Here is a 71,871-nt window from a genome sequence, read left to right as displayed (position 1 = left end):
CCACGAGCCGCAAGCAAACCTGGCAGCATGAGGAACGTATAGCAATTGATAATAAACAAGAGTTTGATTTCTTTACTTCCAAGCTGAACGAGCATTTTGGAAACTTGAAATACGTTGATTATAGGGGGACCAAGTTCGTTGATCAACTTCGAAAACCAGATGTATCACTTATACCGACAGAAACTGTCGTGGAGATTCAATCAAAGCTCACAACACATATACACGAAAGCCGTCGGCATTTATCTAATAACGCAACCAAGTTGAAGGGTTTACCCCTTTATTTGCAAGTTGTACAAAAACTAGGTAACAAACAGCAGATTTTGATCCATTTGTGCGAGTCTATTTTCTTAGACAAGCGGATATCTGACCATATTGATGTGTTGGAGTCGCGAATACTCAAAATATTAGACTCGATCCTGACCTTACATGAAATTACAAGCAAACGTTTGGGAGTGAAGAGCCAGGACACCAAAAAAGAATTGATTCAATGGTTTTTGGATATCTCATTCAACAAAACTGAAGACAGCTTTCCACTTTTTGGTTTTGTTGTAATTTTCTCCCCACATCAAGAGAAACTGTCTCAAGCTCCACTGGAGAATTTATTTGGTAGTGCCCAGAAATACTTGTCAGGAGAGCTAACTACTTCAATAGCGCTTCAAAAGAGAAGAGCATACCAAGTTGCATTCTTGCTACATGGGTTTTGGTATGAGAAAATTGCAGTAAATTTTGGCACCAACAGTGATAAAAAAGAATCTTATTGGGAACTAATGTTAAGTCAAATGCCTGGTCCCAAACGCCGAAAGAAACATAATCTACCTCCACCCTTTCCAGAAAAAATCAGCAATTTTGATCATAATTCTTCACTTACAGGAACCAAGTCTTGACCTCAATTTTTTGTAATTATTTGGGTTTCTTTGTGAATGGGAATATCATGATTTCATTTAAGGTGTTCAAAGTTGAAATTATAAAATCATAAAATGTTTGGGTGATAATTCTTTACGGACTTACTTTGCGCACTGCAAAAAACTCTTCACGCACTGCACAGTGCGCAAAGTCCCCAAACACTTTGCGCACTGCGGGAGAAATATCAAAGTTTTTCAATTTTTTTCTTGACCAATCAATAGAATGGCTTCTTGTTGGCCTCTGTGAATTTTTTGGGAGTTTTTCCTGATTTCCTTGTATGCTAAAAAAATATTAAAAGCAGAAAACAGATGTAGCATTTGGGGGCCTGAAAATCAAAGTTCCCATGGGCCAAAAATTCAAAATAATTTATTGACTCATGGAACATATAGGATCAGCCATTTTTGAGCTTTTTAGCTACTTTGTGCAAGATAAAGGGTCTGAAAAATGAGGAAATTGCATGTGCAATCCACCAAAGTTTGCTATTATGTGGTGAAATTTCCTCATTTTTAAGACTCTTACTCTTGCAAAAAGTAGCTAGAAAGTTCTCAAATGGCTTTTTCTATATCTTTCATGAGTCAATAAATTATTTTGTATTTTTGGCCCATGGGAACTTTGATTTTCAGGCCCCCAAATGCTACATCTGTTTTTTGCTTTTAATATTTTTTTTAGCATACAAGGAAATCTGGAAAAACTCCCAAAAATTCACAGAGGCCAAAAAGAAGCCATTCTATTGATTTTTCAAGAAAAAACTTGAAAAAATTTGATATTTCTCCTGCAGTGCGTGAAGTGTTTGGGGACTTCGCGCACTGTGCAGTGCGCAAAGAGTTTTTCGTAGTGCACAAAGTAAGTTCGATTCTTTATATACCTCAAGGGCATAGCCCCCGAATTTGGGGTTTCAGGGGGTGTGAAAGGCCCCAAGGGGACAGCTGAAAGGAAATGAGTTCAGTTTTTCAAACCTTTGATGATACAATTTCAGGGTGACTATGCATTCAGTCTAAGGAAGACCAACTTCTAACCCAAAAAATGGGTTGGAAAAAAACATTCCAAGTGAAAACTCCAGGAAATAACACCAGGGAGGAAAGTGTTGCACTCTCTAGAGAGTGCCAGGCCATAATTTTTTATGTCATGGGGTCTGATGTGAGTCAAATATTAACTTTAACTCTTTGTCCACTTTATACACAATGCAACATTAACTGTAGGTCAATTTGTTGTGCAGTGATCTGCCAATCAATGCCAACCTATGCCAAGACACAAAAACATATATTCGCTGAATTTTTGTGTTTGTTTAATCATGGTGGCAATTTCAGAAGTGAGCTTCATTGCACAGAAATAATTTCAAGAATCTATCTATCTTCATGCCACAATATATACTTAGCCAAGTGCAAGGGAATTTTTTGAATTGCAGAGTTTTTTCATTCAAAAAACACAAAACATCACATTATGAAACATGATTGTAAGATATAGCATCTTCAGAGGATCATGAAGCTGGCAGATGAATCCTTTTGGAACATTTCTGCCATGCCAATTCACATATTAACTTGGGAGAAAAGTTGTTTGACATCAAATTTATATTCTTCAAGTATCAAACAGGGCCCACTGCCAAATCCTGGCAAACCCGTGCAATGTGCAATTTTACAACCAGCAATATGAAATGTGCAATTAACGGAGTTTTCCCAACCATTTTCACCAAGGAATGAACCATAAAGCAATGTTAATTTTTGAAGTGTGAATAGCTGTTCATTTGTGAATATGCCTCTTGGCTAGTGGAAGAATACAAATTGTACAATTCTTGTAAATTTACCTAGAACTGGCTGAAAATTGAAGGTTCTAGAGGCCTAAATAAAGATTCTCAAGGGAAAGTATATTGGTGGATACTAACAGGCGCACCGGTATTCCCTTGCTCCTGGAGGCAGATGTAGAAACAATTCCAAAGCTCTTCTGAGAACTCCAATGTGAACATTCAATTCTTGAATTCCCAGGAACATCCCAGTGTGGGCAATACCTTATGTCTTGTAGATTCATCATCTTCACATATTTTCCACAACCAGTTCCCATTACATTTCTCCTTTTCATAGCATTATTTCATCACAGGTACCTCTGTTTCCATGTGCATGGTGCAAAAAAATGGTGTTGATTTCTCTTATCACATGGTCCTTCAGTAGAACCAGCTATAATTTAAAACTCCTGCAAAGCGGACCTGCTGTATCCTGACCACTCAAAATCATTGACAATTGGGAAAGCAAGAGGGGCACAGATATGTGATTAAAATCATTAAAAAAACTTGTGTGTGGGGGCTTGAAGGTTGGCACAATTGAACTATGGCCGCGTGGGGAAACATGGATTGGCTCAGCATCCCCCTGTTTCCTCGGGGAGTGTTTTTTTCTTATGTAATGTCCACCCTCATGTTCGCGCGAACATCGGGGTGGACATTTACAAGCAGCTTGCACATGTATTCAGAATTGATGAGCAGTGTGTGCGTTTAATCACGCTGGGAGAGTCACATCTCAATGAAGACCAAATTCCGGTCATCCAGCTGAGCTTTTTGGAGCTTGGTGGACAGTACATACTGCCTACCAATCTCAGAAAGGCTGGAACAATATCCATTATGTGCTGGCCATCGGGATGGGCTTCCCCAACTAAAGAACCCCTGTCATTTGTCCACCGCCATGTTTTGCCAAACATGGTGGTTAACAAGTTCAGTGCACATCAATCCACTGCCTCTCCAAGCTCAAATCTGATCACCAGAACCTACTGGTCATGAAACTGGAAAATCCCTAGCCCAATGACAAGCACATACTGGTCATTGAGCTGGCCCTCCCAAGATTGGTAGGCAGTATATACTGGCCATCCAGCTCGCAAAATCCCAGCTGGATGGCAAGCATGTACTGGCCGCTGAGCCAGGATGTTCCCAGCCCAATGTACATAAAGTAATTGCTGGTTCACCAATCTGGGAAAGGACCTCCTCAATGACAAAGATGTATGTATCATTGACTGGGCTTTCCACAGACCAGTAAACTTTAATCAAGTGGAGGGTGTCTCCACTCAATGGCTGGTGTACACCAGTCACTGAGATGAGAATTCATCCACTCAATGGCAATACAAACCAGTCATTGAGTGGAGGATGTCTCCACTCAATGGCCAGCATATGCATGGTCTTCAAGTGGAAGATTTCTCAACTCTATGGACAATACAGAAGTTGATCAAAGGTTTTGTCCACTTGATGGCAGTACAAACCAGTCATAAATTCAAAGGTTTCTCCACTTGATGGCCATAATAAAAGCTATTAATAAAGTGAAAAGTGTCTCCACTTGATGATGGGTACAAACCAATCAGTGGAGAATCCCTGTTTGTACTGGCCACACAGTGGAGAAACCCATTAGTTGAGTTTGACTCACCAGATCTAACAAGATTTAATAAATATCAGATCAATATGAATCTAAGTATATTAAATCCTCACTTTTGTGGAAATTGGGATCATGGGTTTCCCCTGCCCCTTTTTGAAAAGCCCCCATCCCTTATTTTTCAAGCAAGAGTATGGTAGACTGTTTGCCATGAAAAGTTATGAAATTATTATAAGTCCCCAAACATCAAAAATGCCTTGGACTGGCCCCCCAATCTGTGAACCACAGATGAAAAGGGACCAGCAGGAACCCCCTCCGCCTGTTGCAAATGCAAGGGGAAGGAGAGGGGCGAATGGGCAGCAAAATGCTGAGAATTTAAAAAGGGGCTGGGGAGGTCAACCTGTGCAAGCGCACCAGGGGAGCTCAATAGATGTATTTTTTTTCGGGCCTACTGCAACTGCAGCGGGGCGAAACAGTGATTAAAAAGGGTGGGTCAGCCTGTGCAAGCGCATCAGGGGAGCCAAAAATTTACGAGTGAAAATTCCGGGCCTACTGAATTAAGTGCAGGGGGATGGAAGGGTGTTCAATATGCTTGACCAGCCTGCGCAAGTGCGACAGGGAGTCAGAGCAAGTCAAGGAGTAGAGGACGAGGACGAGTGCTACCTGCGCAATTGCAACAGGGGAACTCGGCCCAAGGGAAATTCACTGGCACAAGCTGCTCTTTATGTCCATCGTGGACCCCCACATTCTTTAACCCGGTTAGTGTGACTCAACCTGAAACTCGTCACAAATCCCAATGAAGTTCTTCCAAATACTGTCCCTGACTGATCTTCTTTTTGCTTCCACCAAGGCGTTTCAGGAGCCATTGCTATTTCCAAGACAACATGTGTATCTGACGTTCATGATGTCAACGGCCGACATTGACTTCTGCTTCCCCGGGCCATTCTTTTCGACGGGCGATACAACCGCCTGTTTGCTGAGCGCTGGCCTTCTTGGGTTGGAGAAACTGTGATTTCCCGTTGACTCTGCCAGAAAAAGCCAACACTGCCTTGCAGAACAACAGGTGTGGGGTAGTCATATCCATTTGCCAGTTTATACATATATCTGCCGAGACTGACCCAGCTTGCTGATTGCTATCCATCCTCAGATGCGCCAGAAAATTCTTCCTTTCCCCTCATGAATTCTATCATACTCTATGTGCTGCCGCCACCAAGCCTCCTCTGGGTGAGTCCGACGAGAATCCTAAATGTCCATACCGCGGACGGCAAGCCAATGGCTGCAGAAAATCGTAGATCTATTCACGCTGCTGACGGCCAAGCTCGGCCATCTCAAGCAATTCAAGGAACTTGTTGGCTCGGACCACCACAAGCTCAAGTCAATTGTAATAGAGTGCCGGTTGTGGAGGATCCAAAGCACCACAATGCACACTCAATTGCTTCTGCGCAGCCGGGCGACTCACCGCTCAAACGACAACGGTGAAAAGAGTCAGACAAGCAAAGTCTTCAACCGGTGCACTCAATCATTCATTGAGCTCCAAGATGACTACCTTCTTTGCCCGATCAGGTTCTTCTCAGCCATCTTCTGTGACAGTACAGCGACATCTGGACATCAGGAGGAAAGGTGGTTACGGAGCGAGGCGTGGGAAACCTGGAGGATTGATTACATACTCAGCTTAGGTTTACATCTTGTAGATAGATTCACCGCTAGAGCCTGTATTTTCTTTTCTCTTTCCTTTCTTTTCCCACTCATCTAGTCATCTTTGCTCCTCACCTCAATAGGTGATTATCTCTTCTTTCGCGTCCCTTCGCTCTCCCAAGACTTCCTCTCGTGCTCACTGCGGTCCACTGGCGCTTCTCAGGTTTGCTTTTCTTTTCTTTTCTCTTTTTGTCGCTTCCTGTCTAGTTTTCTCTTGCTATGCAATGCACTCATCTAGTCATCTTCGCTCCTCACCTCAATAGGTGATTATCTCTTCTTTTGTGTCCCTTCGCTCTCCCAAGACTTCCTCTCGTGCTCACTGCGGTCCACTGGCGCTTCTCAGGTGATTATCTCTTCTTTCGTGTCCCTTCGCTCTCCCAAGACTTCCTCTTGTGCTCACTGCGGTCCACTGGCGCTTCTCAGGTTATGAGCCCAGCCTACTAAGAGCACCAAGACAAACAGGATAGCGATCAAGCGACTCTCTGAAAAGACGAGATACATATCACCACCGTGGCGGGAAATCAGGATCTTAAACCAACCCATCATCCTCCTGGTTGTTTTCCTTTCACTCCCGACCCCGACAAAGAAAGCCCAGCCCCTGAGCACCAGGAATCGAACTCCGAGTCAGACGCGGACACAACCATTGCAGCGGCTCTAAATCCAGTCCCTGCCCTCTCTCCAAATTCCCCATCAACCATCTCTCCCACTGCTCCCATCATGTCCGACAACAACAACTCCTCAAACACCATTAAACTGGTTACGGATCCCCTTAACGACTCCAACTTCGCTACTTGGCGCCTGAAGATGATCAATGCCTTGGGTTATCAAATGCTCGACGACTACATCTTTGAAGAACCCAAGAAACTGGAGTCTGAGGTCGATTACAACAAGAAACGGAAACAGGCCACCACCTTTCTCCGATTGCATCTGAACGAGGAGAATGCTCATCGTTTTGTGGGTCAAAATTATCGTACCTTTGAGCCTAAAGCCCTGTGGGACGCCATCAATGAGCACTACGCTACTAAATCTCTTGAAAATGTAGCCAACGTCTGGGATTGTCTTTACGACATTCGGTTTGCCGAAGAAACAATGAAGGACTCCATAAATCTGTTCCAAAACACGTTTGATCTGATGCTTGAGGTCGCCAACAATAAATTTGACAAGCCCACTCTGGAAACGTGTTGGGTCTTCATCATTCTAAAGCGGCTACCATCCTTGTTCTCCACTTTTCGAACGCTCCGATTCAACAGCCTAAAGGGACTCAATGATACTCTTGAACTCCCCAGCTTTCTTAAAGACCTCGAGGCAGAGCTCCGAAGACAACAAGAGGCCGACTCAACTACTCAAGCCCCTTCAAACCCGACCGCCCTAGCCGCCACCTTGGCTGGAATCCCAAGTAAGCCAAGTGGGTCCCGGCGAGTACGACTCCGCTGTGCTGACGGGAAACACAACCCCAAGACATCTCACACGGAGGATGAATGCCACGCGATTCATCCTGAGAAGGCCGCCGCGTACTTCCAGGCTGCCCTAGACAGAGCCAATGCCCGAGTAGCCAAGAAAGCCATGCTGAGCATCAATTCGGGTGTTGCGGATGTAGTCATCTTCAACAGCGGAGCAACTGGACACTACCTGAAACATTGATCTTACTTCACATTGTTTAAAGCGTGCTCCTCCGTAGTCTATGTGGCAAATGGATCAACGATTCCCATTGTCGGCGAAGGTCGAGCCGTCATCTCTACCAGCACCGGCTCAATGATCATTGAGAAAGCGTACTTTGTACCAGAGCTCTCAAACTCCCTCATCCTGTTAACCTACTACCTCAAGAGGGGGTACTCGATCATTCCTACTCACGACGGAACAAGGTTCAAATGTGAGAAGGAAGGTCAAATCATGTGCGTTGGCAACACGGGGGACAACATCCTCACCATCAAATTGGCCATCAACAAGGCATTCTCAGTCACAGCAGACGCTCTTGTCCTCCACAACTCCCTGGGTCACCCCAGCCTTCCTTATCTGAAGGCCGCGCATCCCAACCTTCACATCAAAGAACTTGGATGTCACAACTGTGACGTATCCAAGATGATTCAACAATCTTTCCCTGGCTCGTTTCCTTTGGCCAATGGTCTCCTTGACTGCGTTCACATGGACCTGTGCGGACCAATTACTCCGGCCTCCCGGGGAGGAAATCACTATTTCCTTAAGATAATAGACGGACACAGTAAATTCCGCTTTATCTACCCAATGCCGAGTAAGTCCCACACCTTCCACTTTTTCACCGTCTTATTAAATCAAGCCAAAACTTACACCGGCCGAAAATTGAAATCTGTAGTCTCCGACAATGGAGGTGAATTCATCAACAACAAGTTCACTTCACTGTTTCAAGAACGGGGAATAGTTCACCTCACTTTGGCACTGTACACGCCTCAACAAAACCCATTCGCGGAGCAGGGAAATAGGACCACCGTCAAGAAGACCAGAGCTTTACTTCGAACCTCCGGTCTCGATCTATCCTGGTGGGGAGAGGCGGTCACCACTTCGGTGTATCTGGAAAACCGGTCTCTGGATAGCTCCATCGGCATGCGGTCACCTTTCGAACTGTGGACTGGCAACCCTCCCGACCTCACTCGACTTCATCCCTTTGGGTGCAGGGCCGTCTTCTTGGAAGAAAAGAAGTGGCGTCACTCCAAATTTTCTCCGTCGGGGAAAGAAGCTATCCTGATCGGTTACTCAGAAGGCCACAAATCTTACAAACTGTGGGTTCCTGACTCCAATAAAATCAAGATCACCCATCATGTTCGATTCTTCCCATCTGAATTCCCATCACTCCATAGTTCCCCTCAACGGAGTGAAGTCACCGAGTGGTTACCAGACTTCATCAACTCAACAAGTCACGGTGACGACCGGATCGCGGAAGTGGCAGAGGACAACAATCAGGAAATCAGCCGTGATCTGGAAACCCAAGACAACCTCAACAGTAACACTGACGACTACGAGTCAGCTCCGGTCTCTGAAGACATTCCAACCGGAAACAGCATCAGAGGAACCCGAAATCCCACCGATACCTGTCTTGAAGTCTCAAGTCAAGGGATATGCATATGTCCCGTACTACAATGAGGCTCCGAAGAACATCTCCTGTGACATCAACCCAGATAACATAGTCAAAGGTTCCCGCAGACACCGAGCTAACTTGGCCGGCTATCCGCCAACTCATAAGGCCTTTGTCATCATCGGCGAACCTGCTTCTCTCAAAGACCCTAAGACTTTCACTCAAGCAATGCGTCGACTTGACAGAAATGAATGGCTCATGGCGGTTGAGGTGGAAATTGACAACATCACCAGGCATGAGGCTTGGGTGGTGGCCCCAATGAAAGTCGGTACTCGGCAGCTAGATACGGTATGGGTTTTCAAACAAAAGTTCAACGCGGATGGCGAACTTCAAAAATACAAAGCTCGCCTGTGTGTACGGGGCTTCAGACAAGTTGAGGGTATCGACTACGGTGCCACTTTTGCTCCCACGGGCCGACTGACTTCTCTCAGAGTCATATCGGGTATTGCCGCCGCAAACAACTGGGAAATTGAGCAGATGGACGTCCGATGTGCATTCCTCAACGGCATTCCTGATGAGGAAATCTTTATCAAAGTACCTGATGGTGTTGACATCGATGTACCACCGGGACATGGCCTAAAGCTACAAAAATCCCTGTATGGACTAAAACAAAGTCCCCGCTGCTGGTACCGTGCCCTCAAGGAATTCTTCCTGTCCATCGATTTCCGACCAGCGCAGTCCGATGCCTGCCTCTTCATCCATCAAGATACGACCAAACCCTGTTTTGTATATGTGCATGTTGACGATCTGGTCATCGTGGGTCCTGACGTGACGTTCCTGAAGACAGCCATAAAATCACGATTCGAGATGGAGGACTTGGGCCCATGCAAGTGGGTACTAGGCATGAGAGTAACACGTGACCGAGTCAATCGCAGGATTTCTTTTGCACAGGATTGATACATCAAGGAGATCCTGGACGAGTTCCAAGTCACCGAGTGCAGATCAGCATCTACACCGCTTCCGCTCAATGCCCTGACTTGTCCCGTTGACCCAAAACCAATTTCTGAAGATTTCAACTATCGGCGAGCTGTAGGCCTCATCAACTGCCTAGTACAGTGTACCCGACCGGACCTGGCTTTTCCGTGCAGCTATCTATCACAATTTCTCAACAATCCGTTGCGCACCCATGAAAATCAAGTCAAACATGTCTTCCAATACCTAAAAAAGACCATTCAAGCTCAACTCACCTTAGGATCTCTGCCATTGGAGGTTGGAAGAATAGTGGCCTTTGCGGATGCCAGTTTTGAGAGCGGAGTCGATTCAGCCTCATTCTCAGGGAGTCTCGTCCATTACTACGGAGCCGTCGGATGGCGTTGTCAGAAACAAGACGACGATGCCCCGGCCATCTTGACAACAGAAGCAGAGTACCGGGCTTGCTCAGAAACGGGGCAAGACATTCGCTGGCTCAAACAACTCCTCCTTGACATTCACCCTTCACTACAATTACCAACAACTTCAGCTCTCCTCTACTGTGATAACAGAGGAGCCCTTGCATTACTCAACAACCCGCAATATCAACACAGAACTCGACACATCAATGTTTGCCATCACTGGCTCCGACATCACATTGAGCAAGAACCAAACTTCAAGATCGAATACATTGGAACAGAAGACAATCAAGCCGATTTCTTGACTAAACCATTAGCGCCGTTCAAGATACGCAAGGCTCTGGAGAACATCTCATTAACAATTGCCTAGCAAGCACGGGGGGCTGTGACAGTACAGCGACATCTGGACATCAGGAGGAAAGGTGGTTACGGAGCGAGGCGTGGGAAACCTGGAGGATTGATTACATACTCAGCTTAGGTTTACATCTTGTAGATAGATTCACCGCTAGAGCCTGTATTTTCTTTTCTCTTTCCTTTCTTTTCCCACTCATCTAGTCATCTTTGCTCCTCACCTCAATAGGTGATTATCTCTTCTTTCGTGTCCCTTCGCTCTCCCAAGACTTCCTCTTGTGCTCACTGCGGTCCACTGGCGCTTCTCAGGTTTGCTTTTCTTTTCTTTCCTCTTTTTGTCGCTTCCTGTCTAGTTTTCTCTTGCTATGCAATGCACTCATCTAGTCATCTTCGCTCCTCACCTCAATAGGTGATTATCTCTTCTTTTGTGTCCCTTCGCTCTCCCAAGACTTCCTCTCGTGCTCACTGCGGTCCACTGGCGCTTCTCAGGTGATTATCTCTTCTTTCGTGTCCCTTTGCTCTCCCAAGACTTCCTCTCGTGCTCACTGCGGTCCACTGGCGCTTCTCATCTTCAACACTATACATTCAGAACCTGGACAAAAAGGTAAAAAAATCGGTTGCTAGCTCTTCTCAACCAATTAGAGCACAAAAAACTTATGTGGACCAGATGAGGCTGACTACACAGCTTTCTATGTTTATTTATTTAGCAATAGATCTGAAGCGACTGCTGTACCTATGATTTTTTATTGATGGAAAGGTACTCAATTCAATTGTTGAAAAGGGCAAGATGCGAGGAGAAGCACGTGTATTTTTCAGGTGATTAGCCTCTAATTATCTTGAATCTTTTTTCTTCATTTTGATGACGGAGTATTTTTCTTTCTCCCGCAGGCCGCAGGGATTTCCTAGGAGCTACTCAAGCAATGGAACAACTCGATGGTACCGGCTTTGCAGACCGAGAACTTGTCAGTCAGTCTCTCCGAGGAGCTCTTGCAATTTGTTCGGGCAATAATAACAATTTCTCCCTTTGTTTTCACGCGCGAGTGGAGAAGATGCTTCATGCAAAAACCTAATCACACGCAACTATGCGGTAAGTTGACAAATTTCTACATCATGTCCAGCTAAGCTTGAAGGATCCAAACACCTTGCATGATAAGAATTCTAAGCTAACTGGAAAAACAACAGTCAGTGGGTTATAAGACGCGACCGTGAGTTCAAATCTGTCCTGCTAAGCACAAGACCTTTGGTAAAGTAACCTACAGCTTATCGACTTTGATTATCAATTTGTGGCTCTCAAGATGGAGAAAAATGAGGCGGAAGAGAGGGTAACAAAGAAGTGATTACAAGTTTCAACTTCTGATAGCAAACATGAAGATGATAAAGCAGATTCCCCAATGGCTGATGGCACAAAAAACCCAGCTTCAAAACGGTCGAAGACCATGCAGAATAATGCTGAAGATGACAATGATAATCTGACGCTTCGTTCACTATTGATCAATAAAATAAACTCAAAGGAAACACGCTTTGTTTGCTATTAATCAATGAAATAAACTCAAAGGAAAATAATACCCAACCTTTTTTAATATGTATTTTGTAGTCATGGAGGAAGATTTGTATTCACACCAGCCGGCCGATTCTGCCGCTGCCACTGCCTTCAAAGTGGCAGGCTCAGCACCTAGCTTATCAGGATAGGATCCAGACCCAGTGCTGTTTTTAGAGGGCCTTCAGGCAGAAGTGACGGACAATATGATGGCCATCCTATTCCAACACTTGCATCATTTTTCACTTCAATTTCTTTTTTAGGGTTTGCTGAATAATTTGTTGTTGGTTGTTGTTTCCAAAAACTTATATAATGTAGCCTGGTTTCTAAAGCTTCAGGTTGGTTCCAGGAAGGACAGGATTCACATTTTTACAATATGATATGTCTGCTTGAAGTGAGATGGCCAAGCCCGCTCTTGATGCCTTCAAGCTTCCACCTGGTGTGGAAATGAAACTATCTTTTGCACGACAAGGTAAGAGTTTGAAAAAAAATTTTCTGAATCCCAGATAAAACCCCTCATCATTTTGAATTCAGAAACATTTAGGACTCTTCTATCCAGATTTGATTAGAAAACGTCTACCTCCATTTCACTGATGCCACAACATAATGAAGATAACACACTTTTCCAACTTGAAGACTACTGCAAGAGGATTAAAGACATGTATAAATTGCAGCAAGCCAGCTTAATCAAAAATATGATTCCATTCCTTCAGTGTGCATCTCCTCTACATCCCTGAAATTTTGGATAAACTGGGTCCTAAATTTTTTCACATTTCAATTTTGAACCCCCCTAATGGAAAAATGATGCTTCAAATTTCTAGAAAATTAAAGTTAATCACTGTGAAGGTATTGGTTTTTCCACCACATACAAATCATCTTCCATTCAAAACATCTCACAGCCTTATATAAATACCTTCACAATGCAAAAACGGAAACATGTGAACTACTTCTCCACAGGTTAAAGTAGTTGGGTTTGGAACCTCAGCTCTGCAGCGGCGGAGCTGCCTTGGACTCTAGTTGAGTATAAACATAAGACTAACCTGTGATTCAGTTACACATGATGCAACAGATCATATCTAGCAGACTTCTAGAGAGAAATGATGGTCTGGCACTCTCTGGAGAGTGCAAAATATTCCCCCCTGGTGGGTGAAATCACCCCCGGCCTTCACCCCTTTTTGCAACCAGATGTGGCTGCTGAAGCATTGCTCGATGGTTGCTGCACATAGGAAACTCCTACCGGTTGTGGGAGTGGTTGTGGTATCATTATTTTAACTGCGCATTTGAAATGGTAGCATGCTGCACTATGTTTAAACTGCAGTGAATCAACTGCTCCTGCAAATTTGTAATAGATTGCCTGCTAATTTGAATGTAATAGAATTTTTAGCGCCGCAAAAAGCTACAACGCTAAATTACATTTTTTTTAGCGTTAGCAAGGGCCAATCCGCTAAGCTGCAAAGGGGGGCTGGGAAATGTAGCGGGAAGAGCGCTAAATTAGCGCTGGAATTGAAGGCCCATGCCAACTGAAGTCTTGGCTACGCTCAAAAGTGAAGTGCGTTAGGTCATCATAGTTGGTAGTGTGAAGCGGTGAGGGGGCAGCACTGATGGAGAGCTTCATGTAGAAAATTAAGACAAATTTGGTGCCGAGAAAGCAAGAACAACGGCTTAAATGCATTTTGATGCTTCTCAAGAAACTCTACAAAGGTTACGGAAGACTTCAAGCTCCAGTTTGTTGAGCTGGTAGTATAAGATGAGTAGTCACGGATTCAATTTTCCACACGTGTTGACAACTCACTTGTTTGTCCTGGATACAAGACACGAAATGATTTATGATATAATTCCTCACGCAGTCTAGTCGGATTTTTTGATTGGTGAACCGCAGTGAAGTTGTTTGTATGATCACAAATTGAGCCCTTGTCCTCAAATTGCTCCGGCGATGTCACTTTCATGCAAAGAGTTTTAAAAAAAAATCGCAGAGCCAAACCGGGAGCCAAAGGCCTCAAACGTGGAGGCTCTGGAACAACAAACTGGCCATAATATCCAACATCATGGTGCGATAACTAAAAAGGACAGCTCACATGCAACTAGCCATTGTGGCTAGCTAACACAATCCCCTTGTTTCAAGAGCCAGCTACCGGCGCTCCGGGGCCACCTTGCGAATCTGTTGGTCCAACTTTTGGGGTCTCAATTGGGGGCATAATTTTTCAAAAATAATTAGGGGCTCCGCGGGTACCCCGTTCCACTTCAAGTGGTCAGCAAACGGTTTAGGGTCTGCCTTTTTGCAAACCAAAAAATTCCCCACGCACACCAAAAAAGGTGTGCACTTCAAGTTTTTTTTCTTGTAGTGAAAATAGTTCACTCCAACACCACCCCATAATTTGAGCTCAGACTCTGTTGTTGTGACATGTGTTGAGGGTAACTTAGGTGACACAAGAATAAGAGAATTCTGAAAAGTTGTCAAGGACAAAGTCCAAGCGCAGGGAGTCAATGTGTACACCACGGGGCGCCTTTTTGGAAAAGGCTGACATCCTGCGGATGCTTTGGGCTGAAAAGCGTCCGCATGATGTCCGGGGAGCATCCAGCAGATGCCAGGTGCACTGAGCATCACTTGGACGCTTTTGGATGCGTCCAAGTGATGTTCAGCCCTCAAAGACATCATCTGGACATCCTGAGGGTCAACATCCATCGGACACTCTGGCTGGAGTGTCCGCTGGACATCCTGATGTAAAACCCCCGCGCCGCGGGCGCCGTGGATTTCACAAGCCGTTCACGAAGATTACACTCGACCACATATAGTCTCAAGATCCCCGCTCCCCCTCCTAGCTCAGTAGAGACCTCGACCCTTCTGACTGTCTCCCCTGAGCTAGGTGAGCTTTTCCTCCTTTCCTTTTCCTCTTCTCTTTGACATCCATGTGTATATAGTAGAGACCTCGACCCTTCTGACTGTCTCCCCTGAGCTAGCTCCTTTGAAATCAAAGCCGACGTTGGTATCAGAATTCCAGGAGACCGGTGTCTCTCCAGTGCCAACGCCTTAGCTCAGTGAAGAGCTTCGGCTCTTACACTTTTTTTTTCTGATCCCGACTGAAGGATTTTTTTCGGACTCCCTACGGACTTCTACAGACTTGATCGCATCGGACCAGCTCGACTAAAGCTGGATCAGACTACTCCGTTGCGTGGACTTCTCGAACTGACTCCCCTATCTCTGCCGGACTCATCATAACCCGACCTCATCATTGTCCCCTCACCTCACCGAACGAATCCCCTGTTTCTCTTCCCCTCTCGCTGACGGACCCGGTTCATGTCCACACAACGGACCATATCGTCCGACCAGCTCATCCTAATCACGGACCCGGAGGAGATTCTTCGCCGGGCAAGAGCAGAACAACGCCGAGCTCATCAACTCGCGGCAGTGTCCCAACAGGCCCTCTCCACCAACAACCCCCCATCCGCAAACTCGGTCAACGGTGCTACTGAACTTGACCCCCTTGGACACCGTGCGACCAACGGCATCTTTGTAGGCTCGGCACCAGCGGCTCTCCCCTCAGGCCTCCATTCGTCACACACGCTATACCCCCCCTCCCCAGCTGTCCCAGAACTCCCCGACGAGCGCCCATCTGCTCCAGAACTTACCGGCGACCAGAAATTCCCGGGCGGAACTGTGGACGAGATGGACCCGCCACCAAATCCCCACACGGGCAACCCCCCAACGGACGCGAAGCCCTCCGAGACAGACAACCACACGGGAGCCGGTCCATCCCCCACACCGAATGACCCGCCCCCTCCACCTGCCGCCAGCAACAACCTGTCGACGAGAGACTGCATGAAAATGCTTATGTCCTCCCAACAGGCCAGCATCTCTCAAGCCCACGCCGACCGAATAAAGTATGCGGCCCGGTTGTCTCGGGCTGAAGAATCCAACGCAGGTCGAGCAGCTCGCCTGGAGGATGCGTTTGCAACTCTACTCGAAAATCTGGCCCTTACTAGCCAACCCACCTCACGTCCAAGTGATCGGGTGGACCATCGCAAGTTGAACACATCGGACGCCCCGAAGTACACGGGGCCATACATGGAAATCGAACCGTTCTTGTTGTGGATCAACGGGGTAGAGATTTTTTTTACGGCAAAGGAGATCACAAAGGATAAAGATAAAATCCTTATCGTTGGCCGATTGATCTCAGAAACCAACTTACTCTTGTTCTACCAGTCACAAGCGACGTCGCTATTGGGGAAATCCTGGACAGTGGCCAAAGAAGAACTGTTCGATGCCGCCCTCCCTTCGCAATGGCTCACCATCCTAGAGAGACAGATCCGAAACCTCAAAATGGGGGAGTCAGAAACATTCGCTCAATACACAACTCGCGCCCGAACCCTACAGAGGATGATCAACTTCAATGGTGAATCGTTAACCGACTACAAACTGGCAGAAGGGATGACGTTCGGCCTTCCCCCAGAACTGGAGCACGAAGTTAACAAACTCGACCTTTTGAAGCAATCGGATTTCAAGTTCAAGGAATTCGTCCGGCGGACCGGAAACTGCTACGACGCTCTACCTAAGAAAATAACCCGGCCACGGTTAGGCGCACCCGCCACAACATCCCAACACTCTCCTAGCATCAACAACGTACCGCGTGAGGAATACATCTGGCGTATCCACTCCTACCTCGACTCAATCGGCAAGTGTCACCACTGCAAGCAATATTGCGGGCATGCCGCAGGTACGTGTCCAGGGCCAGTCTATCGCGGCCCTGTTGAGGTTCCCCCAAACTTCATTGTCCCCCCCAAGCCGTCAGACTATGTAGCACCCAGGGCGTGGACCAAAGCCCAAGCCGCCGGATCGAAAACTGGCGCACTACAACCAGGTCGAGCGACAGGACGACCGGCTGGGGTGGCTGGTGTCGCTGAAGACGCGAACACTCCGATCGAAACCCCTGTCCTACTCGACGAAGAGTTTGACTTCGACGAATATCACGCGGCCGCCATCTCGACGTTGACCGACATTGAAGCCTCCCTGGCCGACGAGACAGTTACCAGAGCCTCAACCGCAGCGGCGACGGTCCAGGCCATGGGACCAGTGGCGGAAATCTTGGCAATGGAACGACTGATCTTCAAGAATGGGGAAGACCTAGTGGCCTCTTTCCCAAACTTCAACCGAACGATCCTTGAAGGGGTGGAAGGCGAGTTCCCCTCTGACAACTCGGACACTGAGGGGTACGTGCTCCCTCACTCCCACTGCCAGAGGACCCTACATCAATTCCATGCTGGAAGGTGCTTACGGGGTCCGGTTTGCACAGCTCGGAGAATCAAGCTTAACATCACAAACAGCTTCGCCCGAAAAATCCCGACCCACCTGGTTGAAACTTCACGGTGTGGAACTCCGTCCGGTGCAGGCCGGCGGCAGTTAGTTGGAGGGGAATGGGGAAAAGAAGTTTTTATGTGCCCTCCGGGTGATGGTCGGGATGAGCGATGAGGATCGGTTGAGCAATGAGGTTTTTGGGGGGGGGAAATTTTACGACGGCGTTGAGCGCGCGTCGGCGGTTTTGTTGTTAGAAGGAAGAAAACTTGAAAGATCAATAGGATTCGGAATAGCGCTATGGAGGGCGCCGGATAATGATCAATAAACTCTCATGGATTCCTGATTGGGATTAGCTAGGTTCCATGCCGCCCCTCGTCTGAGTTCGGGGCTGAACTCAGACTCAGGGAGGCGCAGCGCGCTGCGGACCAGTCATCACACCCCGCGCGCGCACAAAGACAAAACAAAACAACACAAAACCACAAGCAGGCCACAAAAGAGAACAAACCAAACCCTCCCCACTGAACCCATCCAAAGCGCGCAGTAGAGAAAAAGGAAAATAGAACAGAGGATCCATGAAAAAGAAAACAACAACCTGAGAGAACAAGCAGAACAAACAAAGGAAAGGGTGATCCTGAACACGTCTTGAAGGCGCGACGCGCGCCGCGTCGCGAAGATCTTGAAAGGAACTGAGTCTTGAGTCTTGAAGCTTGAACCCTAGGGCACCTTGACCGCGCGCCAGCGCGCAATGCTTTGAACTGAGTCTACATCTGTACCATGCGGCACACCACATCTCCACCACGCTTGCAGTCTGTCCCTAGACTGCTCGCGTCCGCCATCGGGGAATTTAATCGGGGAAGGAAGAGAAAAGGAAGGGGGAAGGGGAGCCTAGAAACTGCGGAGGAACCAAAGGCCGGCGCGGTGCTCACAAACGTGGCATAAAGTAGGGTTTCGAAAAACAAGCGGTAGAAATACCCTGGAGGTGCACACATTGGGAGGACTTACTTTTGTTCTCCTATGCCTCCACGAGAAAAATACCTTTTTACCTGATCTGCTGAGAAACGCCGCGCCAAGGGGGTCCCGTCGAGTTCCGCCAAGATATAGGAGCCACCGTGAACCTGACGCACCACGCGAAAAGGCCCATTCCAGCGGCCGGCGAAGAGCTTGCCCCACTGTGTCTCGAGGGCCCGGTTGTACGCCAGCACCATGTCACCAGGCTGGAGAGGCGCCCGAAGCCGGCTCGCGTTCTTCTCCTCCCAATACTTGACGGATTCCTCGCGTGACTTCATCAGCTTACGGTGCGCCAGATCGCGCACTTCTTCGCTGCGCTCCAGCTGTCGTGAGCGCGCCGCTAGGAGGTCGGCAGTGTTGTGAACTTCGTCCCAGTCGATTCCGAGGTAGGATTCCATCTCCAGATCGATAGGCAGCACAGCGCGCTGGCCAAAGACGAGCTCGTAAGGCGAGTATCCCGTCGTGCGCTTTGTTGAAATCCGATCCGCGAATAAGACAAGCGGGAGATATTTCCGGCAGTTCTTCGCGCTTTCACCTGCGAGCTTGACAAGGGCAGCCTTCAGAGGACCATGGCCGCGCTCGACCATCCCTTGACCTTCTGGGTAATAGGGCGTAGAGACGCGATGTTGGCCGGGAAGTTCGCGCAACATCTCCGCAAGTTTGCCGCCGAATTCAGATCCGCCGTCTGTCGAATAAGAGCGCGCCAAACCGTAGCGCATCGTCCAGTTCTCATGAATAAACGTTGCCACCGCCTCTGAGCTGAGGTTATTCAAGAATTTAGCCTCGACCCAACCGGAAAAATCGTCACGGGCCACGATGAGATATTGAGCGCCAGGGGCTTTGATATGGACAACATCCATGGCCACACGCCCAAAAACAGATGATTCACCCGTGGGTCCTCTGATCTCTAAAGGCCGTCGCAAATCGCGCTTCTGGCATGCCTCGCAGCTCTTGCACCAGAGCGCGACGCTCTTCTTCAAAGAGGGCCACCAAAATCTTTCCGCCACGCGTCGATACGTCTCCGTCTCCCCGCGGTGGCCTAATCCTTCATGCAGCTGCTCTAGCACCGCATCCTGCTTTGCTGGGATCGTGATAACAATTCGCGGGCAAGGGGAGCCTCTCTTCATGAGGCGCCCCGCGTGGACGAAAAACTCTGACGATTTGCGCTTAAGAGCCCTGAAATCTTCCGTCGCCATCCCATGCGGCGCCCGAAGGTCGATCAGGTAGCGCTCCAACTGTCGCCAGAACCCCTGCTGGTATCCTGAATATTCACCGTTAGCAGTTGTCAAGCAAAACCCTAGGGGTTTGATCGTGGGCTCCTCTTCGTCGAAAACAGAATCAGGAGGCGACTCATCTTCACCCTTAGGACGCCGGGACAGACCATCAGGCATCAGGAATGTCTTTCCCGGCCGGTGCACAATATCGAACGAGAAAAGTTGAATGAAGGCCACCCAGCGCGTCATCGGGGCGTTAGGCAGACTTGGCGCATTGATCATTTCGATGAGAGAGTGGGCGTCAACCTGAAGCTCGAAGCGTTGGCCCCAAAGGATTGTCTGGAGTTTCTTGAGTATCCGCGCCACGCCGCACAGCTCCAGTTTGGGCTGTGAGTACCGCGATTCGACATCAGAGAAGAGGAGGGATTCATACAAGGCTGGCCGATCCAGTCCGTTTGAGTCTTCCTGCGTGAGAACCGCGCCCGTCGCGTGAAAACTAGAATCTACAGCTAGCTTAATCTTCCCAGCGTCAGGGCCGTAGTTGATCTTGACAAGGACGATGTCCTTGCCCACGATAGACTTGAGTTTTTCGAAAGCCGCTTGACACTCCTCCGTCCAGATCCAGTCGGCGTCCTTGCGCGTCAGGCGACGAAGAGGAAGGCAAAGCTGAGAGAGAGCGGGAATGAAGATACGAACGTAGACGACAACTCCAAGGAAACCGCGAATTTCTGTCGCGTTGACGGGGGTCGGCCACGTTAAGATCTTGTTGACTTTTCCTCGAGACATCCTTCGCCCTTCCTTGCAGACGACGTGCCCTACTATCTCAAGCGCTGGCACGCAAGCAGCAAGCTTTGAGGCGGAGACAGTGAGTCCTGACTCCTCAATCCTAAACAGAACGCGCTCCAATGTCGTGGCGTATTCCCAGATGAAGCGGCGAATACCGGGGTGCCAAGAGAGAGCCGCATTATCATAATCAGAATCGGGGCCCTTGATGCCTCCATCGTCTATGAAGATACCGGCATGATCTGGAATCTCCTCTTGAAGGATCCACATCATCTGGGCCTGATAAACAGCCACAGAGTTAGTGGCCCCTTGAGGGAGGCGCGTAAGCTGAAAACGCCCAAGAGGAGTCTCAAAGGTTGTGAGGGGACGAGAAATCGGGTCCAGAGCGCGCTCGTCGTAGCCGCCCATTATATCGCCGAGCCCATAACACGCCCGTCCCGCAAAAGACTCTACGAACTCTTCTGTGGCGGGCGGCACGCCCGCATCCTTAATGGTGACCTTATTTAGGGGCTGGAGATCGTGAACAACTCGAAGCTTGCCGTTGCTCTTGAGGACGCAGAAGACTGGGGAAGTGTAGCTGGAGGTAGACTGTTCATACAGCCCCGTCTCGACTCGCTCCCGGATGACCTTGATATACTCGTCTAGCTTGGCCGCAGGGATCGGAATCTTTTTCTTTTGCCAGGGCGCGTGCTCCACGACGGGAATGATGTATGGCATTCCATACGAGTCTTTTAAGAGACCGCGCTCCGCTGGCGTAAAGGCTATCGCTAGGTTTCGCTCTGCTAAGACGTTCTTGATCAGATTGAGCTCGTCTGGCCGCAGCCACCCGTCGGGACCGAAATTGACCACAGCCAGTCGTTCTTCCGTGACGCGCCCTTGAGGAACAAAAGGGCCCGCGAGAGAGCGCGCGAATCCGCGATACGGATCGCGTGACAGAGGAGGCCGGCGTAAGGGAGGATTGAGGCCCTGGGGCATAGCTTGATTCACCGGTTTGATCTTCTTGGCAACTGGCTTGTATTTGGTCGCAAACGCGAGGTATTTGCCCCATGACCACGCCTCCAGAAGGGCCTTCTGCTCCGTGAAACGCAGACCGTGCTCCAAAAGGGACCAAGTACGATGCTCGCCATCATCCAAAAACGCCGCTTTGTCTGCGAAAGAAAGACCGGATGGACGTCCATTGCTCACGAGTGTGGCACGCGGTAGGGTACAATGACGTTGCGTAGCATCACGCTCCGGAGGTGCACTTTGGTTGGAACTTACTTTCAGTCCAAAGTTCCTCCACGGTGCACCAAACATCACGCTCCCGCCCTCACAGTCCATTCTCCAAGAAAATAGTTTATCCTCATTTCGGAGTAGATCCTCAAACGTCGCGTCGAACCCTAACAAGAAGGCGGAAACCGGATCCAAAGTTTTGCTCACGGATGTGGCACGCGGTAGAGTTTTTGACGACGAGGTTGCATCTAGCCCGGAGGTGCACAACTGGGAGGAACTTACTTTCAGTCCTCCAGCCCTCCGCCGAGTGCCCATATCCACCCCAAATGCCCGCACGTCCGAATTCGAAGAAAATAGTTTACCCTCTTCTCGGAGGCCGCTCGAAAGCGCAACTAGTTTATGCTCATCGCGGAGAACACTGCCAATCGTCGATGAATCTTGATCTGAAAGAGAGATAGCGGCAGGGCGTCCAAGGCTCACATATGTGGCATGTAATGTTTTCGACGGGAAGGGAGCATCATGCCCGGAGGTGCATAACTGGGAGGAACTTACTTTCAGTCCTCCAGCCCTCCGCTGTTGCCCAAAATCCTCCAAAATATCCTGTGCCTTGAGACCCCGGCCTGGAGTTACCGCGGGCGCGGCCGGAAACGCGCCAGAGAGTGAAGAAGAGGGAAAAGACGCCGAAGAAAGAGATGGACCGGAAACAGACAACATTTTTTTATTGATTTGATGATTTTTAAACTGTTTTTCGGGTTTAATGTTTTGATGAAGTTGATGTTGACGACCTATATGATGATAACCGGAAAAAGATGGAAGACAAAACCATGGGTCCTCTTGAGAGTGAGTTGAACCAGCGGCGCGAGTGCGAGGCCCTAGATTAAAACGGCCGCTTCCCAGTTCAACTTCTTTCATAAAAAATGACGACCCTCCGCAGAGTCGTCGCGGCCCGTCGCCATACGCGTCAGCACCGCCTTCCTTCCCTTCGCGGGAAAATCCCGCTCCCATCGCCCTTGATCCGTGGCGCAGAGTGAAATTTCAATCTGGCGTCCCTCTGAGTCGGGCAGCAGAATCTTCTCGCCTCCACGACCTGAAAATATGAGGGTGGCCTCGAAGTCTATGAGGAAGGGGCGACCTAAGATTAGGGGCCCTGCCGCCTTAGTGATCCAGAAGTGGCAAGACCCGAGGATTGTCCGCCCAATCTTGATCTGAACGTCTTCCGCAACGCCCACGAGCTCGCACGACTGATTGCCAATGCCGTAAACGGCGGAGCTAAAGTTAACGCGCGGGCTTATACAAAACTTGTTAGCCATTGCGTCGGAGATCAGGTTCAGTTGGGATCCTGAATCAATGAGAGGGGAAGCCGAACTCTCCTCATCGCCGATCAAGCACGGAAGGAAACCCAACGGACACGAGTATAGGCGCGCGTCGCCACCAGAGCCTTCTGTGTCAGGCCCTTCAGCCAAAAGCGTGCCAGAGGACACCTTGAGATCTTCAACGCCAATCTCCACGCGCCGCTTGGAGACCCACTTCTTCATTCCCTCCGCCACCGATGGCGAAGACGCCAAGAGTTCAGAAACCGTCACGCCCGGCACCGGAAGATCGAATATCTTCTTTAACATCCCTTCCACCGCGTGGGGGTGATCCTTGGTAACCCCTCTCTCGAAGCGCACTTTAGGAGCGGGTGATTTGGATTTGCCCGCTGGTTCCGACGCGTCCGCGGTCGAAGGAATCGCGTCCTCAGCCGGAGCAGCGGGGGTTCGCTCAAACAGTTCAGGCTCCTCGTCCATATCTTCAACATCAGATTCAGCTGGCGCCTTCGCAGCCTTGCGCGCCGGCTTGCGCGCTGCAGAGGGCGGAACCATCGGAGCCTTGTAGAGATTGGGAGCTTCGTGCTTCTTCCTCGCGGCGTCGGCCTCGTAGGTCCCAGAGAAGGTCTGAGAAGAGATTGCCGGAGGGTACCAGGGCTTGAGCGCACCGCAAGTGGCACGGAATTCCGGAGTTTCAGAAGCCACCGCGGCCTTAGGCTGATAAGACGCCACCACGTGCCGAATTGGGCGTGATGAGTCAAAAGGGATCAGCGCGCCGTTTGGCAAAAAGAAATTGCTGCCCTTCTGCTCGACTAGATTCGCCTCTTTATCCTTGACAAGCTCCATGCAGCGCCCCGTGCCGTGTCCCTCTCGATGACAATAGTAGCAAACCAAAGGTCCACGCGGCTCGCGCGGCGTTCCCGGCGCAGGAAGCGCGCCCTTCGTCACGAACTTCTTTTCCAAGCGTTGCTCAAACGACTGCAACATCTTGGAGATTTCATCTACGGTCGCAGGAGCCTTATCCAAGACGGAGGCATCCTTCGGCCGTCGATCGTCCTCCATTTTTTGCATGATGTCATTCGCGGCCTTGAATTCGGATGCGGGAACTGCGACTGGCTCGGGTTTGATCTGCTCAGAGGTAAAAGCCACCTCCTCTTCCATCTCTGATTTTACGGCTGCTCTGAGCTCACTAAGGGCTGGAAGGCGGTACCGCCCGTCCAACGTCTTAACCATCTTCTTCTTCCTGACTAGATAGGACTTGATGCGCTGCTGGAACCCGGAAGAGAATGAAAAGAAAAAGTGGTCGACGGCTAGGTCCTCCGAAGATAGGTGCTGATAGCGAATCAGATAAGATAGGATGACGTCGAACACGGATTTGAAGGATCTGTACGCGTCCAACGTTGCGATGCCGCCTTTGGCGGTCCACGAGTCTTTGAGGGCTTGGAGATCCGCGACCGTGTAGCGGACTATATCAACCTGGCCCCAGCGTTCGACCATCTGTTCGCGGAGCACGGCCCACGACTTCGTCGCGTAGCCGCTCATATCCCACACTGCGTCCTGGATGTCCTCGCTCCCGAGGAAGGAAGGGATCTGGAGGACCTTGTCCTCATCCGACGCGCCATCGAGGTTGGCGGCCAGCTCATACTGACGAAGAAACGCTTCCACGCGCGTGCCGGTGAACTTGAGATTGCGATCTTGAGGTTTGATCTTCACCATCTTACGCGATGGTCCGGATTCTTGAGGTGTATCCATAATGATCTGGCAAGAAAAGGAAGAGAGGCGATCGAGGGCGGCTCACGGCTGTGGCAACGTAATGCTTTCGAAAAACAAGTAGTAGAGCCCTCGGAGGTGCACTATTGGGGAGGACTTACTTCTAGCTCCTTGTGCCTCCGCCGCTGAACTCACTAAAAAAAGGAAAACAGAAAAAAAAGAAACTCGACCGCCAAGCGTCTCGAAACCGTGAAAATTTGGCGAGACTGTAAATCTTGAGGTCGCTGGTTCGATCCCGGCTCGGGGGACCAAATGTGGAACTCCGTCCGGTGCAGGCCGGCGGCAGTTAGTTGGAGGGGAATGGGGAAAAGAAGTTTTTATGTGCCCTCCGGGTGATGGTCGGGATGAGCGATGAGGATCGGTTGAGCAATGAGGTTTTTGGGGGGGGGAAATTTTACGACGGCGTTGAGCGCGCGTCGGCGGTTTTGTTGTTAGAAGGAAGAAAACTTGAAAGATCAATAGGATTCGGAATAGCGCTATGGAGGGCGCCGGATAATGATCAATAAACTCTCATGGATTCCTGATTGGGATCAGCTAGGTTCCATGCCGCCCCTCGTCTGAGTTCGGGGCTGAACTCAGACTCAGGGAGGCGCAGCGCGCTGCGGACCAGTCATCACACCCCGCGCGCGCACAAAGACAAAACAAAACAACACAAAACCACAAGCAGGCCACAAAAGAGAACAAACCAAACCCTCCCCACTGAACCCATCCAAAGCGCGCAGTAGAGAAAAAGGAAAATAGAACAGAGGATCCATGAAAAAGAAAACAACAACCTGAGAGAACAAGCAGAACAAACAAAGGAAAGGGTGATCCTGAACACGTCTTGAAGGCGCGACGCGCGCCGCGTCGCGAAGATCTTGAAAGGAACTGAGTCTTGAGTCTTGAAGCTTGAACCCTAGGGCACCTTGACCAGCCGCGCGCCAGCGCGCAATGCTTTGAACTGAGTCTACATCTGTACCATGCGGCACACCACAACGGACGATACAAATCCAGCTCCACACCAAATCCCCGATTTTTTTCACCTGCAATGTCCCGTGTCCGCCCGCGGAGCCGGCAACCCCACCGACTACAACCCGCACAATACAATCACAGGCCGCCGGCACCATCGCCAAGACACGACCTTTCAACGAGCGCCCCGGGCCCACCCAGCTTCGCAATACGACTTTCCACCCCCTGAACCATCTCGACCCCATCTTCACTCCGTCCCGTCTGCCCAATCTAACTTCTCAATTTTCCCCTTCTTTTCTTCTCATTATAGAGGGGGAGACTGTAAAACCCCCGCGCCGCGGGCGCCGTGGATTTCACAAGCCGTTCACGAAGATTACACTCGACCACATATAGTCTCAAGATCCCCGCTCCCCCTCCTAGCTCAGTAGAGACCTCGACCCTTCTGACTGTCTCCCCTGAGCTAGGTGAGCTTTTCCTCCTTTCCTTTTCCTCTTCTCTTTGACATCCATGTGTATATAATAGAGACCTCGACCCTTCTGACTGTCTCCCCTGAGCTAGCTCCTTTGAAATCAAAGCCAACGTTGGTATCAGAATTCCAGGAGACCGGTGTCTCTCCAGTGCCAACGCCTTAGCTCAGTGAAGAGCTTCGGCTCTTACACCTGAGAGTCAACATCCATCGGACACTCTGGCTGGAGTGTCCAATGGATGTCAACCCAGTGTGCACTCGATATGAACCGCGTGCGCTGCTGTCAATCACACATGCCCCCTGCCGTAGCTGTGGGGAAGGGCTGCCTCTGCCCGGGACCTCAGATGCTGCAGGTTGGGTGTTCAACACCCAGTCTTGTCAACCACTGCAGCACCCGGGCCCGATTGCCCCCGGCCCCCAATTGCATTGCCTCTGCCCCCCCGCTTGTTAGCGCACGCGACCCAGGGCCTGGTGCTCATTGCAGGGGTTTGCAGGCCAGCGCACCTGGACAATTATTTTTCCCATCTGCGGATGGTTTGTGATATCCGGCGGATGATTGGGTTACATCCAGCAGATGCTCCAAGACCATCCGGTGGATACTCAGCTGGGATACATCTGTATCCATCATGAAGAGTAACATCCCGCGGATGCTTCCTGCCCTGCAAGAGCCGGATGTCCAGGGACATCTCCAAAAGGGTGTCCCATGGACATCCGGCATGAACCGTGGTGTAATCATCATTCAGTCTAACTTAGCTAAGTCCCTCCTCAAGGGAGCCAACGGTGAAACTGATACAATACATGTATTGTGTCTGTATTTGCAATACACAGTTTTCCAAAACTGTGTATTGTATTGGAAGCTAAATATGTCAAAATATGATACAATACAGATAATATACACATGTATTTTCACCAATACACATTGAAATACACTGTATTGGACAGTCCAGTAGGCTTTTCAAAAATAAGGTCAATTGTATTCAAAAAAAGAGACACAAAAAATACATGCATTTCAATATGATGCTGCACAATACACAATACATGTAAAGTATCAGTTTCACCATTGTGGTGAGCAAAATGGTACAGACGGTCCATGGTTCAAGATGCAGATGAAGACTCAAGATTAAAGTGACCAGTTATCAAGATCAAGCCCTCAAGATTAAGGGAATTCAAAGTTGGCCATGCATGACTTGCATGTACTGTTGCAAGTTGGTTTTCAAGAATTTGCCTCAGCACCAACATTCAAAAAAACCTTCAAGCAGGTTTGGGGGGTGTAGTACAATGTGACTTGCATGCACTTTCACAACTCAGTGTTCAAGAATGAACTTGAACACTGACTTGCAAAAGTGCATGCAAGTCGGATCTGGCCAACTTTGAAACCCCCTATCATCCGTCTCACATCTCAAGCTCAAGATTCAAGATGCACTTCATGAAGTACAGCCATTCTCAAAAAGCTTGCAGGCTTGAGGCCGAAAAAAGATTTTTTTTATTTCAGCCACAGGCCTGTACAGCTTCACTTGTACGTACAGGCAGTCAAAATCCCTTTGGGCGGCTGTTTGGCTTGATGAGGGTGCCGCGCGGGCCACAGGGCAGGGGGGGATGTGGCAAAGGGTCTGATCAGTGTAAAATTGGTCCAGGATTCCAATGGTCCAACCCTTGAGGCCCCAAAGTTAAAAACAAAGAAAGTAGTGATTTTCTTACAATCACATTACTGTATGCAGCCTGTCATACAGGGGCTATACAGGCTTTGAGGCTGAAAATAGCAGTCCAAAATTTGGGCCTACCCAACCGCAAGCTTTTCAAGAATGGCTGTAACTTGTCGGACTTGCTTGTCCAATGAGTGATCGGACCAACTTGCTCCAACGAGTTCAGCAGCCTGGCGGTGCCAAACTGCAGAACTTGTTGGGCAATTCCAGTCCAAGCACTTGTTGGCCTGGCGTGTCCAACAAATTAATTTACGCAGTGATGTTGTGATTTATATTGATTTTTCTCTCTGTCCTTTTTGATGCAGCTTTAGTTCAGTTACAAATCCACTTTCCATTGCACCCATTCTCTTATATTACTCTCCTACATTCCCAAAACAGTTGCAGGGATCACACGTCCTAGCAACTGCTAAGACCGCCATGGAACGTTAGGGTTTTCTCGTTGGCCGTAGGACACTTTTTAGGCAGAATTTTTTCATTGATGTCCTTGCCAACCGCGGTGATTGCGGCATCTGGGGTTTCTAGGACGTCAAATTCCCCTTGACGGAAGACTTGGCCTTGAGAAGACAATGGCCTCAACCCAGCCATTCTAACTTCTTGGGATACCTGGGTTATCCTGACACTTTCAGCGGTGTCTGTAGGTCATTTGCTGAAGCCATGCGATTGATAGGATGCTTGGGTTGCAAGGACAGCCTACTCAAGCGTCCAAACAACGCTTTGAGGATGCAATTGTCAATAGGATGCTTGGGTTCCTGGGATGTCTTGACAAAATGTCAAAAAGAAAATTTCATTAACCAAAAATTCTCCTCAACAGCAAGGTCCCCCAACTTGGGTGTTGCTAGAACAGTATGGTCTGACCAACCGGTTCTGGATGCTCAGGTTGCAGAAACTTTTTTTTTGATTTCCTGCGCCCACCTGCAAAAATGCTTTGCCAAGTGAGCGTTTGAGAAGACAGCTTGATTTTGATTTTTTTTTACCTTCAATGTTTTTTTTGTGGAACGGTGGAAGCAAACTGGTTTGCTTAGGTATTAAGTGTGCAATTCCACTTGATAGGTATAAATAGTGTTGTGTAGTGTAACTGGGAAGAAGCTCCTTGGAAGGGAGCCTCATGGGAAGAATTAGCTGTGGGTTTGAGCCCTTGGTTGCCAATTGGCACCTACGGGATTGACCTGTTGCCAAAGTTGTGGGCTCAATCCCTTGACGCGCTTCTAGAGCGCAGAGGGAAAGGTGTCAACTTAACGTCACTGGAGTGATTGGCAAACAAAGGTGCAGAACTCTTGTTGATCCAACAACGTCGGCGCGCCCGCCCCTCTTCGCCGGGATGCTGTTGTGACAACCAAAACCACGCCAACCAACCCTTTCGTGGTAATTTCTGACCGCGTCAGAACGTTGTCCCCTGCGGAGGAAAGGACGCAAAGGCGGAGTGTCAACAGAACGTTGACCTGCTCCTGTGATGTACTTTTATTCACAGCACTGATGGACACTCTTGCCCACATTTTTGAGGCCAAATCACCAAAACTGATTGAAGGAATCCAGAAGGGCAAGGCAGCAAAATCGCCGTACTACAGGCCTCGAACAGCGCCGCCCGTGTACGTTTGCAATATGTATACCGCTGACAAACGCGGCCTGGGGCTACGCATCCTGAGACTGGCCGCAGCCACGGTGCCACTGCCAGCATGACCTCGGAGAGTATGAATCCATCATCTGTGCATCAACTCACCTGAGCCACAATACCCTGGTCTTCGGAGATTCATATCCGTAAATATCTCTTCAGGCCCACCATAGATATCAATTAGGACGGTTCACACTTGAAATTATTCAGCAACAGGAAAATTTCAAACCAGCAGAGCATTTAAGGTTTTGACTTAAAAGCTCAAGCCAATTTGGCTGGCAAGTTAATGGGTTTTTAAAACCAGCAAGCAGCGCTACATAAGCAACCAAGCAGCGGTCACAGTCAAATATGAACTGTCCTAAAGTCCTTTGCTCCTATGAAAAATGTGGGCGCGTTCATGACTGCGGGCGTGCGCGGGAGTGCGCTGGCGTCGCGTCGAAAACCCTGGCAGGTTCTGCTGGGCGGGGTATCGGCAAGCCCCCCTCGTTAGTCAAAACTCTCTTCAATCGCCGAGCCTGTGACAGCCTGACTTTCGCCCAAATCCCCTCACGCTTGAAACGACTTCGCGTTCAAATTTGATAGCCTCGAAAAATCTTCACCTTCATCCTCCCAATCAACCCACTAACGCTCTCAGATCATATCCATCTTATTCATCCGGAAAGATGTCTGACAACGAGCAAAGCCAACAGCCCGAACACATTAACGTTAGTTTTGTCTCTTCACTTATCTACTCTCTTCAAGGTTCCCCGATCGCTCGCTTTCTTCTGCAGTCTGTCTCAGCAACTGGCTCTATCTGACCTGCGGTCTGCTTCAATACGGCTTCTCTGCTATGGCATGTTAGATTAAAGTCGTTGATCGCAACTCGCAAGAAGTGTTTTTCAAGATCAAAACTACAACCAAACTCGGCAAACTGATGGACGTCTACGCAAACCGAATCGGACATGATCCCACTACAATACGGTTTATCTTTGATGGTGTCAAGTGAGCTTCATCAGAAAAACTTGATCCGTTTCACCTAGAATCAAATTACTGACTGATTAACTGTTTGCTGACCTTTTGTGCCTATCATCATTTGTTGTCTCCGATGATAGGGTTAAGCCAGATGTAAGCAATTTCACACAAAGTTTACGATAGACGTTGGCCTATTTGGTTTTGAGACTGACCCACCGTTGTTTGACATCGCAGGATACCCCACTCGATGTGCGCTTTCGAATCTTTTTCCCTTCCTTGCCTCTCGAGATTATCGCTGAATTCAATTTCCCGCTTTCTCGAATCTTGTCTAGCTCGACATGAGTGATAACGACAGGATTGACGTGATGGTCGAGCAGGTCAGTTGTGTCCCAGCGATACCTACAGCTTCGTTGCTTACATCTTCCACTCCTTCTTTTCGCTGGGCTGATTCATGGGTCTAAAATTTTCAGGTTGGAGGCGCAAATTTCAAGCTCGCCTCCCTACGCGACTGTCGCCCTTTCCCTCACATACTGCCCTAACCCTCTTCTCTGTAGCCCCGCGCCTGCAAAATACTTCTTGAACTCTGACTGCTAAGATGGATGGCTCAATATGACCCTACACATGTGTACTGTACATTTTTGGTCTCTACAGAAACCACGAGATATCAACTACAAGTTGGTAGGCCCAAGAACAAAACAGGGTTTTTTTCTCACAAGATTTGGAACATACCTGGGGTGGCACATTTTGGTCTTCTGGGTATGGATTGTGCATGCTTCCATTCTTTATTAAGCACTTATGCATTATGTATCTGTCTACATGTATCAAGCCAACAACTTGCAAAATTGCCACCAACTTGACTACATGGGGAAAGGGATTTCAGGCTAATATCGGGCAAAAATTGATGGCAGTCCTATACGGAAGAATGAAGTTGGTTTGGAACAAATATGGCTTTTGTCTGGGTGGCTTAAGGTGCAGCCTCTTATAGCAAATAGTTCCAGATCTTTTGAGAATTTCTGGAAAGGAAATTGCTCCTGGTGGCCTGTTGTATATCAGGGGGATTCAAAGTTGGCCATGCATGACTTGCATGTACTTTTGTGAGTTGGTGTTCAAGGCTTTTATTGAACACCAACTTTCAAAAAAAAAAACATTCAAGCAGGCTTGGGTAAAGGTGTAACCTGGGGGTCAGGATGGGGGGTGAGGCTCATCTGGACGCCTGTATCCAAGCTGACCTGGGTAGACACCAAAACACCCAGGTGTTCTTCTTTTTATTTTGGGTCACCAGCAACACTGACTGCTCCTCAAACCCTCAGAACATCTCCCTGCAGCTGCTGCACCATGAAGAGGAATCAAAACTCTCCTCAACCTAACACCAGATCCTACTTCAAAAACTGTGATTGAATTCAACAGAGATAACAAAGTCAAAACAATTGAAGCGGAGATGAAGAGATATCTGAAAGAAGACCCTGCGCACAAAGTTACTATGATAATTGCTTACTTGAGTTGTTGACAACAATATTTTCCAATTTTGGCTAGAATGGCCCAATACTATCTAGCCATATCAGCTGCAAGTGCTGCATCAGAACTTGTATTTTCATATGCACTTTGGATCTGTTTTAGAGATGGCACTTTGCACCTGGGTACCCATGGCAGGTGCGGGTACCTGCCCAAATGTTCCCAAAATTCAGACAACTGCACCTGCAACCCGCACCCGCTGGCAGTGTCAGCGGTGGGCTACTCCGGAGTGATTGAAATCCACTCAAGGGAAGTTGACTGGGATTTTCCAGTGGCTTGCAAGTTGTAGACGGGTTTTGATTGGATCCAAGGAGTTCACACCCAGGTCCCAACTGTTGATAAGTTTTGAGAAGTTCAGGCTTAGAGATCCAGACGGTGATTTGTTGATATGAAGAGATCTGGCTCTCTGAAGCAGTGATATGTTGAAGTATCTTCAAATAAAGAGGAATGAGTAAATGAAACAATGTTGTTATTTTTTTCTCTTCTGAAAGTCTCAGGAACTATAGAATCCAGTGAGTACAACTTATAAGCTCTATCATACTAGTGTCACTAGATAGAAGCATAAAGCAAATGTTAATAGCAAGGGAAATGAAAGTGAAACATATGTGAAACTTGGTATGAGTGCAGATGGTGTAGTAAAAAAATGATCCAACTATCTAAGGGGTAGAAAGGTTTTACTTGCCAGATGACAGGCAGGTACCCGCCACACCAGATAGTTATCCACCTACAGGCAAAAGGTACCTGCCAACAGGTCCCAGCACCATCCCTACCCTGTAGGGATGGCACTTTGCACGCAGGTACCAGTGGGACGTGGCGGGTGCAGGTATCTGCCTGAAATTTCACTGATGTTGGAAACCGGGTACCTTCTCCTGAAAGCAGGTACCTGCAAACAGGTAGCGGGTACCTGATGCCATCCCTAGTATTTTTTTGGTCCGCTCTTCACTCAGCCTGCATACCATCCAAGAGCTTCTCTGTGTCAAAGGCTGATACCAATAGTTTGACAGCCCTGTTCTTTGATTTTCTCTTTTTCCTCCTATTCCCTCTCACTTGTTGTCTCTCAAGCTCTCTCAGATTTTACCCAGAAATAGGAATTGAACACAATATCAGCACCTTGACCTCATCCACCTGCTCTCCCAACCAAGTACACACAAAACCTGCACCCAGGTGAGATATACTGCCCTCATCATTCATTACAGAAAACTTGATCAAGTTGTACTCTCAAGATTGGACACTCTTGAACAATTGGGCACTCTGAGTCTCAACCAATTGGAAGCTCTCAAGTCTTGATTGATAGTGTCCAAGGAGTTATATTTTCTGGTTTCCATTGGACACTCTCAATTGAGAGTGTCCAATGGACAGTGTATCTTTGGTGTCCATCAGACACTTGTAATTGAGTGTTCAATGGATGGTGTTCCTTTGGTGTTCATTGGAAGCTCTCAGTTGAGAGTGTCCAACAAACGCGCTTCCAGAAAAATTGGCTGGGCTGACATCATCCCAGTGAAACTGGGATGCAAGTTAAACTTGGTTGATCTCAACTGATGAAATGTAAATCCAAGGTACCCCCCTTGGGTTCATATTTCATCGGTTGTAAAGATGGCAAAGGGGTACTCCTTGGGTGGTACCCGGGACCCGTTGGTAGGTACCACTTCATAACTGTGCGGCAGTGTCCGGGTACCTGATTTTCCCCAAATGAATGGTCACACCCGGGTACCGCCCTGACATACCCGCTATCCCCATCCAAATCCCCACCCACCTGTTGGGGGTAGAAATGGCCCCAGTGAGCCCGGGACTGATGTTGCAGCCCTATCACGGTTTGGAAACCAATGATGTCCGTCAGACACTCTCAATCAAGAGTGTCTGGCAGTAACACCACAAGTGCTGCGCTACACTACAAAAAGCAGCAAAATAGTGCAGCGCAGCGGCTACCTGCTATTAGCAGGTAGCAGGGGACCACTATTTTCAGAAGTAGCACAGAAAAAATACCACTACACCAAATAAGGCCTCCGCGTAGCGCAGCAATTTTTTCCCGCTTTTGCTACAAAATAGTGCCCCAAAATAGGTATAGCGGCTGGAGCCGCTTTTTACTGCTTTTAGGGGCTTTTTTCCGAAATAGTGCGGATAGCGTACTGCACTGCTATTCTTTTGGTTGATTTGCTGTTTGCATGTTTGAAGCACAGAGTAATACTGCGCTTCTGCGCGCTGAAAAGCGGGTGTCTGAAAAATCCACCTACAGCTTGACCTACATGTGTCTTCACAGTATTACTCAGCCTCTAGGTAGTTATTCCCCCCACTCCCAAAATCTACCTAAGCTGAAATTTCAAACATGTTCCAAGAACTCACCCCAGAACAAGTATTCCATATGATTGGAAACTCAGACCACACTCCTTCCCACCCCACTCCTGTCCCACTCTGACAATCAGCCCGCAAAAAAAAAACTATTTGAACCCAGGATTTGTTCCTACCCAAGCCAATTCCCAAGGAGCCCTCCAGTCCCATCTTTTGCTTAACACTGATTTTTCATCCTCAACCTCTACGCCTGCACCCCAGGTCTGTCTTTCAGCCATTGTTCCCGCTTTTTATTATATGCCATGAGAATTGAACCTTTTTTCTATTTTACTGTTTTGATTTTATTCAGTAGGATATAATGTTTAAAAGGTTGAATCTGACCCAAAAAACTACTTCTATCAGTGTTAAATCCAAATCTATTTACAATATGGGTAAAACTTGGATGAATAAAATAAACAGGCAGCTGCTTGTTTGTTGAAGTCAAAGGAAGAGAAGAAGATAGTGCCTTGCAAAGATGGCACTGAGAATGTCTTGGTTTTCTTTATATAATTTAACGGATTGACTTACAAATTCTTTTTGTGTTCAAAGATTGCCAAGCTTCCTCATACTATAATCTCAAAATCCACCATGATGGCCAAAACATCAAAGGAACACATTGATCTGCCTGCCCCAATTTGATAAAATCCATTGATTCTGGTAGCAAATGTCAGAATTCTGGCCACCTTGTCTGCTCACATCCTTCCTTTCTGACCAAGTGGCCAATATCCTGTTCCTGTTCCTGTTCCTTTCTTGTCCTTGTCCCTGTCCCTGTCCCTGTCCCTGTCTCTGTCCCTGTCCCTGTCCCTGTCCCTGTCCCTGTCCCTGTCCCTGTCCCTATTCCTGTCCCAGTACCAGTCCTAGTCCCAGTACATGTTGTGTTCCTGTTGTCTTGTGTCACATGCTTTTAGGCCCCCTCTGGATCCTGTGCAGGGGGCTCTCTAGTTGTGTTTATGTGTCCGCTCCTCAGATAACAAATAAAATCATTTATTCTGAGCCCCAATAAACCTCCTTCTATGCTCCTTGGTCCTATCAGTTACCCCAGATAGTCCCTCCCCCTTTGTTGCCTCCTGTTGAGCTGAAATCGTAACAGCAAATTACCACCAACTGCTGCTGAAAATGCTCAAATGATGGTTTTCTGGCTTATCCTTCACTCCCTCTCACAAGATCCATTTGAGGACAGAACCCTTTGGATTGCTTTAAACTCCCCTGGTGACTGGTTTGTTCCATATGAATCTGTTTGGCAACAGGTACGTGATAGTTGATATATTGATTTCAGTGGTTATTTGCAAATATAAGGGTGGTTGTAGAGAATGTCAAAATGGACCAGGGTACCATTTACACCACCGGTACCCACACAATTTCTGCCAAAAACAGGCACCCAGCACCGCCTGGCGGGTACCACAGGTCTTTTGGCGGTGTAAGACTCAAAAGTGGTTGTGAAACCCTTTTGCTGAATGGAGAAGGGGATGAAGGAGTTTCAAGCTCTGCCCTTCTATACTACCAGCTACAAGACCCACCAAGCTCAGCTTGGCAAGTTTTAATTAGGTGATAGGAGTGGTATTCTCAAGATGAGTTTTTTTGAGACACCATATACAGAGTTTTTATTGATATGTAAGGGTTGTTATGAGTATAGTCGTATGTTGTACAAGGTGGTGAGTGAATCACTGGTGAGGAATAAACTGAGGAACTACAAATGGGGGGGAGAGAGCTCCTTATATAGACAAATGTGAGGGATTTTAGCTCCAGGGCAGCCCCAGTGAGGCATTTTGGCTGGCCTGGGCTGTGTACAATTTATTCAAGGAGTGCATGCATGATGCGGGAAACAATGGCATGTGATGCAATAAAATCAAACAAAAGTGGAGGTGAAAGTTCTAGAATGCGGAAAACAATGGCACAGACTGCAGGGGCAGTGCTGAATGATGTCATTCCCATAGCAAACAAAGACAAACTAATATATGTAGTGGAGATAGAATAGAGCAGGGAAATGTATGTGCGTGTATGTGTATAGTGGGAAAGGTGACTTGAAGCATGTGACAGGGTGCTACAGGTTGTCCGGAGGGTCTAACTTCCAGTGCAGTGGGGCTCCAGTTACACTTTCAGTGGTGACTGGGGGTTAATTTGGCCGTAGAATCTGATTATGGAGTCTACTTCTTAGTTAGAGGCCTTCTATGAGTAAATATAAATATAAGAAAAGACTTTTGATTTTTCCCATTTTGCATACCACAGCGGGTACCAGCAGTACCCGCCGGCTTTTTTCATCAAAAAAGTCATCAAGGGGTGTCCTCAATGACCGGAATGGATGTGTAATCAAGAATTACTCCCCTCAATGACCAAAACAGTTTGGTCATCAAGGGGAAGAATTAATAAATTGACTCCCAAAAGTTGTTAACGTCGCGCGAACCGCCTCTGGATGTCTTTCCCCGGTCCTTGGGACCAAAGTTTGACCCGCGCGCATTTTGGGAGTTGGAAAATTAATTCTACTCTCCAGAATGGGAGTTGGAATTTTAATTTCACAAAAAATGATGGAAAATAAAATTTCACAAAAAATGCTGGAAAATAAAGAATAATTTATACCTCCACACTGGGGCACCTAAAGCCCCCCAAAATTTTACAGAGGATCTGAATAGAAACTGATGGGCTTCACGGAATTGGCATACCCCAAGAAAGGGGTGTGCTACTATGGGTCTAATTTGGCAGATTTCCTACTAAGGAAATCCGCCAAAGCCTTAGCTAAAGTGCCCCAAAGCCCCCCAAACTTTTAAAGTGGGCATGAAAGCCTCTGAAAGTCACATGGTGAAATGTTTGGCAGTAGGAAACCCCAGGAAAGGGGTGTACTACTGTGGGTCTAATTTGATGGATTTCCTACTAAGGAAATCTGCCAAAGCCTTTGCCACAGTGCCCCAAAGTGCACCAAAGTTTCATATCATGAAATAAAATACTCTGTACCCAAATGGTTAGCTGCAAGGCAGTAACACACCAGCATAAAATAATTCTGAGGCAGCTGGGGCTTTTGGCCATATCTGCTACTAATTGCCTCCGTGACAGATAATAGTGCCTCCGCCACAGTTGATAGTGCCCATGCCACATTTAATAGTGTCTGCGCGGGTCAGAATTTGGTCCCGCGGACCAGGGACAGTCATCCAGAGGCGGTCCGGGCAATGTAAAGGACTTTTGGGAGTCGATTTATTAATTCTTGGGAGTCAATTTTTCAACTCCCATTTCCCTGAGCATTGGCTGGAATTGAAAATTGGACAACCTTTATTATTACTTTGCAACCTGTGTCTCCAAGATGGTTTAGCAAATGGAACAAAAATGTTGTTACTTGATGTCAAGCGGATGGTATTGCACGTGAAGATCTTGACTGGTACCGCAACTGGCAAAGTGGTAGCGTTAACTTGTATCACCCTCAATTACAAACCAGATATGGAATTTGCCTGTTCATTTTCTAGGTTTCAATTCCCCGTAGTCAGTGCCTTTGCCATGACCATAAATAGATGTCAAGGCCAATCACTAGATCATGTCGGCGTTTTCCTGCCCCTGCCTGTCTTTGCCCATGGACAACTGTATGTGGCCATCTCCAGGGCCACTATTTTTAAAGGCATGGGTGTTTCCTATGTACCCAAACAAGAAACCAAGGTTACCAAATGTTGTAAACAAGGCGCTCATTTTGTCACATCTGAATAAATAGCATAGTTATAAAGTATACAAACACACCTTGAACCTGTTTATAGCTATGTTGTTGTAACCTGTTTGTTGCTTGACAATTGTCACACTTTGTTCATTTCCAGTTGAATTTGTAGATAGTCCCATGTCTGTGTTGCCCAATAAAGGTAACTCTGTTCTGCAGCGCAGCCGCGATTTCCCTAGTTCTTTGTTGTGTGGGTAGTTTAGGCCGCAAGTTTGTAAGTGCACAATGAGCAATTTTTCAAAGTTTCAAATGTTACATTTCTTTTACATTTAGATTTGAACCCAATTTAACCCCTTGTAGATGAAAAGTAAGCATGCATAAGATGACTTGTTTTGAGTGGAAATGCAATATCAGGGTAAATACAAGATTCTTAAAAAAAATTCTAGTTTTACATGGGATGAAATCAAACAGAACTGCTATTGAACCAGTGGCTGTAGTCTTTGAAACTCAAGGTTGAAAATGGGAGATAAAGATTTCAAATTTATTAGCGCTTGAGATGTTTGTACTCCGACTTTGGTCTCAAGCAGTCCATCTCAAGGTCTTTTTGTTCCTCAAATTGTGGATCCAAGGCTGAATCCAGATCCAGATGATGTTGAATGATGTCGTCCTGTACAGTCTTCCTTTGAGCCCAATTCCGTAGCAGATCAAAGTTGGGTTGTTCAAGGGGTTTGGATGCCTGAGAGTGGCTTACTTGCACCACACTGACAGTTAATTCCCAAACAGGAGGATTGTTGCCTATGAACCTACTTAACTTGGATTTCTTGGCTTCTTTCCGGCCGTTTTCAGGCTTGTTGGGACCTAAGATCAGAATTTTCTTCCGTCTCATGCAGCAAAAAAAATGAAATGGTCAAGGTTGAACGATTCTGATTGTTTGAGCTAGAATAACCGCTATGATACTGTTAAAAGCTGATTAGTACTACGTATTCACATCATAGATCTAAATCCTTGCGTACTTACACGTTCCCGATAATTGAAATGATGACATTGGATGCCTATGAATCATTGGTAACTCATAGTAAGATTTACGCTTGAATGTAGTCTTTAACCAGAATATAATTGACTGACCATTTCTCGAATTGCCAGTGCATCTCCAGAGCGGCACTTCCCAGCAGAGATGTGCATAAACTACAATTATTGTGTTCATCAGCTTACAGAAAAACTTTGTGAGCTCCAGTAAAAGCAATATCCACATACCTCCCATACAAGAAGGGGCCATTCGATGAGTAATACAGAATAGATTACTCCTGCAGTGAGAAGAAGACTTCTCATTTCCTTTTTGCAGTCAATTCTTGCCCCCTTCTTCTGCGGGTGGAGATGCTTTTGCGGTCCTTTTTTGCTTTCTGCCCAATCTTTGGGTGCCAGCTTTTTATATTGTTTCAGCTGACAATACGTAGAAAAAATGAAAGGTGTATATGCCTGTAAGAAGCAAAGCACACATGCGTAAGCCAGTAGCTGAAAGGATACAATAGCTCGCCGCGGCCCTCAGGGAACTCACCATGAGCAAGCAGCTGTTGAGAGCTAAACAGGTTGTGATTCTGATTTTAAGCCAGTGCGAAAATTGATGTTGCCAGATTTACTCATGTTAGTAAAACCACATAGGTGAGGGCCCAGGATATGCAGACCTACAATCAAGTGATGAAGCTTGCTCAATGGATTTCCAGGGAGGTTTGAAGCAACCTGAAAAGCTGTTTTGGGATTGGCTGACGTCATATTTACATGGGCGAGAGCCAGTTCGATGGAGTCAACGGCTCGTTGAAGATAGATATACTGGGAGTTGGAAAGTGAAAACACTGTGACAATGAATAGTGGTGCTCAAACCAAGGTTAATTTTGAGGTAAGTATGTATGCGCACCAACTATTCTCTTGAAGAGAAATAAATGTTTAGCTTACTTGCAACACTGAAAATGGCTACTCCAATGAAAATTATGTTTAGCATCACAATTACTGAGTAGGGAACAATGTTCAACTTTCTGTCTGACGAATTGGATTGCCAAGGAGGATCCCATCGTGCGCAAATGTACTGGCAAGCAGTGCTCCAGCAAAAACACCTATTTGAGGGGAGAGGGCTTGAAATGAGTATATTTGGTCTGACCAATTGGTCAACTATTGGTCTTCTATCTTACCATACACCAATCCAAATGATCACGTATTTAATTCCCGGCATGTGAACTTTAGCTTCTGGATTACTGATCCCATAATCTATTGCTAGTTGCATCCCAAGTCCAACCACAGCAACTAACATCGGAAGGAATTCAGTTTAGTTCCCAATCAACCTCTTGTATGGTAATCTGCTTGAAAAATCATCAGAGGAACTGGACAAATCTAACGTACAAATGTCATACAATATGTAGCATACCGTCACACAACCGGTGGCGTTTGGCCTCAGGACTCCGTCTGGGGGTTTCGAATGGAATTAAAATGATCAGAAGATTTATAAATCTGATTGGGGAGTGGAATTCCTACTATTTAGATTACTTACGTCTGGTTATATACCCCAGCATGAACTTCTGGCTGCACAATCTAACCAGAATAACGCTCAACGCCATGACAAGCATTCTATGAAAGACACAAATGATTTTTCAATCTCTAATTTATGTCTCCCTTACCCTACAAGTTAAAAGATGTTGATTTGCGTGACTGACATGAGATGAGCCACGAGCATAGTGAGTAAGGTGACCCTGGACCACGAATAAGTGCTAGGCTGTGGATAGTTGATTATGATCGGGAGCAAAAACACCACCTTCAGTGAGCTACGATTGGGAATCCAAGATATCTATACAGTCAAGTGAGAAGTTCATTGCACCGAGCCCTACATCATATTTAGCTTTCAGCAGATTGTGAATGGCGTAGTAGACATTGGTGAAGGATGAGTTCGACGTGACGCAAGTGAGTCCGGGAGCGGTGTTAAGTGATAGTTGAGACATTTTGAGAACTTGTCTTGTGGAGAGAGATATTCAAGATTCAAGTCGCGGTGAGGAAGAAGAAGTGACTAGTTCGCCCAAAGGCGGCGAGGAAATAAATTGATTATGAATTGTTTTGGTAAAGATGCTGTGGAGAAGCTAAGGAAGGCGGAACACGGTTGCAATGGAACAAGGATATCTTGAAGAGCACTGGATACCGCCGGCCATCAAAGCATGCATGTTGAGAGCATCTGGGGCTATTCGAGTTAAAGGTATAAGATGCAAAGAAGTCCCGAATCGATGCGAAGAAGTCCCGAATCACTGCCAGTCTCAATAGGCTAAAACAACAAGAGCTGAGATAAGAAAGCAGCAGAAATTTGAGAGGGGTACGTACTACGGTGGACCTGGCCCGACATTGGTTGTGCCACCCAAAACGAAAACAAAAAACAAAATCTGACACTCGTGTCAGATACATATGCCGAGCACAAGCATCGCGACATAGATACTACGGTCGGTGCTACGTCGACAACCTTCTGTAGAGACTGTAAAATGAAGATGTGTCTGGTGAGAGTTGAACTCACGACCTCAGCTATGCTGAGACACATACTAGAGTGCTGCCTTTACCAACTAGGCTACAGACGCTTGTGGCTGCAAGCTGGGTGGTTGGTTGGTAGTGGTCATGGGTCGATCCAACAGCCCTCCATACTGTGGTGATACATCATGGTAGCAGACTAACAGACAACTCAACACCTTCTCGGGTTCGAAGGGCATGCCCCATTGCTTGGGAGGATTCCTCCTGAGCGTGCACACTTTGCTCTCTGGCTTGCCAATATACTTGGCAAGCTGGAGTGTACCCACTTAGTAAGGCCCAAAGATGACCTTTTGCTGCGAAGTTGAAAAGATGAAACAAACTTGCGCTCTCACCATCCCGGAAAAGGTATGCAAGATATGCTGTACATTTTGGTATCGCGCTTGGGTCTGACTTGAGACTGTTTCATGTTAATGTGGAGAATAAATCCCTGTATGGCCAGCTTCCTCGGCACTATTGTCTTTTGTAAAAAGCTTGGACTCGATTTCAAGCTTGCTGTGCAAAATCATGGGGTTGATGATTGCAGTTTTTTTCTGCTTGTCGTTTCTTTCTTGGCCAAAACGGCGGGCCAGTACCTCCATATTTCTGCCTCTTGTTCTGAAATCACCGCCAGCCTTGGTCCCCCTGCCTCAGATCAACCACCTCAACTCTTGCTGACAAATCCGCCTTCCTCTGGCGAATCCTTCAATCTCATTCTCGATAACCATCGGTCAAACTTTTTGGATTCAAAGCGCCAGTCGAAGAAGATAGCACGTCAGCTTCCAACCAGCACTTTGAACAGAACGAGTTGACTCAGCGAGATCCAGGAAGGGCGCGTCATTCCGTGGCCGTCTCATCCTATGCCACTCAAACCAATCGAAGTGTCACTTGACTTGACGGCCTCATCTTCCATCCTCCCGATCCCATGCCCACATCTCCCGGAATTCATTCCATCCCGCCAACCAAATTCCTAAACGATCCATCTCAGCCTCCTACGTCTCGAAGGTGCCCTCTCAGCAACAAATATTCCCCGTCTCACGTACTACTGGCCTCATATGGACGCGGTCGCTCATTGTTGACTCTAGCCGCTACGCCCAAAAACCCCAAAATCAAGAATCAAGAGAATTACAACAAAGATCCATCAGAAGTTGGATCTCTCCAGTTATTTGGATTAGCCAGCCAAGAAATGGATGGAAACACAGGAATATTTTGAGATGATGGATTGGGACAAGCTGGGCTACAACCTTTGGACTTGACTCAAACCGTCCCCATCTGATTCTCTGATTTTTCTCCGGCCTGGAAATCATGAGGTGTAGTCATTTGGGCGATAAATAAACAAGTTAGTCCTGGGTTTTGTTTGGATTTGCTCCTCAAGTGATTGTTTCTAATTGATATTCTGATTTTTCTTAGGTTGACTTCTTATCAACTTCAATTCATTCTGTCAACGGCTCGTCTAACTCAACTTTGCGACACCGGTTGCCTTCTCTTCTTGGCTTAAAACTCATTGTTGTTTTCATTGATCATTTAATCTAATCAATTGTTTTTCAGTACTCAAACACATGCGACTAAAAGCAAGGCCATGTAAATATGATTTGCAAAGATGGCTTATCATGTGGTGTAACAGTGTAGTAAGTTTTTGTTGATAGCAACTAAACAGCTGTTAATTGTGAGCGGGCTAGAAGTCAGATGCATTATTTTTACGTCAGGATGTGGAGCTGGGTGAAATTGAGAATAGGACACCACATTATCTGACAATGCATCTTCCAACAAAAGTCTTGGGCAACTTCTCACATCCATATCTGTGGACCATGGGATGCCCCACCTGGATACCCGGTCTACAGTTGAGCATCTCAGCGTATTAAAACAACAATAAACAGACTGAGTATTCTTTGAGTGCATCTGATACAAAACCACACGTGAAAATAAAAAGACTTGTAAAAAAACACATTGGATAATTCAAATTGATTAAGATGAGGAACTACAACCAAGGAGGTGGTGCAGACGACCCAGAAGCCACATTGTTGGATGGTGTTGTTGGAAGAGGTGTACAGGGTGCCCATCATTGAGCCTATTGAGGCCACCAAGCCCAGACTTCAGGGATGCCATTCCATCAATCAGCTTGGATCAAAAGGTTGGGATCGCAGGGTACCATGGTCACTTGCCCAGCTACAGCTAATGGGTTCATTGCCATCATCTACATTTTCCATAGCCAAAGGAGTCGTAGCACAAGCCGCCATCAAATGGGTCAATAACAGTGCCAATCAACCAGCCAGTCCTGAGGAGATATTTTGTTTGTCCAGGAAGAGTCTGATCATAATTGAGTAAAACTCCTGCACATTTTAAAAGCTCTTACAGCATGAAAACTCCAATCTAGGCCTCTGGAACCATGTTGCAGATTAACACCAGACCCAGCGTCCAGATGGCAGCACTGCTGATTTGGACCACAGTGTCTTAGGTGGCGGGAGCGTAGGTACAAAAACCATTGGATGGGATCTGGTTATGGCTTGGTCAAGGTGGCATCACAATTGTTGAGGGATGTTGTTGCTCAATCTTTTTAAGTGTTTGCAATAAAAAATTAAGACTTCCTCAAACTACAAGGGAACTGGGATGGGATTTTGATGAACAGCCAGGCAGAGGTGGGATGGGTGGGATGGATTGGCTTCTCAACCACAGCATCAGGATATATTATCACCATCCAGCCACATCTGGATCAATGACGTCACAATCCTAAGGCTGTGTGGCAAAACCATTTCTCAAACTTCTGAACAGCAGCATAAGTGCATAACATTACTGCTTGAACTTCTTCACAAATTCCAAGCAATAAGCAAAAGAAAATATAGATATACCTCACAGGTGAAATATTCACACAAATACTCTTTCTGTCACAGTACACCAACAATTGACCTGTATCATATCATGTCTGCAACATAATATTTAGAAGTAGCATGCCGTGTTTTGGGAGTTTAGCCTTGAGATTATGGACCGTGGTTGCTGAGGAATCTCAGCTTGGGTTTTCCAGGCTCCTGGAAGCACCTACAGTTCTCAGCAAAAGCATTTGAAGTAAGGAGGCCGGGAAGGCGCCGGCAGAGCTTTGCAAAGTACATGCTTTCCTAGGTGTTTACAGAAGCAAAGCAAGAAAGAAAAGAGACTTGAAGTCAAGGATGAGGTGAGAAAAGGGCTGAAGAATTCAAGAGCACAAGATGCTCAGGGACTCAGAACAAAGGATCAGAAGTCTCCAAAGGAGCAGGTCTGTCTGATATGGGCCCGGAACTGAGTGAGTCTGTATTTCATGAGGGCACAGAAGAAATACAACTGTGGCAAGGGGCCTAGAGAGGGGGCCTAGTTAGCTATGGAACCCTCTGGAACCCTCTGGAAAGGAAAAGAACAACAACAGAAATAGGCCCTCTTCTGGGCATGGGGCTGAATTCTAACAAAGCGGACACTGATTGGGAGGATCACTGGTCTACTCCAGACAGAACCTGAGGCTGGTATCATCAATCTGAACCAAGTCCTTGTGCTTAAGTCCCTCAAAATTTTGAGGGACTTATGTACATTGTGGTTAAGTTAGGTCCTAAATGTTTAACTTTTCCAGGCTCAATGAGCCTTAGTCTCTGCATATCCTTCATCCAACATCATCAAACATGAACTGATGGAGTTTCTCTCCCGCATAGAGAATGTCAACCGGTACCCGGCACCCGCGGGCGGGTACCGCCCGCACCCGCCAGGCGGTGCCAGATGTGGTGCTGGGTGCCCGTTTTTTTGGAAAAAGCAGTGCAGTACACCACCGACACACTTTTAAGATTTCAGTTCAAAGAAACTTTGAAATGGGCATTAATCCATCTTTTTAAACAAGCATTTGAAAAAAACTCAAGTATTATTTGGACAATATGTGAGATTTTTGATTTTGACCCAATTGGCGACGTCCCAACTGAATTGATTTTCCTTTGAAGTTCATTCAAAGCACCTTTGAACAACCTTTGGATTTTTGTGTCCATGGTGTACCCGGGTACCGCCCCCAAGTACCGCTTTCCCCCGCCGGGTTAATTGGGTAACCCCCGGACCCCCGCCCCTTGGCCCGCTCTGAGCTGCCCTCAATGACTGACAATAGACCGGTCATTGAGGACGGTCCCTGGTGCAATTATTGAGGGGAGTTGTCACTCCCCTTGATGACAAGTGCGTGCTGGTCGTTGGGGGAGCACCCTCAATGACCATGACCAACCTGTTTGATGACCAGAACAGGTCGGTCATTGCTTTTCTGGTCATTGAGAGGTCCTCCCCTCAATGACCGAACTGTTGCGGTCATTGAGGGGAGGACCTCTTGATGACACATCCATTCCGGTCATCAAGGACACCTCTTGGTGACCTTTTTGATGAAAAAAAGCTGGCGGGTACCGCTGGTACCCGCCTAAAAGACCGCTGTTAACCCGCCACGCGGTGCCGGATGCGGTGCCAGGTGCCTGTTTTTGGAAAAAAAAACACGCGGGTACCGGCGGTGTAAATTATACCCGGGTCTATTTTGACATTCTCTACTCCCGCCGGATTCTCAAACCTCAAGCAACGCTGAAACAAGTACAATACATGGAGTGTATCTGGTAAACATTTTTCATTGAAGATACAGACCTACAAGTCCTATTTTTTGTTTTTAGCCCTGATTATGTATAGGATGGCTGAAAACAAAAAAATAGGACATGTAGGTCTCCATCTTCAATGAAAAATGTTTACCAGCTACACTCCATGTATTGTACTTGTTTCAGTGTTTCCTCAAGGCTGTGCAAAATTCATATAAGAGCAACAAAAGAAATCAAACCAATCCCTGACCCCACCCAAACTTTGGCTCACCCACTAATCTTGACAAATTCACAGGAAAACAATGCCAGGGATGCTTGTTGGCCCAGGACACTTTCCCCAATTCTGTGGTCCAAGTTGAATTTGAATCAATATTTACTCAAATATCCCGGAGGACAGCAAACCAGTCTTGAGGTACCAATTCCTTAAGCTCTGTGATACCACATAGTATTATCATCAATATCAGCATTGATTTGCTTCCTTTTTTGATGATGTTGGTTTAAAATCCTCTTTGGAATAACACAAAATAGCAGTTAAATCCAAATTATTAAATTTTGACTGTGGAACTAGAGAACAAAGCGGCTTCGCCGCTGCAACCAAACGCGCCCCGAAGTCCCCGCGGCCCCAACCCCCCGCTTGGCTTCACCTCCAGCAATGTCTTCCCCCCCTGTTGAGGAGTGTTGAAGACTTTAGCTGTACAAACCTTGCATAGAAGGTTAGGGAACCTTGTAGTAGTTTCTGCCAGTCATGTACATATATACCATAGTTTTCGCCCATGCAATATCATCAAGGTTGTTTCCTCTTTCTCTTTCACAATACCCCCCGCACGCCCACCAAGGGAAGAAAGAGATTGAAAGCGTAACCCAACCTGAGCTACTCGCCCACAAATCAACACCTTGGCGACTCGAGAGTTCACGGCAAGGAGAATAAGCGGCCTCAGCCCTCCCAAACTCCCATGAATGGAGAGCCTGACCATTCGTTCAACCACCGAACGCAACAGCAGATCGGCCATAGAAACTCAGCATGGATGCGAAACTTGTCAGCTTGCAGTTAACTTCGCGTGAAACACCTGCATCAGCCCAGGCACGACAGCTAACCGGAATCCGATCACTCACCAAGCGCCAACCACCACATGCCGCAAGTATACAGGTGTTTCACCTGAGTCTCCACATTACTTCCCCAGCCGCCCCCAGCGAGTTAATTTTCCTCGTGATGCATATGAGTCTCACGTTCCCCTTCGCATTCCCAACAAGAATGTCGGTGTCCAGGCCCGACCAAAAAGGCACCGCCGCCCAGACCATCCTCTCCTCTGCCCCGCGAAGACATTGTTATGGGCCAATTAATTCAAGCCATCGCACCGCCCTCCCAGCAGCCACGAAACCTGATTATAGGTTGTGCATAGCAACAGGACTACTTGAATGGGAGGCTCTTCTGAACATCCCCCACAAGGCCGGCTTGGCTCTATCAGCTCTGCGCCCTCTCGTCAACAACTGAGTGGGCGACACAACTAACCTCGCCGAGCGGCTCGAATAAGCCTGTCATGTTAGCGGGGTGGTTGGGGGTGCGGTTGAGCAACATCTTGAGGTTTTTCGAGATAGCGGAGTGAAACTGAACTTGATTGGTGGGAGTAGGGGACGTTGTTGGGGATGGCGAAATGGAACTTAACTGGGTCTGTTGTAGGGTAAATTGAGTTGAGATGTGGTCGAGTGGAGCCAACAGGAGGGGAAAGGCGTCTTAAATAAGCGGGTCAATATGAGGAATGAACATCTGCGGCGAGTGTGTCGTTAGGGGGTTGAGCAGGCTGCAGTTGATGCCGAGTGAATTGTGCGCGGAAGATTTGACAAAAGGTTTGAACGCCACATCGGGGCATTCAGCAATGGGAGTCACAGCGACGGATGCCGCGGAGGCGGGGTTTAGTTGAGATGAGACCAGCGGGAATGAAGCTGTGCGGGCTAAACTGGCTTTCGGCTGTATTTGAGACGAGACCGGGTTAGGAGGAGACAGTTGTTGGTGCCTAGTGAGTGTTGCCGAGTGATTTGACGAAGGGTTCGGAAATGAACTGTTGATTCAGCAAATGGTTGTCAATGCCGCGGGTGCCTTGGGCGTGGCGCCGATTTGAGGGGAGCAGGAGACATGAAGCCTTACGGGCTGCGTTGGGGGCAAGTCTTTGTTATGCGGAAAGTGGGGGTGGGCGAGTTGGGGTTTACTGCACGGTGGTTGTGCTCAAAGGGCGAAAAAAATTGATGATTTGGGAGAAATTGTCTGGAGTTTGAAGGAAGACGGGTCCAAGCGGGTAGAGGGCTTCGAGGAAGGGCTTGATAAACAGAGATGTTGATTGAGCAAATGGTGATCAAGGGCGCGGGTGCCTTGGGGACGGGGGCGATTTGTTTGGCGAGCAGGACAGATGAGGCCGGACGGCTGCACCAATCAAGGATGGTGTTTGTCACAACGGTAGTCGTGGGCTGATTGGGTGCTACTGATCAGTGGTGGTGCGCGAAAGGCAAGAAAAAAATTGAGGATTGGTGCATGCGCCTGGGGTTTCATGAGAAACGGGTCCAAGGGGGTGGTCGAAATAGTGATGGTGGGGTTGAGGTAAGTGTACACGGGTGCATGTGGCGCAAGTCGTCGGTGGGTTGATTTGAGTGAGGAAGTGTCTACTTAAAGGACAAACGATTGATAATGTGGAACGGCAGGGGATCCGGTTTTGTCCTACCCCCTCCCTGGAGCGCGCTAATCATTTGATTAGGCCCCCCTTGAAATTCAGCTTGACCGGCCCACTTTTGCTTGTGGCTTTGGCACAAGCTGGAGGGTCAATCTGAGGTGCCCTACGGGGTATTTGGGGATTATTAAAATTTTTAGGGCCACTTTGCAAATAAGCATAGGCAAAAACTTAGATCTTGAAGTCCAGGCTTCTGTGATTTTAATAAACTTGGATAAGGCTGATACTTCTACAAGCCTTCACCAGGAAAAAAAAAGTAGTCACTTGATGGCAAGTGACATGACACAGCTTTGTTTTCAGCTCCAATGCTGCTCCTCTCCACCAGCACATCTGGGGCTCACATGATAGGTGTCAGGATCAAAGCACTCAATGTGAAAAAACCAGATGATGCTCAGCTTTGGCCCTGGCCCAGCTGATGCTCAGCTTTTACCCTGGCTCAGCTGATGCTCAGCTTTTACCCTGGCTCAGATGATACTCAGTTTTTCCCCTGGCCCAGCTGATGCTCAGCTTTGGAAATGGCCACCTGATGATCATCTTTGGCCCTGGCACAGCTGATGCTCAGCCTTGGATGTGGGCTGGCTCAGCTGATGCTCATCTTTGGCCTTATCCTAGCTGATTTTCAGCTCTGATCCTGTCCAAGCTGATTCCCATCTTTTTCCCTGGCCTGGCTCAGCTGATACTCAGCAAGCTGAGCATCAGCTGGCCAGCTGGCCCAGGACTGGGCCAAAGATGAGCATCAGCTGTGACAGGACTATGAGAAGGCTGAGAAAGGACTGGTACAAAGCTGAGCATCAGCTACGCCAGGACTAGTACAAAACTGAGCATCACCTGGGCAAGGACTGGTCAAAAGGCTTTATTCCAATTCTGAGAGTGAGCTGTGTGAAAAAGCTGAGTATGAGCTGGGCAGAAAAGCTGAGTATGAGCTGGGTACCAAAGCTGAGTATCAGCTGAACAGAACTGAGAATCAGTTGGACTCATCAAAAATTGAACAGGACCTCCTTGTTAAATTTTGGAAGTTGAGGAGATTGTTGGGAGATTGGGGTAGATATTGGATAGATGGTGGGTAGCTGGCTGGAGCTGGTGTAATGTCACTTGTCATCAACTGACTATTTTATTTTCCTGGTGAGCTTAGAAGATTGATTGACTTCAACTGTGTTTTTTTTTAATTAGGACCCTTGTGATAGAGATGGGAAAAATGGTGCTTCCTCAAAAAAGAATTAATGGTCTTACTGTAACCCAGATAACATGTGAGAGGAGTTATGAAATCCTGATACACAGGTTGGAATATTTCAACCCAGTGATTGGGCTGACATTATTCCCCCTTTCCACAGCATGATGGAGATAGTTCAACTGAAAACACAAAACAAAATCACAAGTGAAATTGACAATGGGCATTTAGTATTTTACAAGTACAATTTTACCACAGAATTCCTAATCAAAAGAGCCTGGAAATGCCAATCAAACACTAAGGAGTTTGAGCCTGAGGTCTGGAATTTGTTAGTGATATTTCCATTTTCTGAACTTTAGTCATCAATAATGCCAAAGAAATAACTTGGTGACTCAATTATACCAAACATGAGTAGTTCAAAGCCAATCAAAATTGACACCAAGTGTATTTTTGTCTTAGCAGTATGTGATCTCATGGCCCCAGGTATGTAGGCAAAACCAAGCACTTTTTTTAGAACTAATTTGTTTCATCAAAACACAAACTTTTCTTAGTCTTTCCCTCATGTTTTTCCCTGTAAAAAGAAGCCAGGGATTTGAGAGACCAAGGAAAGAGCATTGCACATATTTGTAGGAACTACATAAGATTACCAATATGAAAATCTAAGGGCCTGTATTTTAATTTTTAGGACACAAAAATTGAATTTCCCAAATTTAATATTTCTCTTAATATTTCCTCAGCGTAAAAATGACCATCAAAAACATTTTTTATTGAGCCCAAACATTAAGAATCTCAACAATTGAAACTTCCCCTATATGGTTGTTGCCACCAAAACATGGCGCCTTTGGTGGGGGGCGCCAGTTCCAGTGTGTGTCTTTTTTAGAAAGAGATGATATTTTTGTTTTCATAGCACTATTCTAAGTAGGTACATGCAACACAAGGGAGAAAACATAATATGGAATGAGATTAAGAGACCAAGAGATCTTGTGGATCCCAGTTGAATTCATCAGCTTTGTTGTCTTCAATTGCATCAATGTCAATTACGTGGCTGGGCTGCTCAGGAGGAGTTTCCATCAAATCAAAGTCAAAGATTGTGTCCATGGAGGCATCTTCTCTTGAAGCAAATGATGAGTTCTGGCTCTTGGTAAATATTCCTTCTTTGAAGAGTTCAAGTTCTGGTGGTGTGAGAAACAAGTTGTAAACCTCCTCAGTACAGCAGTCTTACTGCTCAGTCAATAGAAAGTCTCATCTGTCTCAAAGGGTGGTACCACTCAATTGAGATGTTAGACCCCATCTCTTATGACCATATACATCAAAATGAAATTGAATGTAATAAGTTTTGATTATATTTTTTTCTCCATTTCCTACAATTAAATACAAGTGGGCTTGTAAAAAATCATGTGCAACCATTCATCTTTCCTTCTTTTTTCCCTTCTGGGGGTTTCTGAGTTGATCAATACATGCAATAAGAAGTTGGTAACAGTTGGATATCCCTTGACCTCACCCAACCAAAGAGGTTGGGTATTTCTTGGCAAAATCCCCTCCTGTGCCCACCCAACCAGGTTAGTTGGGTAGACCCAACTGGGCTGTGGTTGGGGTCCAGCCCTACCCATCACACTTTATCACTACACATCACACAATACCTACAAAATTCATATAACTACCCTTACAAAGTGCAATAAAGTCTAACACATCTCATTGTCAACATAACAAGTGCCTAGTGTGAAGTGCCCTATCCTGCTTTGCAATCTAGGTTGAAGCATAGTGCTTCCGGACCCTTCAGAGCCACACCTGGGTCATTAAATGCAAGGAAGTATGTACAATCGAAATCTGCCCCTCAATAGGAGTCACTTGAAGGATCCTACTGCGGCGGTTTAAGTAGTTGAAAGTGTCCAATTAGCATCAAAGGAGTGAGACCAAGACCTCTTGATATTTTTCACAGACATCGGGTCCGTTTTACAACACCTATACAGCAGCTTAGAAGTGGGATGATTAATTGAAATCCGGATGGCTTTGAGGATATAATATACATGTTGGCAGACTTTCTGGGGCATTGCCTTTTGTTAAAGCCAAAAATTGGGAGCGAGTGATAGAAGAAAACTAATCCAATTTAAGACCCAATCCAGTCACAATACTATCATTATCCCCTGTAAAGAGCAGGATGGTTTTGAAAAATGGATTTTGGATCAGACACGAATGTTAAGGCTCAATAAAGGAAGACAGAGATGGGACACATATGAAATACTGACCTTCCTCTTTGCCAATCATCAATTCTACACCCCATAAACCCAATGTGACGAAGACATTGATCCTATTTCCAAATCAAAGGAGATGTTTACTGGACAGATAAATCAGGGCAATCAAAAATAGAAACCGTTCTTACCATCTCCAAAAGACTTGATGCCCTTCATTATTAAGCAGCAGTAGATGTGTGTAGACAGAGATCTATGACCCAGTCCAAAAAAAAAAAAATGTAATTCAGTGGCCCGAAACTGGCCCTAGGAGATGTTAGTAGTTCTGAGTGGGGATTGTTGATGGAAGACATACAAGAACAAATCGGGAGTAAGAGACTATAACCGTCATGATTCTGACCATGGGTTCTTCATCGCTCAAACGACGAGTGTAAGCAAAGCCGCTATTGGCACGTTTGATGGCAACGACAATTCGACTCGCTCCGTATAGCGCTACGACGCGATATAAGAGGTTGATGAACACCGGCAACGGCAGTGCAGATGAACATGCCAATAAGAAGTCGAGCCCTGCTCCGAAAGTTGTCGACACGAAACCGATGATAGCCGTTGCACTAGTGGACGATTGAGGCACGAGATTGGTTCATAAGTGAGGTGTGATATCGAAAAATTGGAAAGAAAATGAATCACAGACGAGCGGAGAATCATCGGGGGAAGCGGCGGTACGGCCTCGGATTTGAACGAGCTGAAGAACGAAACTGGGTCCAGTTTTTCTGATGATAGCCCTATTTTGTTTGACCCGACCGACACGTTCCGCGGAAAGATATGAAACGATCCATTGGCAAATAGAGAAGACAACATTTGATTCAGTGTCCGCATGAGGGATGACATCCAGCCGATGATGAGGGTTCTGATCAGACGCACAATATATGTTGTAGCTAAGATAAGCCATCATCAAGCTTGTCTCGACTACATTTCCTTTCCGATTGCTGATGGCGATTCCACTCAAGAACACGACACTCGTGACACTAACGCCGATCAATGTAGCCGACAGACTTTCTCGGGCCGCGTATGTGTATGAGTCGAATAGGAAGTAGGCCGATCCGACATAGACCGCTGCTGACAATACAAGGAATACGAATGAATACGATTCGTTTTTCGCTTCAACTATGTAGCGCGATATCTGCCCAACTGATTGAATGCAGAGTAATGTCGAGCTGTTCGAAAGTCAACTCAGGGAATAAGTATCATTGTTGATGCCTGGTATTTCCCGTCCTCTTCACAGGTAAATCATGAGGGAAAACTTCAAGCTCACATTCCTTCTAATAAAACAAAGACTGGAGTTGACCAGGTCAAAACAACCTCCCACAACGACAAGATTCGTCCTACCAAGTTGCTACCCAGGATTGGGCTGCCGATCTTACTTTCATCTGATGAATAAATATTGAGCCAAAATAGTAGGAAGGTTGGAATGACTAGATTTTGAAGCAGCCCAAACTGAGGTTATCGGTTAGAAAACCCTTCGGAAGAGATTTGGACCATCGGCGACGGGGGTTTTGAGTGGGATAAGAAAGGGTTCAAATTGCAAAACAAGATCAAGCACTCAACTACTTTAGACACAAATGCAAATCGCGTGTTTCTGAAAATGAGATATAACGTAGAAAGCGCCGAATAGTACAATGCCAAAGACTTGTTTTGGTAATTTTTGTCCCATCGTTTCGTGATCCAGACATCGAAAAAGCGCGAATATATCGTACGAAGCCCGAGAGAATAACATGTCGTATTCATGTGCAGATATGTGAGGATTGGTCAGTCAACGAACTGAACAGTTAAATCTAGCCTTTTCAAGGGCTCGCTCACAGCGGATAAAGCCAAAAAGCATTCTTTGCCTGCAATCTGATGGGTCATATGGCACAAAAAATCAGCCTTAATGTTTGAATATTGGGGCTCACGAACCATGACATCCAAGATAATAATATCCGATTCTTTGTTAACAAACATCAAGAGCTAGTGGGAGGTACAGTAGGACTTGAAGAAACGAGGCTGTCCGGCCAGCCCTGGTGATTAGGCGGTTAATCATCGTGAGAGGGTCGTTCGATTGCAATTGAAAGCTTTCGTTCTTTGAGTTTAACGAGAAGAATAAACCGGTAAGTTGAGGACGGAATCGATGGCCGTTTGGTTGTCGAGAGGGTTTGGGTTCGTGTGTATATCAGTGAAGCCGTCGGTTGAAACGCATGCCTAGTGTCTGGTCTTGTTGACTGTCTGCTTGAGCTGGTGGGTGTATGGATTTGTGTTTGTGGTCTTCAGGAGTGCTCAGGGGGACCCCTTGAAAGGGAAGCGCCTCGTCAATCGCCCATGATACTGCCCGATCCGCAAGTGACAACTCATATTCGCGCACACCTCCGGTCCCCAGGATCCCACCATTAACGCTTCCACAATAACAGTTCCTGAACACTTCGGCCATGATGGGACGCTCGATTCATGAGGCAACACTCAGGACTCCTTACGTTGCATCCCCCGTCTCGGCCGAGTCAACTCCAGCAGGCCGCGTTGCAGCTTTGTCTGAGGTAAAATATCTTATGTTCCTTCTCAATCAATCAATCAACCAACCAACCAAAAACCAACAGCCAAACATTGTGACCTTCCCACAGCACAAACGACAAATCGAAGCCGAGCTAGGCCAGCAATACGACGTGCTATCTGCTAATTCGATCGACCTGAGTTCACCATTGACCGACGCAAGTGGGTTTCCCCGAGACGATGTTCCTGATCTGGCTTCCGTTCGAGTAGCAAGGGCAAGAATCTGCGAACTGAAAAACGATCATCGAGCGATTGTCGATCAACTGGCACAAACATTACCACTACTTTTGCCCAAGGAAGGCGATTCCTCTGCACCTCCTTCGACAAAAGACGTCTCAACAAACGGTTCTTCGTTGAGCTCTATGATACCTTTTGCTCAGGTCGACGTCGTTGCACCCGATTCACCTGCTCAACAAGCCGGCCTGAAAATCCATGACCAAATAGTGCGTTTTGGACACCTGAATGCTCAGAACCATGATCGGTTACAGGCTCTCGGTAAACTGGTTGCTGAGAATGAAGGCAGAAGTATCACTGTAGTCTGCTTTCGTTTCGAGGAAGGTAAAAAAACTATGATCTCCAAGGAACTCAAGCCTCATTCTGGCTGGGGAGGAAGAGGATTGTTAGGGTTTAGTGACTTTCTGCTTGTTCTTCTGATCTTCTCCTCCGCTGTTGGCTGGCAATCATAGCATTTATGCTGACGCACTGCCTTACTCTACTCTCTGGCCAAAACTCAGCTGCCACATTGCCCCGGTGTAGTTTTTAGGCTTAGCAAATTCTAGCGGCACAAAGTCAGGTTTCACTAGGATCCATTCAATCTTTCAGATACATATCTGTCCTGCTTTCGAGTTATGATGAAAATGTATAAAACTGCTCATAAGGGCTGATGTGCAAATTGGGTGGGATCTGTATATGATGTGCTGGAATAGAGCCACCTTTTGCAACCATCTCTCACTTCTAAGTTGAACAGGTTGGAGCTGTTGGTTTGACAATGAGACACTGTGCCAGCCTTGAAGCCAGCACAGCTGGCCAAAAGCCTGCCTTTTCTATTCTATTTCTATCACATTCACCTTGAGGTTTAACTTTGTTTTGACTTCAGATTCTGTTTTCTTGTGCAACTGCAACCCTAGTGTCCACTGCCCCAGATGGGAAAATAGAGGAGGGAGCTAAATGCATGAAGACAAACTAGACTGCTTCCCTCTAATTTTAAATTTCAAGGCTGCTACTGGAGGGCAAAATCTCTGGCTAAGCATGGTAGACTGGAGCAACATTGTGACAGCTCAGAAAGCCATTGAAGCCCCCACAAAGCACATTCACGTTGTGTGAAACCCCTTGCACATAGAGAAATTGATCAAAAGAAATTCACCATAAATGTTTAATAATTAACTATCATTTCATTACAGGTTGTGATTAAGTTATCCTTAGAAAATTAAATGGTTCTATACAACATTGCACAAGGTCATGTGACAATTCCACATCACTTCTGACACTCTTCCCATTGACTTCTGAAGAATTTATCAATCATTTCCTAATCCATATCTGACTCACATCCAACCCAGAACAACATAAAATTAGACTCTGGCACTCTCTGGACAGTGTGTCAAAGTCTCCTGGACAGTGCGTCAAAGTCTCACCTGGTGGATGCTTCCAGGATCTGCCAACACCTCACCAAATTCCTCTTGGCTGTTTGGAAAGAGGGTGACTACCAAGGGATATCCAGACACTCCTTTTGGTTTGGAGCAATGGTGGGCCGTTACAGTTACCTGTTAACTGAAAGTATCATAAAGTATTGAAAAATAAGTTACAATACCAGAAATATGGTTATCAATTTTGCCAACAAAAGTTAACTATGACCTTGAGGGCTTAGAAAATAACATAAAATACCCTCTATAACAGCCAATACAGGCCATTTTTCATCTACACAGCCAAAAACATATTGTAATTCACCAGGAAAAAACAATGATCACTTGTCTGCAAGTGACATAAAAAATTACAAAGGGGCCTTGGTACTTTGCTATGTCACTTGTTGACAAGTGCTAATTGTTTTTTCCTGGTGTATAATGTATTGAAAATTTGATATTTTCTGTTAAAATTAACAGTTTTTCCTTAAAGATAGGAACTTGGAAAAACAAATCCCATATTTTGGGAAAAAAACTCCCATATATGCGTCACCACAACTGGTGTTGGGAGTCGTTTTCCCAAATTTTTTTTTTTGGGAGTTGTCAAAGACAATTTATTTAGGCCCGTGATAAATTGGGCAATTTATAACGGGGGGCGCCCGGGGTATCACACCTGTTTATTTGGTGTTTGGGGCTGCCAATGATATCGTAAAATGCATTACCCCACATCACCGAAAAAATATCACCCCCGCCATTTTGGAAATAGAGGTCAGGACCTCTATTTCCGGGTGATATATCAGTGACTACATATGTATGTACTCACCCCCCAGTCATCAAGCTGCACCTCTTGATGACCGATCATCTGGTCATCGAGAAGGACACAACCCCTTGATGACTGGTCAACCAATCATCTTTGAGGACACAACCTCTGGATGACCGGTTGGACCGGCCATCCAGACACAACCTCTTGATGACCGTTCTGACCGGCCATCCAGAGGACTTCACCTCTTGATGACCGGTTCAACCGGTCATCAAAGAGGACACACATCCTATCGATGACCGGTTCAACCGGTCATCGAAGAGGACACATGCTCTTGATGACCAGTTCAACCGGTCATCGAAGAGGACACATCCTCTCGATGAACGGTTCAACCGGTCATCAAAGAGGACACACCCTCTTGATGACCGGCCAACCGGTCATTGAAGAGGACAGACCCTCTTGATGATTGGTCATGTTGAGTTTATACTCAGGTTTTTGTTTCTTATGTCTGCTTTCCCACGTTTCACTCATACTTGTACATTTCACACTCATGTTACATGTTGTATGTAGGCTACCTGAGGCAGCAGGCGTGGAAGGACTCCTTTCTTTATCCTTCCACGAACCTCAAACACCGCCCGGCATCGTGCCTGCTGTTCTCAGCTCCATTCAGCTTATCAGGTTATGAGCGCCAGTTAGCTTCCAGCTAAAATCAGCAACGCTAGGCACGTTGAACATAGGCAAATTGGGTGTTTCGAATTGTGTACTCTACTAGGATCAACACTTATCATCCTCTCCAAAAACACCAATGTCAAACGACGTCAAAGAGGAATCTTCTACTCACGCCAACATCGGTCTCAACCCTCAGATGTCGGCCCAAAACCGGTCATCAAAGAGGACATAACCTTGGGAGTCTGGATGACCGGTCATTGAGAGGTTGTTATTGGAGCCTGACAGTGAGAGCATGTGTATTGAAAGTGAATGAAGACAGAGAATGAATGAGAATACACAAAAGAGAGAAACAAGGTTTGTATTTATATACATGGATTATGTAAATACAAACAGCAGTCGAGTCAAGTAACATGGGATAGTCCCATGTCTATGGTAAGTCATGACACCATGACTTACGTCAACTACTGTAGTATGGGACGTAATGTCATATTACGTCTCCGTACTACAACAACCCCCCACTCAACGAGACCGCTCCCAAAGCTATTGTCTTTTGGAATTGGTGGGTCACCGGGGGAAGGTTCTTGGTGAAGATGTCTGCAAATTGATGTTTAGTATTGATCCATTGAAGCGCTATTTGTTTTCGGAAGAGCGCCTGGTTAGTAATGTAGAACTCCCTATCTGTATGTCAGGTCCGTTTGTTGGAGGTCTCATCACTGCAGATCTTGACTGCCGCCTGGTTATCGCAGTATACATTGACCACAGTTTCCGTACCGGTCATATCTGTGAGAAGGTGCCTGATCCACAGGGCTTGCTTCGTTCCGTGCCCTAAAGCCATGTATTCCGCGTGTGCCGTTGACGACACGATCGTCGCCAGCCTCCTGGCTATCCAGTGAATAGGGCAGCCGTGAAATAGGATCAGAATACCGTAGTTGGACCGGGAAAATTCTCCCCCCCAGTTTGCATCGGCGAAGCACGCCAGCCGTGGACTCTTAGTATCCGGTCGAAGACAAAGAACTTGGTCCTGTGTGGCTGCCACGTAGTTGATCAAATGCCGGATGCATTTCCAATGCTCGTTGCCTGGACTTTTCGAGAAACGTGAAAGAAAATTTACCCCAAATGTAATGTCTGGTCGTGATCCTGCCGATAAGTAACTTAGAAATCCAATGATGGAAAGGTATTTTCCAGGATCTATGCCAGCGTCTACCGCCGTGCTGAGGGGCAAATTTCTGGTAGGCAAGGGCGTCTTTGCGTGGCTGATGCCGTCCCGCAATTTGGATATTAATTTTGGTTGACACAAAGAAAAGCTATCTGTTTTTCGTGTTACTTGGAGGCCGACAATGTCCGATAGGCATGATGACCATTTTATCTCGAGACAGTTGGACAGAGCTGATTCAAGATCTCTAAGAATCCGTTCCGAGGACCCCGTGACTATCCCATCATTGACATGGATCCAGATTACGGATGGACCATCAGGCTTGCTGAGGACATAAATACTGCTTTTAAAATTGGGAGGCAATGTACCCCAGGCGTTGAAGCGTACCAGATAGATGCTGCCACCAGCACCGGGCAGCCTGTTGGGTCCCGTATAGTGCCTTGTGTAATAGACACGCGTGTCCCGTCGGTGCATTCAGCCCGTCAGGGGCCGCTACCCAAACTTCCTCGTCAATAGGCGAGTTGAGGTAAGTGGCGACGAAGTCGAAAGTGTGTACTGGCCAACCTTTGAGTGCAGCAACAGAGAGTATCAATCACATCGAAACGAAAGTAGCAGTTGGAGCAAAAGTGCCGTTAAAATGCTCCCCTTCAATTTGCGCAAAACCTTTTGCGACGTACCTCGCCTTGAACCTTATTACTTCGCCAGTCGCTGATAATTTCCTAACAAATACCCATTTAGCACGTAAGATCTTGACCCCTGGCGGTACAGGTTTCAATGACCAAACTCCAAGTCGGTCCAGATTAGATAATTCCTCATTAATGGCTGATATCCATTTTGGTGCGTCTATATCCTTAATTGCTTGCTTGTATGTTGTGGGCACCGATGCGTCCAAAATCTCCGGTACGAGGTTTATAGCGATGTCGACCAGTATGTCTTGTGATTGGACCAGAAGCTTGTCATCGAAATTACCCAATTGCAAAACAAAACTGTTGGCCAGGGAAAACGAGGGTGATAGATCGATGTTGCTTGGAAAATTAGGAAAAGTTGCGATGGCCGAGTGGCAGTAAGACCCTAACTCGGGAACCCAAAATCCCCACCCCTTTGAATCAGGTAAATAAAATACCGCGTAGCCTTGTAGAGCTCGATCGTCTAGTTTGCGGCGTTTTTCTGCTTGTACATGTATGAATGCTACAGATCCAAAAGTTCACATGCAATCAAGATTAGGTTGAATCCCAAAGAATCGTTCGTAGGGAGTGATTTCACCGCTAGCGGCATTTGGTATGCGGTTTAGCCTATAACACGCCCACACAAAAGCAAAACCCCAAAACTCTTTGGGGAGAGTGCTTTCGAGAAGAATTGTTCTACCCATATCTTGTAAAGTACGGTTAAATCGCTCGATCGTGCCGTTTTGGTAATGGTGATAGGCAACAGCCCGCTCGGCAGTAATTCCCTTGGCGGATAGGAAATCTCCAAAGACTTTGCTGTTGAATTCTCCTCCATTGTCGGATCGCAGGATTTTCAAAGGTCTTTCAGTTCGGCGTTCGAGACATAGTATGGTGTCTTTTAGGACCGTAGCGGCCTTGCTTTTCTTGGTCAGAATTTTCACTTCAGCGTATCCAGATCCAATATCCCTGATGGTGAGTACGTAAAGTCCTCCACCAACCGCCGGGATCTCAAAAGGGCCTACCAGGTCTACGTTCCAGGCGTCCATAGGGCGGAATTCGCGTCGGTCAGAGGTAAGGGTGTTTTTATTTACACTTTTCGAGATCATGCATGCAGGACATTGAATATCCCCTTTTGGCAGACTTTTGGGTAAACCCAATGCCACACCAAGGGACATCATCCGACAAATAGTCCGCAGGCTTGCGTGTCCGAAACGCCGATGCACATGCAGTAGGAGGGCTTCGTCCGCAGTGAATTTTGGCAACTCAAAGGGCCGGGAGGTGGCAACCGGCACAGAGAACTCAAAGGGCACAGCGTTACGGTTATCATTCGCGGCAGGGGTAGATACAGCTTTGGGGTTATGGACAGCGTAGGCGGAGGGCGTATACAAGTCACACAGGGGATTCACAGGGGGTTTTGTGATGGATTGGGAAACGACAGACAACGGTGGGATGGGGCTTGAGGGCAGATTGGTCGAAGGGGGAACAGTAATGACAGTAGATGGGGATACAGATGGGAGATTTGCAAACATAGAAAGAGTGGGTTCCGGGAAAGTTGGGTCGGATCGTATAGGGGCCGGAAGCTCCCACTTCCTGTTGGATGGATTCAGGACTGAACTGGTCCAGAATTGGGAACCGTGAGAAATGTGAAACGAGTCCAAATCGAATGAAAAAGAGAAGCCGGCCAACCGAAGTGCTGCCAGAGAAATGAGTGTGTGGGCGGCATGTGGGCAATAGAGGACATCATTGAGGACCGTAAGCGTTGAATTTGCCCCAGGAAAAGTTAGCGTTCCCTTCGCTGTAATAAAACGTGAGGGGCCATTAGTCGCGACGCGAAGAGGAATGAGGGATTTCAGCGTTTGTACATTCGTCAGAGATTTTATATCACCCGTAAGATGGTGAGTAGCACCGGTGTCGAATAGGGCAGGGGAGGCAGCGTACGCGGAGGGAGAAACAGCGGAGAAATTCAGATCACTGAACAGCGGTTGTCCATTGATACCATCATCCTCCATAATCTGCGCCAAAGGTTGGTCGGCTGGCATGTTGACTTCAGCCTCTCTAGCTTCCGGGCGCTGGGTCAAACTCGCCCGGGTATCTCTCGGATATACAGGTCGATAAATATCTGCTGGACGGAGGTTCGAGGCTGGGGAAGTGGTGGGTTTCGCAGGTGGCGGATGGAAGCTGGTTGGGGGAATAGGGGGTGCAAGTATGGGGTAGTAGGCAGTATATTGCGGGGACGGATAATGGTTGTTGCGACCGGGGACGGTTTGTTGGTTTGGTGATGCAGGTACAGGACAAGTGCCGATGAGATGGTTGCCTGAGCCGCATCGGAAGCAATGACGAGGGGCCGGACCCTTAAAATTTGCTGGTCGTCCTGCCATCGTATAGACATTATTGGGATGACTTTCAATAGACGCGCTTCTTTGGGCCTGTACTGTTGCTTTGGAAGCAAAGGTACTGGGGGCGACTTGTTGTTGTTGAGCTGCCTCACGTCCCTTGATCTTCTCTTGACAATTGTTGAGTATATCAATCATCTCGACGAAAAGCAGTGGAATTTGAAAGACTCCAAAGAACTAAGAGATTTTTCTTCATCAGACTCTCTGTTATAGTAAATACAAGTGCCTAATGAATGGAAATAAAAAGTAATTTTGAAGTAAGAAAGAGTTACCTAAGAGCAGGAACTAGGCCGCTCTCTACTGATAAGAGAGAGAGTGAAAAGAAAGAAATGGAAAGATTGAATGTATATCGAGCTGAATGATTCGCTCGGTATTATCTAGACAATCAGTATCCCGGTATTAGTTCTCTGCCTTTCTTTTTTCTCTTTCCTCAAGTTGTAGCTTCTTACTTGAGACGGTCTTTTGACCTGAGGGTTTCCTCACTTGGCTTTGGCGAAACGGCTGAGAAGCGACACAACGTTTTCTGTTTAAGAAACACCGTTGCGTCAGCGGCTGCCTTTCTTTTGCCTTTTCGCCTGACTAAGGACTCAACACTCTTACCAATATTTTCCCCTGCTCTTTGAGCGGTATTGGAATGGTCGGTCTGGTTGCTCTTGACAGTTCTGTCTAAAAGAAGCGATAGCACGTTAGTGACTATCTGGTCAGCTTATCTTGAGATCTCTACAGTCGCTTACCTTTGGCGCTAACTGAGATTCTCTCAATGAGTGATTGTGGGCCGGGAACTTCCTTGAGCCTAATCTGACTGCTCACGTTTGTCGGAACTATAAAAATCCAAAGATGGTTTTAGTTTCACAACTCCCGCGGCTTCTGATTTGGACTGCGGAAGTGGTTTGCGTTTGCTTACCATTTTCCGCAGCTGGTTTGGTTCGCGTGACCTTTCTCAATTTATGAGAACGACCCCGCTCTCCTAAGCTGGAATTCTCACAGAATTTGTCGTCTGGCTGCCAATTCTTGATCGACACGGTAATTGAATTCCTGTCGGAGAGGCGTGTTGTGACCGAGTGATCCTTGGAGAAGCACGCCGAAAAGAAAGTCTTTGGTGAGAGAGGCGCCAGACTTGGTGAAGTCTAAAAACCGCCGGTGATAAGTGGCTGGAGTCAATATGTCGCATGGAATGGATTCAAGATCATCCCATCGGTTCATCTGAGCTGCCCGGCTGAAAGTAGTGAAACGACGTCGTATAGCATTCATGATTTCAAAACTGCTATCTAACCCGTCGACCTTGGCCTTGATTTCTCTGGATAAGGAGATCCTGAGAATCGCCCGTGCGATGTTGTCGACGCGGTGTCCGGAGTAGTTTCGGAAGTAGTAGTTCTTACATTCCAGGTTGAAATCGGCCATTTCTTGAACGTCGGTGAGCCAGTCGCGGTAGTTGACGCCGCTTGACAGGAGCTGGAATGTATCAGGAAATCAAAGATACACATTCTTCGTGATAGGTTCACGGTGTCGGGGATCCATGGCGTACGAGAAATCGGGGGCTTCGACTTCTTCCTCTGGAGGTGCGGTTATCGGATTTGGTGCCACTCGCGAAGTTGAACTGATGTGTGGAGCTGTGTCGCGACTTGCTCGTACCGTCTCCCGTTCGTCTTCTGATCCGGTGGGACTCCTCGCAACTCTCTTGCCAGCCGCCGTACTGCTTGAAGACCTAAACCAGACGATCTGGTGGCGATGGAACTGGGAGATCGGTTGACGGGAGCCATTGCTGAAACCTTGGTATGGATACTAGTATATAACAAAGAGATGTGTGATAGAACTATAGACTAAAATAACCGGTAGACAAGAGAAGTCCGTATGAGAGAGAAATCCGTAGAAGAGAAATCCGTATGAGAGAGAAATCCGTATGAGAGAGAAATCCGTAGAAGAGAAATCCGTATGAGAGAGAAATCTGTATATCAGGACCGTAGGAGAGAAAAAACCGTAGAATATGAAAAAAAAACTTTTATAACTCTAATCAGAACTCCGTATATACTTCTTTATTTAAGACGAGAAAGTGCTCATAACCTATTGGAGCCTGACAGTGAGAGTATGTGTATTGCAAGTGAATGAAGACAGAGAATGAATGAGAATACACAAAAGAGAGAAACAAGGTTTGTATTTATATACATGGATTATGTAAATACAAACAGCAGTCGAGTCGAGTAACATGGGATAGTCCCATGTCTATGGTAAGTCATGACACCATGACTTACGTCGACTACTGTAGTATGGTGTGGTGATTTATATAGGCGATCGCGGTAGAATGTCCACGCGGGGATAGCGCGGGCGGGGAATGCACAAAGCCGCTCAGGCAGAGTGCATTCCGGTGACATAAGCACTGAGGATGAGGTCAGGAAAGCACGCTAAGAAAGCTTACAGAAAGTCACGCGCGGATTGGAATGCACGGATTGCGGATCACGGAGTTCGGATTGGGTATTTGGATCGGAGCGGAAAAGACAGGGCTGGACTACGGCCGGACTACACACATGGACTGGTAGCAGCGGCGCGTCAGCGCATGAGCCATGACAGCCAGAGCGGGTTTTGCCAACGGGTGGAACCGGGGTGAAGGTGGTGGCAAGAGGACGACTGACGGGGGCTAGACAGAGGACGGTGGGAGGGCAGGCGTCGGAGAGGAGCGGAGTCTGGGAAAGTGACAAGCGGGATAGCGGGTGGAGCAGGCGGACTAGTGCAGGAAAGTGTCAGACGTGCGGGATCGGGTGGGAACGGCGATGTGCGCGGAGGGAAGGACGGGGAAGGGGGACTTTCTTTTTCTTCATCTCATCTTACGGAATTACTCATACTTGTACTTACAACAACGGACGTACTAGAGTTATTAAAAAAAAGATTATCGGTGTTCATATCCTTATTAGAGAGTTACTTGCGGACTTTGTGCTACGAGTGCGGAGCTTTATTCACCTGCGGATTATTACACTATAGATCAGGCTCAGTAGAGGAGCGCTGAAGGCTAGCGGAAAGTAGCAGTGCGGAGCCGAGTTACCGACAATCACACAGCCCGGACATCAATATTCTTGAAGGAGGCGGTTAGCGGACATTCTCCACCAACTAACCAGCTTTTATTCTCGCAAGTGGGGGTCTGGCCGGGAACCCAACTTTGTGTTGTTATCGGATACTCGGGAACTAGACTTGCGCGGAAACGTTGAATGAACCCTTTGGAAGGTGAATTCTTTACTCCAGGCAACGAAGAAGCTCAGATTGGATCAGGCGACTTGGACAGCGGAGACACAGTAATTGCAGAAAACGGTGAAGGTTCTTCGTCAAGACCAGCCAAAACACAATCGTGGTTGGGATTGAGCACAGACAATGAAGAGTTCTGGCTATGAGAATGAAGGTTGTAAAAATGAGGAAGAGTGATGTGAACATAGTAACAGTATGTAATGATGAGCAATGCTGAAAAGGGAATGCTGGTTATGGGAATAAAAGAATGTTCTAATGGGGAAAAGTGATGAGAACATAGTAACTACTTGTAATGATGAGCACTACTGAAAGAGGTAAGCACAGATCTAATGATGTAATGTGTACAATAGCCATAGTACATAATGAGGAATGTATGTAAAGGTTTTAGTATGTGAAAGTAATTATGTAAAAGGGATGTACTGTAATGATTCCAGTAAGTTACTAATGAATTGAGTATTGTAACTAATGAAGACTGTAGATTATCTGTAAGTCTTATATCCTCTATAACTATTGAACCATTGAAGATAAGGGTATACTATGTATGAGGGACTATATGTGAAATTTGATGTAGAATCTGAATATGCAATAATAATGAGGTATTTGTGAAGGGTTATGGGGAAATGTTCAATGTAATGATGAATATATGTAAAAGAAAGCAATAAAATACTGCTTATGGTTTGGAATGGAGCACCACAGCGGAAAGTAGCAGTGCGGAGCCGAGTTACTGACAATCACACAGCCCAGACATCAATATTCTTGAAGGAGGCGGTTAGCGGACATTCTCCACCAACTAACCAGCTTTTATTCTCACAAGTGGGGGTCTGGCCGGGAACCCAACTTTGTGTTGTTATCGGATACTCGGGAACTAGACTTGCGCGGTGTGGTGCTCCATTCCAAACCATAAGTAGTGTTTTATTGCTTTTCTTTACATACATTCATCATTACATTTCCCATTTCCCCCATAACCCTTCACAAATACTTCATTATTATTGCATATTCAGATTCTACGCCAAATTTCACCTATAGTCACTCGTACATAGTACCCCCTTATCTTCAATGGTTCAGTAGTTATATAAGGATATAAGACTTACAGACAACCTACATTCTTCATTAGTTACAATACTCATTTCATTAGTAACCTACTTGAATCATTACAGTAAATTCCTTTTACATATTTATTCTCACATACTAAACCCTTTACATACATTTCTCATTATGTACTATGCCTATTGTACACATTACATCATTGGATCTGTGCTTACCTCTTTCAGTAGTGCTCATCATTACAAGTAGTTACTATGTTCTCATCACTCTTCCCCATTAGTACATTCTTTTATTCCCATAACCAGCATTCCCCTTTCAGCATTGCTCATCATTACATACTGTTACTATGTTCACATCACTCTTCCTCATTTGTACAACCTTCATTCTCATAGCCAGAACTCCTTATTGTCTGTGCTCATCCTTCCTTCATATAAGAACTGTCTTTCCCCCCTCACTTGTACCTTATGCAGAAGTTATAGATAATTTTAGATACAGAAATTATAAGTGCCCATTCTCATCAACCCCTTGCCATTAAACCTTGCCATTGCATTCCCCTCTCTCATCACTCCTCCAAACTCTCTTACCCTCAGTAGTCAGTAGTTAAAGCTCATAGTACTAGCTCCTAAGATCAAGCAGAAATCAGCCACACCTTTTTCTTCTTTTTCTTAGTGTTACTCTCATCCCCTCAGCATTAGTCAGGAAGGCAGCCTCATCAGCACCCTTGCATAGCTTACATTAGTACTAGTGTTGCTATCCATTTCCCTTCCAAGCTCTATTCTCCCCCTTGAGTAGTTCCACAAGTGGTGTCCCAACAGTGGCCTTTCTATACTTCAGATATCTTCAGCTCTAGTAACACTCTTACCATCAGCTACATACTACTTTTACCTACACATCCTCATACTCCTTTCTTTATAAATCAACCTCCTGCTTTTAGAATCAACTTCAAACAACAATAACACTATCAGCATCTCCATTATCAACCTTCAACACTCTTCAGGTTTAGATTCAACTTACCTGTTTCAATCATGTCTGCCCAAGGATCCCCCAACACCAATGTTGCTCCCAGTCTTTACCCTCCAGTGGATCCATCCAGTAATGCTGCAGTTCAGGACTCCACCACTTCCAATGCTGGTCAGACTCAGGTTCCTCCTACTGGTCCAAGTTACCAACCTTCTTCTACTGGTCCAGGTCCACAGGCTTCTTCCAATGCTCCAGATCCTCAGGTTCCTTCTACTCCACAAGTCAACTCCAGTTCTTACAGACCTCCATTTGGACCTCAGACTTCTGGTATTCCTAGATACATAGGATATAGAGATACCAATCAGCCTTCAGAAGATTCAGAAGATTTAGAGGCACCTCCACCCCGCTTTCCCAGGTTCCAGAGCCAAAGGGACGACTCAACACACTCCACCAGGTCCAACACTCACTTTTTAAATAAGGAACCAGCTATGCCTAGGTATCAGGATCCTGTCAGCAGAGGAGTAAAGATCAAACTCATGGACAAGGAGCTCTTCTTTGATGGAACCAACATGCCTGTGGAGAAATTCATTAGAAGGTATGAAAGTGCTGGAAGAGATGATGGTGCTAACTCTAAGGAACTGGCTGGACAAATCATTGCTTTTATCAAAGGGTTGGACCTTAAGGATGAAGTGGAAGACATGTCAGGCCATGAAAACTTGGATTGGGAAACCCTGAAGAAACAGTTACTCACCAGATTTGGAACCTCTCAGCCATTAGTCAGATATACCAGGGAGGATCTCAGGAAACTAGTCTACAAATCAGCTCAGGATGGAGGAATCAGCACCTTGGAAACCTTCAACACATTCAGAAACAAGTTTGAAACCATCACTCACTACTTGGTAAGAATGGGGTACAGTACCAGCCTGGAGGAATTTAGACACCTTCTTTTGGAAACTCTTCACAAGGATCTGGATCAAAGGGTTACTAGGAGCTTGATGAAGGACAATCAAATGCTAGCCTCAAAGGATGGAGGTGATATCTTGCCAGACACTGAAACTCTTCTTACCTACATTCACCAGGAAGTTTACTCAAGATCAGTGGTCAACAGAAGGACTGAATGGAGGGCAGAAGAGAAATTCACTTTGGACAACTCACCTAGGACCTCCAAACCCACACCTGCTACTCAGGGAGCTGCCCCTACTGCTTCTACTTCTCTGGACAAACAAGTGGAACTCCTTACCAAACAACTTGCATCTCTCACTGCTGGCAAAGGACTACCTCCCCACATGGACAAACCTGCTAGGACCTGGCCATTCAAATGTTATTATTGTCACCAGGAAACCCATGGAACCAACAGCTGCTCTCAACTTTCCCAGGACATGTCTAGTGGTGCTGTTATCAAGGATGGAAGAGATTACAAACTTCCAGACAAATCAGTTATTCCATGGATTCCAAGCAGGCCAATCAGAACCCCAGTGGAAGAGTACTCTAAAACTAAGCTCACATCTTCTTTTGGCCAATTAGAGGAGGACCCAGCCTATTATCAAGCCCATAGTTATGAAGCAGACCTTGGAAAGAGGACCAGAAACAATTCTAAGGATCAGGATGAGGAGGAAACAGCCAAGTCAGACAAAAGGATCAGGAAGGAGAAACAGGACCTAATGGACATGGATACAGAGGAATTACTTCACATGGCCCAGCCCCCCACTCTTAGTGCTTCCAAATCCCCTGCTTCTAAAGGCTCCCCTCAAGTCAGATTCCAGGATAAGGACAAGGATTCAACCACTGCACCTAAGGACAAACCAGTTAAGAAGACCTATTTGGAAAAGACCTTGGCCAAGGAATACCCAGGAATTGAAGAAGAAGTGGCTAGTAGGATGTTGACTGCAGGAAAGATAGAGTTGGCCTTTGGAGAAATCTTTGCTATATCACCAGGAGTTACTGACTGTATCAGGAAGAAGATCACCAACAGAAGAGTCCCATTAGATGGTGTCAAATCAGCAAACTTCACAGACATGGAGGATGAAGAAGAACCAGCACAGGAGTCACCCACTACTCACTATTCCTGTCCTCTTGGGTACATCACCATCACTATTGGAGGAGAGAAACATCAAGCACTCTTGGATACTGGCTCTATGGTCAACATTATTCCTGAAACTCTTGCACATAAACTTGGATTAGTACTCACTGCTAAATCTATGAAGCTCAAAGGAATTGGAGGTCACCTTACTGATATACCTGGAATTGCTGAAGATGTGGAGGTAACCATTGGGAAAGTAGTCAGGACAGTTCATTTCTGGGTAGCCAAAGGACCAGTTCAGATGATTATTGGAAATCCTTTCTTGATGGATGTCTCAGCTAACATCAACTACAATGGAGCCAGAGGAGAAGCACTTTCAATCATGGATTCAGCTGGTCAGACTTTTTTGGTTCCAATCATACTCCCCAGTAATCAGAAGTGGGAAACCAGCATACCTTCCAATTCTGGACTGGTAAATTTTTTAGATTAAGACCAGGTTTTCAGTTCCCCTCTCTTACAACTGCAACCCTGGAAAATAACCAAAAGCAACAAACTGTAGTCACTCATTCAGCAAAGTATAAATCAACTCTAAAAAAAATAAAACCAGTAAACCAACCAATGCCATTATCTCTCAACCCTCCCTTATCAAGGCCACCACTCTCCAGGGATCCTTACCTCACTCCTTTGAACCCTTTTCCCCCACCATTCATTCCTACCTCCAAGATTACCCAAGAAAGGCTGGACCTCATCAACTTTGGACCTCCTGGATGGCTCTCTCCTCAAGAATATCTCCTACTAGTATGGGTAATTGTGATTAGACAAGGTGCTTTGGCTTTTGTAGAAACAGAAAGAGGCCTTCTTAAACACACCTATGGACAACCTTATATCATTCCAGTCATTCCCCATGAACCTTGGCAACAGAAACCAATTCCAATCCCTGCACCCATCAAAGACCAGGTTATAGAATTGGTAAGGGAAAGACTCAGCACTGGCCTCTATGAACAATCCTTTTCCAGTTATTCCAGCCCTATATTTTGTGTAAAGAAGCAGGATGGTAAGCTCAGAATTGTACATGACCTTCAGAAACTCAACAAAGTCACCATTAAGGACGCTGGACTACCACCAAAGACAGAGGAACTCATTGAATCATTCACTGGAAGGGCTTGCTATGGACTAGGTGATATCATGGGAGGATATGATGAAAGAGAATTAGCTCCAGAATCCAGACCTTTAACCACCTTTGAAACACCCCTTGGAAGATTTCAACTTACCAGATTACCCCAAGGAGCCACCAATTCAGTTGCAGTATATCAGGCCCAAATGATGTGGATACTCCAGGATGAATTACCTCAGCATATGGGTATCTTTGTGGATGATGGAGGTATAAAAGGACCAACCTCTGACTACAATGAAGAAACTCTAAAGGAAAACCCCCAGATCAGAAGATTTATGTATGAATATGCCATTACTTTGGAGAGGATACTTTTCAGGATTGAAGAAGCTGGACTCACTATCTCTGGGAAGAAATTTGCTTGCTGTGTACCTGCCCTGGATCTGGTTGGCCATGTGGTTTGTAAGGAAGGAAGAAGGATATCCATCAAGAAGCTCAACAAGATTGAAACCTGGCCAACTCCCACCACTCCTTCAGATGTCAGAGGATTCCTAGGTATCTGTGTATATGTTAGAATGTTCATCAAAAATTACTCAACCATCACTGCTCCACTCAGAAGACTCACCAGAAAAGACTACTCTTGGGATTGGACTGAAGATTGCCAGGATGCCTTTGAAGACCTCAAGAGGATTGTTGGAACTGACATCACCCTGAAGAAATTGGACTATGGACCTGATGCTGGCTTAATCAAACTCTCAGTGGACTCCAGTGTTATTGCTGCAGGTGCTGTACTTACTCAACAGGATTCTGATGGAATGGATAGGCCTGTGTTATATGAGTCAGTAGTCTTTTCACCCAGGGAATCAAAGTACTCACAATCCAAATTAGAACTCTGTGGTGTTGCCAAGATCCTCAAGAAGCTTCAAACCAAACTGTGGGGTCAACATTTTCAACTTAGAGTGGATGCCCAGTGCCTTATTGGAATGATCAACAACCCTTCACTTCCCAATGCCCCTATGAACAGATGGATTGGATTTATTCAGTTATTCTCCTATGACCTTGTTCACACTCCTGGAAAAACTTTCACCTTACCTGATGGACTTTCAAGAAGACCCCCTGATTCTGATGAAGATGATTGTCCTAGCTTTGATGAAGATGAAACCTGGATCAAACCTCACCCTGGATTTGGAACTAAACATTCTTCTTTTGGCCTGCTTCTGGGGACATCAGCTCAGTTGGGGGAGGGGGTAAGTAACTTGCAGCAAGGAATTTGGAAGCATCTCCAGGAATACCTTTCAACCATGAACAAACCTCCAGGATGCAGCAGCCTGGAATTCAAGCAAATTTTGCACAAATCAGCCAAATTTTTCCTTTCCAATGGAGTCTTGCACAGGATCAACAAACCATTCTCCCAGATAGTAGTCACCTCTCCTTCAGCTCAGAAATCCATCCTCAATTCCCTTCATGAATCCTTAGGCCACAGAGGTATTGCTGAAACCTACAGAAGAATTAAAC

The 71,871-nt window shown here is 46.6% G+C and overlaps 5 protein-coding genes across 5 annotated transcripts; 3 read left to right on the top strand and 2 right to left on the bottom strand.

Moving 5' to 3' along the window:
• Window positions 1-29,947: 29,947 nt before the first annotated feature.
• On the top strand, window positions 29,948-30,983 carry PtA15_4A290 (uncharacterized protein; the record flags this gene model as incomplete). Its single annotated transcript, XM_053168159.1, has 6 exons — window positions 29,948-30,056; window positions 30,154-30,275; window positions 30,413-30,552; window positions 30,663-30,675; window positions 30,757-30,771; window positions 30,855-30,983. 6 exons carry the CDS (start codon window positions 29,948-29,950, stop codon window positions 30,981-30,983), a joined length of 528 nt encoding a protein of 175 aa, XP_053019396.1.
• Window positions 30,984-38,531: 7,548 nt separating this feature from the next.
• On the bottom strand, window positions 38,532-40,971 carry PtA15_4A289 (uncharacterized protein; the record flags this gene model as incomplete). Its single annotated transcript, XM_053168157.1, has 12 exons — window positions 38,532-38,845; window positions 39,005-39,039; window positions 39,113-39,172; window positions 39,433-39,463; window positions 39,543-39,582; window positions 39,674-39,837; window positions 39,938-40,095; window positions 40,171-40,282; window positions 40,379-40,441; window positions 40,527-40,603; window positions 40,690-40,748; window positions 40,861-40,971. 12 exons carry the CDS (start codon window positions 40,969-40,971, stop codon window positions 38,532-38,534), a joined length of 1,224 nt encoding a protein of 407 aa, XP_053019395.1.
• A 6,133-nt stretch (window positions 40,972-47,104) lies between these two features.
• On the top strand, window positions 47,105-47,483 carry PtA15_4A288 (uncharacterized protein; the record flags this gene model as incomplete). Its single annotated transcript, XM_053168156.1, has 2 exons — window positions 47,105-47,222; window positions 47,350-47,483. 2 exons carry the CDS (start codon window positions 47,105-47,107, stop codon window positions 47,481-47,483), a joined length of 252 nt encoding a protein of 83 aa, XP_053019394.1.
• A 4,582-nt stretch (window positions 47,484-52,065) lies between these two features.
• PtA15_4A287 (uncharacterized protein) lies at window positions 52,066-54,234 on the bottom strand (the record flags this gene model as incomplete). The annotated part of the gene is made up of 10 exons (XM_053168155.1): window positions 52,066-52,112; window positions 52,215-52,276; window positions 52,349-52,410; window positions 52,513-52,768; window positions 52,849-52,939; window positions 53,079-53,371; window positions 53,470-53,651; window positions 53,763-53,843; window positions 54,015-54,050; window positions 54,154-54,234. The coding sequence occupies 10 exons, from the start codon at window positions 54,232-54,234 to the stop codon at window positions 52,066-52,068; spliced, it is 1,191 nt and encodes a 396-aa protein (XP_053019393.1).
• A 382-nt stretch (window positions 54,235-54,616) lies between these two features.
• PtA15_4A286 (uncharacterized protein) lies at window positions 54,617-55,490 on the top strand (the record flags this gene model as incomplete). Its single annotated transcript, XM_053168154.1, has 3 exons — window positions 54,617-54,721; window positions 54,806-55,359; window positions 55,469-55,490. 3 exons carry the CDS (start codon window positions 54,617-54,619, stop codon window positions 55,488-55,490), a joined length of 681 nt encoding a protein of 226 aa, XP_053019392.1.
• Window positions 55,491-71,871: the final 16,381 nt, after the last annotated feature.

This window comes from Puccinia triticina, chromosome 4A (genome assembly GCF_026914185.1).
Source record: "Puccinia triticina chromosome 4A, complete sequence".
NCBI lineage: Eukaryota > Fungi > Basidiomycota > Pucciniomycetes > Pucciniales > Pucciniaceae > Puccinia > Puccinia triticina.
Note: the sequence above shows the minus strand (reverse complement) of the source record. Positions and strands in the feature narration are given on the sequence as shown.